General features: G+C 42.9%; 3 protein-coding genes across 4 annotated transcripts in view; 2 read left to right on the top strand and 1 right to left on the bottom strand.

The window, feature by feature from the left end:
- The window catches only part of LOC124004896 (IQCJ-SCHIP1 readthrough transcript protein-like), a 396,927-nt gene extending 375,434 nt beyond the window's left edge, over positions 1–21,493 (top strand). The window contains exons 10-15 of the mRNA XM_046313718.1: positions 8,227–8,351; positions 10,920–11,037; positions 11,289–11,486; positions 19,150–19,273; positions 20,270–20,363; positions 20,665–21,493. Coding sequence (XP_046169674.1) covers positions 8,227–8,351; positions 10,920–11,037; positions 11,289–11,486; positions 19,150–19,273; positions 20,270–20,363; positions 20,665–20,716 — 711 coding nt within the window. The 3' untranslated portion in view covers positions 20,717–21,493. The remainder of the gene's footprint in view (positions 1–8,226; positions 8,352–10,919; positions 11,038–11,288; positions 11,487–19,149; positions 19,274–20,269; positions 20,364–20,664) is intronic.
- A 1,614-nt stretch (positions 21,494–23,107) lies between these two features.
- LOC124004815 lies at positions 23,108–25,245 on the top strand. Its single transcript, XM_046313624.1, has 6 exons — positions 23,108–23,235; positions 23,466–23,620; positions 23,784–23,879; positions 24,044–24,085; positions 24,288–24,437; positions 24,684–25,245. The coding sequence occupies exons 1-6, from the start codon at positions 23,214–23,216 to the stop codon at positions 24,822–24,824; spliced, it is 606 nt and encodes a 201-aa protein (XP_046169580.1). The 5' UTR covers positions 23,108–23,213; the 3' UTR covers positions 24,825–25,245.
- A 2,627-nt stretch (positions 25,246–27,872) lies between these two features.
- Positions 27,873–41,265, bottom strand: LOC124006114. 2 transcript variants are annotated; one of them, XM_046315901.1, is made up of 17 exons: positions 40,820–41,265; positions 37,276–37,307; positions 35,843–35,875; positions 35,506–35,571; positions 35,387–35,404; positions 35,210–35,245; positions 35,005–35,052; positions 34,734–34,777; positions 34,551–34,603; positions 33,964–34,441; positions 33,040–33,165; positions 31,394–31,529; positions 31,267–31,314; positions 31,035–31,106; positions 30,760–30,925; positions 30,444–30,565; positions 27,873–30,142 (listed from the first exon to the last, which is right to left on the bottom strand). In XM_046315901.1, exons 1-17 carry the CDS (start codon positions 40,867–40,869, stop codon positions 30,114–30,116), a joined length of 1,557 nt encoding a protein of 518 aa, XP_046171857.1. In that variant the 5' UTR covers positions 40,870–41,265; the 3' UTR covers positions 27,873–30,113. The 2 variants fall into 2 exon arrangements, with proteins under 2 accessions (XP_046171857.1, XP_046171856.1); XM_046315900.1 differs by having other exon boundaries at positions 35,210–35,248.
- Positions 41,266–60,948: the final 19,683 nt, after the last annotated feature.

The raw sequence follows: 60,948 nt of genomic DNA on the forward strand, positions 1-60,948 counted from the left end.
CTTAAATGACTGACAGGAAAGGAGAGAGGTTCAAGTGAGAGAGATGGGTCCATTTGCTACCCCCACGGTCACAGACGTACTCGCCACCTGTTTGAGGGGTTTATGATGCTGAACATGATGATAACTGAACCCATTCTCTCTCACGCCTCCGTCCAGCAGCGATGACATAGTTAGCTAGTAAGTTATGGGGCTTAACGTGAAGGAAGGTAGTCCTGTTGGAAGGTGTGACGTGTAGAGGGGTTCTACTATGATAGATGTGTTAGAAGGGAGAGGATCGTGCTTGTGTTGTTCTGCCAAAAGGGGTCTGCTTGCCTCCCATCTGAAACAGTTCAGAACAGTTTGTGAATATATTATGACAACATTTTGTAACGTTTTTTGTAACGTTTTGGTCTTCGGCAAGGTTTTTTGGGGGGGCTGTTTGTGCACACAACATTTTACCCTGAGGCAATCTGAAGTTCGGTAACCGAAGTCTACGCCCCTTCGCCGGTGATTGGTCAACAGTAGGGATTCTGCAATTAAGTGTTTGTCGTCATTCAAAGATAGACGACTCATTTTCATGTTGTGTAAAAAATAAAAATAAATATGATTGTAGGAATGTAGGCTATCCCTATGCCAACACAACACATACAGTACAAACACACACACTCACACCAAACCCCCACATTACAACCTGACATTCCAATACAAATACCACCTGCCACCTATCATAAGTATCCCCATCACCCATGAGGCTAACACTACAATGGCTACTGTCACTAACACCTCTCTGTTGTAACACAAGAGCCCTTGTCTGTTATAATGGCAATCACAGCAACTCAGGAGCGCCTCCACTCAGCACTGACACCTGCTGGTCAGACATGGAACAGCAGCCACTCAGTGTTACAACACCACGACACTGTCCTGTACAGGGAGTTAGAAGGGATTGGTGTGCATGTGTGTTTATTTGCTGTCAAACAGAATGTGATTGTTAGTATCTGAGGAGTGGTAAAGTGATGCTGTTAAGTGTCCTCATCTTGCCTCCCCCAGTACCCCTCGTCACACTCAGTCACACACACACACATACAAGCACACAAATGCCATGCTGTGCCAAGCCCCCTCTTGTGGGTGCCAACAGAAGCTGTCTTTCCTGGGCTGTCTGATGTGGAGAAGGATTATGGTCATGTTGCCGAGGGAGGGAGGGAGGGAGGGAGGGAGGGAGGGAGGGAGGGGGAGGGAGGGAGGGAGGGAGGGAGGGAGGGAGGGAGGGAGGGAGGGAGGGAGGGAGGGAGGGAGGGAGGGAGGGAGGGAGGGAGGGTTGGGGAAGGCCTGTGAGATCAAGAAAGAGAAAGGGTGAGAAATGGAAGAGAGATGGAGAAAGAGAACCCATATTTATGCTTATTTATTTTCCCTTTTGTACTTGATATTTGTAATCTTTTGGAAGTTCTGTGAGTGTAATGTTTACTGTTAATTTTTATTGTTTATTTCACTTTTGTATATTATCTACTTCACTTGCTTTGGCAATGTTAACACATGTTTCCCATGTCAATAAAGCCCCTTGAATGGAATTGAATTGAAATGGAGAGAGGTTGAGGACAGAGTTAAAGAGAGGGATAACACTCAAGGCTTCTGCCATCTTCTCCTTTTCTCTCATTCCCCTCACCTCCTTCCCACTCACCTCCTTCCCCCTCACCTCCTTCCCCCTCTCCTCCAAAGCCTTCTCTAAAAGCTCTCCTCTCCACCTTTCTCTGAACCTCTCCCCTCTCTCCTGTTGTCTGAAAGGCCTGCTCTTTGTGTGTGTGTGTGTGTGTGTGTGTGTGTGTGTGTGTGTGTGTGTGTGTGTGTGTGTGTGTGTGTGTGTGTGTGTGTGTGTGTGTGTGTGTGTGTGTGTGTGTGTGTGTGTGTGTGTGTGTGTGTGTGTGTGTGTGTGTGTGTGTGTGTGTTTCTTCCTCCCTCAGGGCCTTTAGAGAGGGTCAATATTTCCCCCCCAGACACTCCTCATCCTTGAGGAGTCCCAGCCCCGGCACCAACACATAAACACTGCACTCTGTATCTGACTCTGGTACCCATTTGACTTCCCATCACCACCTGTAACAACAACAGTCCTGTAGTGGCCTTGAACAGTCTAAACTCTCCCACTGTGCTGTCTGTCTGCTGATAGGCCAGGCTACTGTGGCTGAAAGCCCAGCCCAAGGAGTGTGAGAGAAGGCCTGTCTCTACACAATTCTCTACACACTTTTTCTCAGGTGTGTGCTCAGCGGGGTGCAGGGTGCCATTCACAGGTGACTGGTGGCACCTTAATTGGGGAGGAGCGGTCATAGTAATGGCTTGAATGGAATATATCAGAGGGTAGTGCGAACGGCCCAGTACATCACTGGGGCCAAGCTTCCTGCCATCCAGGACCTCTATACCAGGCGGTATCAGAGGAAGGCCCTGAAAATTGTCAAAGACTCCAGCCACCCTAGTCATAGATTGTTTTCACTGCTACCACACGGCAAGCTGTACCGGAGCACCAAGTCTAGGTCCAAGAGGCTTCTAAACAGTTTCTACCCCCAAGCCATAAGACTCCTGAACTTCTAGTCAAATGGCTACCCAGACTATTCACATTGTGCCGACTGAAGAAATGGCATCAGTTTTACGGGCTCCTAACTAATTGTGCTATTATGTGGGGGGGTTTTCCGCATCATTTGTAACTTATTTTGTACATAATATTTCTGCCACCGTATCTTGCGGCAAAAAAGAGCTTCTGGATGTCAGGACAGCGATCACTCACCTCGGATTAGACAAAGAGCTTCTGGATATCAGGACAGCGATCACTCACCTCGGATTAGACAAAGAGCTTCTGGATATCAGGACAGCGATCACTCACCTCGAATTAAACAAAGAGCTTCTGGATATCAGGACAGCGATCACTCACCTCGGATTAAACAAAGAGCTTCTGGATATCAGGACAGCGATCACTCACCTCAGATTAGACAAAGAGCTTCTGGATATCAGGACAGCGATCACTCACCTCGGATTAGACAAAGAGCTTCTGGATATCAGGACAGCGATCACTCACCTCGGATTAGACAAAGAGCTTCTGGATATCAGGACAGCGATCACTCACCTCAGATTAGACAAAGAGCTTCTGGATATCAGGACAGCGATCACTCACCTCGGATTAGACAAAGAGCTTCTGGATATCAGGACAGCGATCACTCACCTCGGATTAGACAAAGAGCTTCTGGATATCAGGACAGAGATCACTCACCTCGGATTAGACAAAGATTTTTTCTTCAACAAGCAGGAAGCACAGGATGTATCAGACACACAAGGCCAACATCCCCGTCATTGGCAAGAGGAAAGAGCTTCTGGATAGAGGGCACAGCGATCACTCACCTCGGATTAGACAAAGAGCTTCTGGATAAATTAGGACAGCGATCACTCACCTCGGACATAAAAACTGTAACATCTATGATATCAGGAGAATCGATCACTCACCTCGGATTAGACAAATTCAGCTTCTGGATATCAGGACAGCAAGATAGAACAGCACCTCGGATTAGACAAAGAGCTTCTGGATATTTGTAAACAACAGCTGGTCACTCACCTAAGGATTAGACAAAGTAGAGTATCTTATGATAAACTGCAGACCACAATATTTGCCAAGAGAGTCACTCACTTTTCTCTGTTTATTTACAAACAGACTTCTGGCATCAGACAGCGACACAGTCACTGTATAAGGATTAAGCACAAAACCGAGAGGTGTTGCTCCTACTGACCGGGATATCAGGAAACTTAAATCAGTTCTGCACTTCACCATTGATTAGACAAAGAGTCACTGGCTATCAGGACAGGATCACTCCCCACGTGACTTAGACAAAACCAGAAGCCTTGGATATCAGGCAGCATTCACACCTCGAGCTGAAGGGTAGCTGCTGGATATCAGGATGAGATCACTCACCTCGAATTAGACAAAGAGCTTCTGGATATCAAACAGGACAGCGTAAATCACTCACCTCGGATTAGACAAAGAGCTTCTGGATATCAGGACTTGCAAACTCACCTACAGACGATTAGACAAAGAGCTTCCCAGTGGATATCAGGACAGCGATCACTCACCTCGAGACAAAGAGCATCTGGATATCAGCTGTTCAACATCAGCTGTTCCGGATGACGATCACTCACGCTCTCCGTAGACAAAGAGCTAAGATATAAACAGGTCCACTTCACAAGGCTCGGATTAGACAAAGATGTGTGCTCCGGGCATGTGCTGAGGACAGGTGTCTCACTGACATTTTCAACATGTCTCTGATTAGACAATACCAACATGTTTCAAGGATATCAGTGACAAGAACACTCACCTACCTAAATTACTCAAAGAGCTACTCTCTGTTTATATCAGGACTTTAACCATACCTACATGTACATACTACCTCAATCAGCCAGACAAAGAGCCTGTCTGTATATCAGGACTGCGATCACTCACCTCGGTTATACAAAGAGCTTCTGGATATCAGGACAGCGATCACTCACCTCGGATTAGACAAAGAGCTTCTGGATATCAGCCTCGATACTGTATCACTGTATATAGCCTCTCTACTGATTAGACAAAGAGCTTCTGGATATCAGGACAGCTATCACTCACCTCTGATTAGACAAAGAGCTTCTGGATATCAGGACAGCGATCACTCACCTCGGATTAGACAAAGAGCTTCTGCAGGACAGCGATACTCACCTCGGATTAGACAAAGAGCTTCTGGATATCAGGACAGCGATCACTCACCTACGGTATTAGACAAATAGAGCTCTCTGGATATCAGGACTCTAGTGATCACTCACCTCGGATTAGACAAATATTTTTATTCAACTACAGGAAGCACAGGATGTACTTCAGACACCCTACTAAGGCCAACATCCCCTGTCATTGGCAAGAGGAAGAGACTCAGTATATACAGATAAGAAAGCTGCCTTTACTGTCAATATTACCTGACTACGTGCAATCATTGGACAATAAATTAGCCTCTACTGAGGTACAATCACTGAATGTCCTACTGCAATAGGACATCAAAAACTGTAACATCCTATGTTTCACAGAATCTCTGGCTGATAGCCTCGACTGGATATTCAGCTAGCTAATACACTCTGCACCAGCAAGATAGAACAGCACTCTCCGGTAAGACCAGGAGGGACTCTACATATTTGTAAACAACAGCTGGTCACTGAAATCTAAGGAAGTCTCTAGATGTTGCTTGCCTGAAGTAGAGTATCTTACTGATAAACTGCAGACCACAATATTTGCCAAGAGAGTTTTCTGCTATACTTTTCTACTGTTTATTTACCAACACAGACAGATTCTGGCACTAAGACCGCACTCAGTCAGCTGTATAAGGAAATAAGCAAACAGGAAACCGTTCACCCTGTCTATGTTGCTCCTAGTGGCACCTAAGACTTTAATTACAAGAAACTTAAATCAGTTCTGTTAATTCTTAAGATGACATTTAACTGTACACTACATCAGTCACTGTTTATCAATGCAAATAACCTTTGATTTGATTTGTTGTCCCCACAGTGTCTGTAATTAACTCTACCTACATGTACATAAGCCTCAATTAAGGCCCCCAACATTCACACTGAGCTGAATATTGTAGTTTTACTGCTGCTCTTTAATTACTTGACTTTTATCTCTTATTCTTATAAGAAATCCAGCTATACCCTCTGTTCGAACCATCAAACAGGCAAAGCGTAAATACAGGTCTGTGAGGATCGAATCATACTACTGTATATAGCCTCCTCTACTGCTTCGGCTCCGATTTGACGAATGTGGCAGGACTTGCAAACTGTTACAGACGACAAAGGGAAGCACAGCCCATTAGCTGCCCAGTGATGCAAGCCTGCCAGACTGTCTGATAAATCACTTCTATGGAAAACGCTTCAGGAGCAACACTGAGGCATGCATGAGAGGGATCTCTGTTCCGGATGACTGTGTGATCACGCTCTCCGTGTGTAGATGGAGAGCATGAGTAAGACTCTTTAAACAGGTCCACATTCACAAGGCTGTCGGGGTCAGACAAATTACAGGATGTGTGCTCCGGGCATGTTACTGAAACTGGCAGGTGTCTTCACTGACATTTTCAACATGTCTCTGATTGAGTCTGTAATACCAACATGTTTCAAGCAGACCACCATAGTCCCTGTGCCCAAGAACACTAAGGCAACCTACCTAAATTACTCCAGAAACAGCTACTCTCTGTTTATCATATATAAGCTGTACGCAATCCCACAACGTCACTTTAACCATACCTACATGTACATACTACCTCAATCAGCCAGACTAACCGGTGCCTGTCTTAGCCTCGCTACTGCTATCGCCTCGCTACTGCTATCGCCTCGCTACTGCTATCGCCTCGCTACTGTTATAGCTTCGCTACTGTATATAGCTTCGCTACTGTATATAGCCTCTCTCTTTATCGCCTCCCTACTGTATATAGCCTCGCTTTGTATATCATGCTGTCACTGTTATCGCCCTTTCGAACACTGTATATAGCCTCTCTACTGTATATAGCCTCATCTACTGCTATCGCCTCGCTTTCCTGTATATAGCCTCTCACACTGTATATAACCTCTCTACTGACTATTCGCCTCTGCCTACTGTATATAGCCTCCTCTACTGCTTGATCGCCTCTCTACTGTATATAGCCTCGCTACTGTATCTTTATAGCCTGCTGTTCTTCCATAGCCTCATTGCAACTCCTCCATCTCCTCACTACTGTATATAGCCCTCTACTGTCATATAGCCTCTCTACTGCCCCTATATAGCCTCTCTACTGCTAATAGCCTCTCTACTGCTAATAGCCTCTCTACTGCTATCGCCTCTCTACTGTATATCGCCTCTCTACTGTATATAGCCTCTCTACTGTATATAGCCTCTCTACTGTATATCGCCTCTCTACTGTATATCGCCTCTCTACTGTATATAGCCTCTCTACTGCTAATAGCCTCTCTACTGGATATCACCTCTCTACTGTATATAGCCTCTACTGTATATTTTCCTCTCTACTGCTAATAGCCTCTCTACTGCTAATAGCCTCTGCTGTATATAGCCTCTCTACTGCTAATAGCCTCTCTACTGCTAATAGCCTCTGCAGATGACTGCTAATAGCCTCTCTACTGCTAATAGCCTCTGCTCACTGCTATACCCTCTCTGACTGCTAATAGCCTCTCTACTGCTAATAGCCTCTCTACTGCTAATAGCCTCTCTACTGCTATCGCCTCTCTATTGCTAATAGCCTCTCTACTGTATATCGCCTCACTACTGTTAATTTTCACTGTCTATTTACTGTTGTTTTTATTTCATTACTTATCTATTATTCACCTAATACCTTTTTTTTACTTAGAAATTGTACTGTTGGTTAGAGCCTGTAAGTAAGCATTTAACTGTAAGTGAAATTGGAGGAATCACCTGTTGTATTCGGAGCACGTGACAAATAACCTTTGATTTGATTTGTTGTCACTTTAATTAACTCTACCTACATGTACATAATACCTCAACTAACCAGGGCCCCCACACATTGACTCTGTACCGGCTCCCCCCTGTATATATTGTTATGTTTTACTGCTGCTCTTTAATTACTTGTTCTTTTATCTCTTATTCTTATCTGTATTTTTTGAAACTGCACTCTTGGTTCGGGGCTCGTAAGTCAGCATTTCACTGTAAGGCACATGTGACTAATACAATTTCATTTGATTTGAACACATGGTTTCCATGGTTTCCATGTGTTTGACACAAAACTATTCACTTCATTCCAGCCATATGAGCCGTCCTCCCCTCACGAGCCTCCTGTGGTCCCATTAGCACATATGAGTGTTCCTCCGGGTGTGAGTGTGTTAAGTGCTGCCAAGGCTGTCTGGGTCAAAGGTGGGAATTCCTACTGGAAAACAGGCCCAGGAGGCAGACATGCTTATAGTGCTATTAGACAGGGATGCTCTGTGGTTTCGGGAGGTGTGTGTTTGACTGCATGAGAGTCTGCGTGTGTAAGATGGAGAGCGAGAGAGTGACCGGTGAAATTGTGTTGGACTCTCTTTCTCGCATACATCTGCACCACCTAGTGGTGAATATTATAACAATATTGGTGTCTGGAGCTGAACATGTTTTACAGCCTGTCAGTTTCCCTCCTCACAACCTGGTTACTGCTAAACTCATGGGGAAGTCTTCCATCCCCAGTAAACTTATTAGCCTCCTTAACCCTCTGCCTCTCCCACCTCCAGGCCCAAAAGAATGAGGATAGGATAAAGTCCATCCGGCTCAAGCTGGCCCTGGGTAGTTTTTTTGACGATGGGCCGGGTATCTATACCAGCTGCAGCAAGAGTGGCAAGCCCAGTCTGTCCTCACGGTAAGAGACATCATGTGACCTCTATAATAAGCTGTACGTCAATCCCACAATGTCAACAATACACACAGACACAAGCATGTACATAAACACAGAAGCACACACACACACACACACACACACACACACACACACACACACACAACTACCCTATGTACATAGACATGGAATCACTGGTCACTTTAATAATGGAACACTAGTCACTTTAATAATGTTTACACAGTTTTACTCTTTTCATATGTACAGTACATACTGTATTTTAGTCAATGTCACCCTGACATTGCTCGTCCTAATAGTTATATTTTTCTTAATTCCATTGTTTTACAATTAGATGTGTGTGTATTGTTGTGAATTGTTAGATGCTACAGCACTATTGGAGGTAGGAACACAAACATTTCGCTACATTCTCAATTACATCTGCTAAACATATGCATGTGACCAATAAAATGTGATTTGATGTGACGCACAATTACCATATAACCGTGTAACCGACAGTTAATGATGAAGGCTGTCATGAAATGACATAACCATTATAACCATTTAAAAACAACCAGCTGCCTGAAGACGGGACGGCCGGGCATTCGTGCGGTTTGCGCCGTAACATGGACTCTTAACAGCGTTCGGTTTCTTGCTGAAACAAGTCAATTCCTCTTCCGTAGACTAGGCAATGCCCCCCCCCCCCCACAATGCACCAACAGCACACGTAGAAATAGAATGAATAGAACGGGCTTGGGACCTCTCACCTTGACTGGTACACTCAGGGGTTCACTCGCAATGGCTGCCTGTTATTGTGATGCAATACTTTCCATAGTAATGTAGAATGTTCATTCAAATGATGCTAACTTATGTGGCTCATACAATTCAATGTTTCTTTTGTAATGTCAGTTGAGTTGAATCAACAAATCACAGCACATATTTTAGAACATATTTGATTTATTTCCTGTTTTGCTCCTATGGTTACACTCACAATTGCCGCCAGTTCGGCCATTATGCCATCATTGACTACATCATTGAATATTCATTATATTTCTATGGCAACACACAGAGCAGAGTAGAGGAGAAAATGTGCGGACCCATTTTCTGGGGCCATTTGAACGGTTTTAACGATGACCGCGGTCATTTGGCTGGCCAATTACGTCATCCAAAATTCCATGACAGTCACAGCCATGACAGTCACAGCCCTACCCACATGCACACATACAGACACAGATCAGTTTCACCCTCAGTCCCAGTCCCTGTTCTTGAGAAGCAATGGCATCACTCTCTTTATGTGGGTGGGCACTGTCAATAGAGTGAAATCGCAGGTTACTGGACATTACTCTGACAGTCAGATTTGACCTTTTCTTAATGCCTGTAACTATGTCTGTCTCCTGGAACTCTGTGGGGCCATCTCCCCAACACAGACAGACTCCTGCTCTCTCCCTCTGAAACCACTGTTCACTGTTGAGAGTAAGGGACATTTCCTCTCTCTTTCTCTGCATCCCGGCACTGTGGATTTCACTTCCCAAAATGCACTCCTACACACACCATCAACCTTACTGTTTGCAGCCTTCCATGATACACACACATGCAGTCATACACACAGAGACACTCGCACAGTTCATTCATCTGAAACTATGATGTAAGCATATCAGAATTCTCACTAAAGCAACTCTTATGGGGTGCACTCACGGATGGATAAGTTAGGTACGTCCATGAACTGCTTAACTAATTCCAAGGATCATTTTGATGCTCCTTCCTCTGAAACTACCAATCGATTACTCTGGTCTGGTTCAATCTGGACTGATTGGATCCAGGCTGTTTAATCGATCAGGTTTTCTCTACATGTGTTTGTAATTACTGCTTGAAAGAAGCCGATTATTGATCCAGAGTGGTTTGATCCAGATCTTACAGGACTCAGGTCTTCTGAGGTCTAGAGAGCCGTCAGAGTCTAGCTGATTGGATCGAACCCAAGTTAGAGCAAGAGAGGGAGGAATGGAGTAGACACAGACATACTTATTAATGCTATGCAAGGCCAGCCACTATTACAGTTCTATCACAGACACACTGAGACATCAGTGAAGAGTTAGAGGAGGGTTTGGCCTGAGTGGAAAACTAGATGGGACTGTTATTGAGTTTCTTTCTCACCCGCGGTGCCTAGATGCATGTTATCTGGGTCAATAAAACCCTACAAGCAATTATTGCTGAGCGAACTTTCCTTAACCCATAGAACTTTCCCCCCCTCCGTTAGCCCATAGTAATGACACATCCTCTCCCTCCTCTTCCTCCCCCTCTCCCTCTCCCTCTCTCTCCCTCCTCTTCCTCTCCCTCTCTCTCCCTCCTCTTTCCTCCCCCTCTTCCTCTACCTCTCTCTCCCTCCTCTTTCCTCCTCTCTCTCCCTCCTCTTCCTCCCCCTCTCTCTCCCTCCTCTTTCTCCCCCTCTCTCTTCCTCTCTCTCCCACTCACTTCCTCCTCTTCCTCTCCCTCTCTCTCCCTCCTCTTTCTCCCCCTCTCTCTTCCTCCCCCTCTTCCTCTCCCTCCTCTTTCCTCCTCTCTCTCCCTCCTCTTTCCTCCTCTTCCTCCTCTCTCCAGGCTGCAGAGTGGGATGAACCTGCAGATCTGTTTTGTCAACGACAGCGGCAGCGACAAGGACAGCGATGCAGACGACAGCAAGACAGAGACCAGTCTGGACACACCGCTGTCCCCCATGGTACAGACCGACCACACACACACACACACACACACACACACACAAACACACATACATTAAGAAGAAATATTCATTCTTAGAAAGAAATCCCAGTATTTATAACCATCTGTTATAGCTCTGAGCTGTTTCCCTGTCTGACCTCTGTGTTCAATTAATGACCTATCAATGACTATACTAGAAGAACAAGAGCCAATGGGAATAAACCACTAACTTTTCCTTATTTCCACTCTCCCCACGTCTCTGTCCCCCAGTCGAAGCAGAGTTCGTCCTACTCTGACCGGGACACTACGGAGGAAGACAGTGAGTCTCTGGAGGACATGGACTTTCTGAGCAGACAGAAGAAGTTGCAGGCCGAGGCTAAGCTAGCCCTGGCGATGGCCAAACCCATGGCCAAGATGCAGGTGGAGGTGGAAAAGCAGAACCGCAAGAAGTCCCCTGTGGCAGACCTGGTCAGTACCGTCGCTATAGGCAACGGGCCTGTAACCTCAGCCTCTAGTCAGCGTTTCTAACCCCAGGTCTTTTCAGAGCAAACCAACCACACTGGTCTTCTTTAACATTGTGATGATGTCACAGAGTAGACACCCCCCCCCCCCTTGGCAGCAGCCATAGTCATGATTATTTTAACATTCTCATCTGCATCAGTGCCCCCCAAGCACACACACACACAGACACACACACACACACACACACACACACACACACACACACACACAGACACACACACACACACACACACACACACACACACACACACACACACACACACACACACACACACACACACACACACACACACACACACACACACACACACACACAGACACAGTGGCTTGTGAAAGTATTCACTCCCCTTGGCATTTCTCCTATTCTGTTGCCTTTTACAACCTGGAATTCAAATTGAATTTTGGTGGGTTTGTATCACTTGATTTACACAACATGCCGACCACTTTGAAGATGGAAAATATTTTTATTGTGAAACAAACAAGAAATAAGACAAAAAAATGAAAACTTGAGTGTGCACAACTATTCACCCCCCCAAAGTCAATACTTTGTAGAGACACCTTTTGCAGCAAGTACAGCTGCAAGTCTCTTGGGGTGTGTCTCTATAAGCTTGGCACATCTAGCCACTGGGATTGTTGTCCATTCTTCAAGGCAATTTTAGTCTCATCTGACCAGACTATCCTCCATATGTTTAGGGAGTCTCCCACATGCCTTTTGGCAAACACCAAACGTGTTTGCTTATTTTTTTATATAAGCAATGGCTTTTTTCTGGCCCCTCTTCCGTAAAGCCCAGCTCTGTGGAGTGTACGGCTTAAAGTGGTCCTATGGAGAGATACTCCAATCTCCACTGTGGAGCTTTGCAGCTCCTTCAGGATTATCTTTGGTCTCTTTGTTGCCTCTCTGATTAATGCCCTCCTTGCCTGGTCTGTGAGTTTTGGTGGGTGGCCCTCTCTTGGCAGGTTTGTTGTGGTGCCATATTCTTTCCATTTTTTAATAATGGATTTAATGGTGCTCCGTAGGATGTTCAAAGTTTCTGATATTTTTTTATAACCCAACCCTGATCTGTACTTCTCTACAACTTTGTCCCTGACCTGTTTGGAGAGCTCCTTGGTCTTCGTGGTATCACTTGCTTGGTGGTGCACCTTGTTTAGTGGTATTGCAGACTCTGGGGCCTTTCAGAATAAATGTATATATACTGAGATCAAGTGACAGATCTTGTGACACTTAGATTGCACACAAGTGGACTTTATTTAACTAATTATGTGACTTCTGAAGGTAACTGGTTGCACCAGATCTTATTTAGGGGCTTCATAGCAAAGGGGGGTGAATACATATGCATGCACCACTTTGCAATTTTTTCTTTTTTTGAAACAAGTTATTTTTTTCATTTCACCAATTTTGTCTATTTTGTGTATGTCCATTACATGAAATCCAAATAAAAATATATTTAAATTACAGGTTTTAATGCAACAAAATAGGAAAAACACCAAGGGGGATGAATAATTTTGCAAGGCACCCGTCACACACACACACACACACACAATATCTCCGCCTGGGCAGAAGATGTTACTTATTCAGTAAAGAGGGGGTGGTTGGGTTCGAGCAATCTATTATTCATATCCCAGAATGCACTGGGTGACGTGTTTGGGGATGCAGTCGTGCCCAGCAGTCAGAAGAGATGAGTTTCACATCTGAGGCCCTGTCGCTAAACTAACAGACTGCTGTACTGAACACAGGGGCAGATCTGAGGCCCTGTCGCTAAACTAACACACTGTTGTACTGAACACAGGGGCAGATCTAAGGCCCTGTCGCTAAACTAACACACTGCTGTACTGAACACAGGGGCAGATCTGAGGCCCTGTCGCTAAACTAACACACTGTTGTACTGAACACAGGGGCAGATCTGAGGCCCTGTCGCTAAACTAACACACTGCTGTACTGAACATAGGGGCAGATCTGAGGCCCTGTCGCTAAACTAACACACTGCTGTACTGAACACAGGGGCAGATCTGAGGCCCTGTCGCTAAACTAACACACTGTTGTACTGAACATAGGGGCAGATCTGAGGCCCTGTCGCTAAACTAACACACTGCTGTACTGAACACAGGGGCAGATCTGAGGCCCTGTCGCTAAACTAACACACTGTTGTACTGAACACAGGGGCAGATCTGAGGCCCTGTCGCTAAACTAACACACTGTTGTACTGAACATAGGGGCAGATCTGAGGCCCTGTCGCTAAACTAACACACTGCTGTACTGAACACAGGGGCAGATCTGAGGCCCTGTCGCTAAACTAACACACTGTTGTACTGAACATAAGGGCAGATCTGAGGCCCTGTCGCTAAACTAACACACTACTGTACTGAACACAGGGGCAGATCTGAGGCCCTGTCGCTAAACTAACACACTGTTGTACTGAACACAGGGGCAGATCTGAGGCCCTGTCGCTAAACTAACACACTGTTGTACTGAACATAGGGGCAGATCTGAGGCCCTGTCGCTAAACTAACAGACTGCTGTACTGAACACAGGGGCAGATCTGAGGCCCTGTCGCTAAACTAACACACTGCTGTACTGAACACAGGGGCAGCACCATGCTCAGATAGCATTAGCTTCAGAGCTACTTACGGTACACTATACCTCTTTAGCATAAAGTGGGCAGACTCACACCTGCTCATTATTATAGGGATGTGCATTTCCTGGGTACAAGTTCTCAATACATTATTTATAGAAATATACAAGAATGTGAACCTTTTCCAGTTGATTTTCCAGGGGCTCTTGCGTAAGCCACTAATGACAGGAGAAATGAGGGGAATGTGTGTGAGGGAATGTGGTTTTATACCATTTACCACACTTTAATCCACTAAAGCCATGTGGCCTTACAAAGAATTTACACAACAATTCACACAACACTCCCACCAAGAATTTTTCCCCATTCATATCATGCCTAGTCTAAGAGAATACTGATATGATGAAATACTTTGGTATTGTTGTTGGCGGTATCCTTATTCATATTGCCACTAACCTCAGTAGCCAAGACTCATTGAGAAACCAATCCAGTAATATAACTGAGGGAGGAAACTCCACCTCGGACAAACACAATGAGGCCAAGCCCATATCATGACCAAAACACTACCACTCACGGTGGCCGGCTCTCCGCACATCTCCGCATCTCTCACTCTCTATCTCTCTCGCTCTCTTTTCTCACACCCCTGTCTCTCTCTCTGTGTGTCACTGACTTACATGCTCCCTCTCCGCACTGAAACGGTGGCCTATGACAGAGGGGAAACATGACCACTAGTGCAGTTGCATGGGTTCCAATGTGAAAGTGAAAGAGGAGAGAGAAACTGTGACAGGAAGAACCAGCTGAGCGATCACGCACACTCACAAGTCATACAGAGAAAGTGTAATGAAAGGAGCACATATTTATAATGAGTATGAATTTGGAGGGAAGACATGATTAAATATTAAAGCATTAGACCTCTCACTAAAAGCTTCAGTCACACAAAAGTTATACTTAGTTCCGAGCTGGTTCTCTATCAGATTAGTAAGGATGTCTCATCCCATGTTGAAGAATGTCAGTTTTCCCTTTATTCAGATTACAAACTCTCAGTCATTTGAAAATGAAATAATATCACAATTTATATAATATCACTACAAAATATCACCATTTTTAAACAAGCCATAGAAAGTTGGTTGCAATTTCAGTTTAATCCACCAGAAAGACAGAACAAATATTATGGTTAAACTGAAATATACGAATTGATTTTAAAAAAACATTATTTTATGATAAAAAATGTTTTAAGTATAATCTTTGTAAATGATATCATAAATAGGACTGGTGGAGTTGTGTCACACAAGCAGCTAACAGACATATGGAAATGTCTGCTCTGCTCAAAATTACAACCAACTAATTGCAGCATTACCACAAAAATGGAAGAGGCAAGTGGAAGTTGGAAAAAGGAAAAATTCTGATAAAAAAGTATACCAATTCAATTTCAAGACCAAATAATTGACAACTGTGCCATATAAATTGCAAAATAGGTGGGAAGAGATTTTCGATATACCGATTCCCTGGCACATGGTTTATGAACTGAACTAAATTATGTCGGATTCAAAACTTATAATTGTTTTATTTAAATTATTATACAAACTTATTGCAACCAATAGAATGTTATATATATGGAATGTTATTTATATGTATATATATATACAGTGGAAGTCGGAAGTTTACATACACTTAGGTTTGAGTCATTAAAACCACTCCACAAATGTCTTGTTAACAAACTATAGTTTGTTAGGACATCTACTTTGTGCATGACACAACACATTTTTCCAACAATTGTTTACAGACAGATTTCACTTATAATTCACTGTATCACAATTCCAGTGGGTCAGAAGTTTACATACACTAAGTCGACTGTGCCTTTAAACAGCTTGGAACATTTCAGAAAATATTGTCATGGCTTTAGAAGCTTCTGATAGGCTAATTGACATCATTTGAGCCAATTGAAGGTGTACCTGTGGATGTATTTCAAGGCCAACCTTCAAACTCAGTGCCTCTTTGCTTGACATTATGGGAAAATCAAATTAAATCAGTCAAGACCTCAGAAAAAAAATTGTAGACCTCCACAAGTCTGGTTCCTCCTTGGGAGCAATTTCCAAGTGCCTGAAAGTACCATGTTCATCTGTACAAACAATAGTACACAAGTATAAACACCTTGGGACCACGCAGCCATGATAGCACTCAGGAAGGAGATGCGTTCTGTCTCCTAGAGATGAACGTACTTTGGTGCGAAAAGTGCAAATCAATCCCAGAAGGACAATTATGTGGATATATTGAAGCAACATCTCACGACATCAGTCAGGAAGTTAAAGCTTGGTCGCAAATGGTTCTTCCAAATGGACAATGACCCCAAGCATACTTCCAAAGTTGTGGCAAAATGGCTTAAGGACAATAAAGTCAAGGTATTGGAGTGGCCATCACAAAGCCCTGACCTCAATCCTATAGAACATTTGTGGGGAGAACTGAAAAAGTGTGTGCGAGCAAGGAGGCCTACAAACCTGACTCAGTTACACCAGCTCTGTCAGGGGGAATGGGCCAAAATTCACCCAACTTATTGTGGGAAGCTTGTGGAAGGCTTCCTGAAATGTTTGACACAAGTAAAAAAATGTAAAGGCAATGCTACCAAATACTAATTGAGCGTATGTAAACTTCTGACCCACTGGGAATGTGATGAAAGAAATAAAAGCTGAAATAAATCATTCTCTCTACTATTATTCTGACATTTCACATTCTTAAAATAAAGTGGTGATCCTAACTGACCTAAGACAGGGAATTTTTACTAAGATTAAATGTCAGGAATTGTGAAAAACTTGAGTTTAAATGTATTTGAATAAGGTGTATTTAAACTTCCGACTTCAACTATATATATATATATATATATATATATATATATATATATATATATATATATATATATATATATATATATATATATATATATATATATATATATCAGAACATGGTATATATATATATATACATATATATATTTATCCCAGCTCTGCATATTTTGCTGTGAAGAGACAGAATCATTAGATCACTTGTTTTGGTACTGTCCATATATAGCTTGTTTCTGGTCACAGGTTCAGGAATGGCTTAAGAATTGCAACATTTACCTGGAGCTAACACTGCAAATAGCACTGCTGGGTGATTTGAAAAGTCATAGTCAATCAATCAATAATATAATAATACTTTTAGTAAAAACATTTATCTTTACTTTACAATCTGTAGAAACTATGAGAATAGAAAGGTTCATAACTTTTGTGAAACATCACAGCAGAGTTGAAAAATATATAGCAAATAGAAATCAAAACTGGATGGTGTTAAAAGATACAGAGTTGAAAATTTTGCATTTTCCTACTTACAAAGCAAATAGATGCAGATTAAATTGAAATGGCAAAATCTGGATGGTGTTAAAACACTGTATGTCTTAGGGTTCTGTAGTGGGAGAACATATTTGTGTACTTGTAGGTTTCTGTAAATGTGTGTGTGTGTGTGTGTGTGTGTGTGTGTGTGTGTGTGTGTGTGTGTGTGTGTGTGTGTGTGTGTGTGTGTGTGTGTGTGTGTGTGTGTGTGTGTGTGTGTGTGTGTGTGTGGGGGGGGGAATAGAAAGGTTCAGAACTTTTGGTGAAACATCACAGCAGAGTTGAAAAATATATAGCAAATAGAAATCAAAACTGGATGGTGTTAAAAGATACAGTGGGGAGAACAAGTATTTGATACACTGCCGATTTTGCAGGTTTTCCTACTTACAAAGCATGTAGAGGTCTGTAATTTTTTATCATAGGTACACTTCAACTGTGAGAGACGGAATCTAAAACAAAAATCCAGAAAATCACATTGTATGATTTTTAAGTAATTAATTTGCATTTTATTGCATTACATAAGTATTGGTGATGTTTGTGTGATTTCTGTCGCTGGGCAATACGGACTTTCAGCTCCCTCCAAAGATGTTCTATTGGGTTCAGGTCTGCCCCATGCTTCTTACGGAGCCATTCCTTAGTTGCCCTGGCTGTGTGTTTCAGGTAAGGGGAGGGGTGGTAGGGTTCAGGGAAAATAATAAAGATAAATATATTTAAAATATGAGGGATTGGAAATGTCAACAATTACATTGAGTGTCTGATGAATATAGGAGCCTGAGACACTTCCATGAAGTGAAGAATGTCAGACCGAGAGAGAGAGGATGTATTTGAAGGAGATGCACACAGATAGAAATAACTTGAACAAGGGGTCGAGGGACAGGGAAGAGGTGGATGAGAGGAAGCAGAGCTGAAAATCTTGAAGGAAACACAAATGACATCACCACAGTAAAAGGCTGTGTGTTGATTTGACAAGAACAAATAGACAAATAATTCAGGAAGACAAAGAGGTTAGAGTGTGTTGACTTACTGCAGGAGCATCCCTGCAGACTGACTGGGGAGATGGCAGAGAACCAATACAGGACAAGTAAAGGCTCAGTGCACTACTTTTTCACAACAACAACAAAAAATATTCTGATTATTCAGTGGGTAATGCAGCACCCTCAGCACCCCTACTTCCCGTGGCTATGGCCAGGAGGAAGGAGACAGAGTTGTTTCCTGTAGCTATCTATGACCAGGGTCAGGTTAGGGACCACTGCTGGAGAGATTGGGCTTTGCATCATATTACAATCTTGGCAGCTCTGTAGCATTGGGCTGCTTTCAGTGGCTGGATTTATTTATAAGATGCAGATTAAATTGAAATGGCGCCTTTCCTCAAGAATCTGCACCATCTTGCACACGCAAACACACATAGGCCTACACACACTCACGCCAACACACTGTAGTGTCTTAGGGTTCTCTAGTGCCCAGGAATCCATATGTGAGTGTATATATTTGTGTACTTGTAGGTTTCTGTAAATGTGTGTGTGTGTGTGTGTGTGTGTGTGTGTGTGTGTGTGTGTGTGTGTGTGTGTGTGTGTGTGTGTGTGTGTGTGTGTGTGTGTGTGTGTGTGTGTGTGTGTGTGTGTGTGTGTGTGTGTGTGTGTGTGTGTATTTCTAATTGGTGATGTGTGTGTTTCTCTCTAGCTGCCCCACATGCCCCACATCAATGAGTGTCTGATGAAGAGGAGCCTGAAGACTACAGACCTGAGGGACATGACCCTGGGACAACTACAGGTTATAGTCAACGACCTGCACTCCCAGATAGAGAGTGAGAACCACACACACATACACTTTTTTTATCCCCGTGGGGACCTAAAATTGATTTCCATTCAAAATGGAACCTAACCTTAACCCCTAAACCTAACCCTAACTTTAACCCTGATCTTAACCCCTAAACCTAACCCTAACTTTAACCCTGATCTTAACCCCTAAACCTAACCCTAACTTTAACCCCTAAACCTAACCCTAACTTTAACCCTAACCTTAACCACTAAACCTAACCCTAACTTTAACCCTGATCTTAACCCCTAAACCTAACCCAAACTTTAACCCTGATCTTAACCCCTAAACCTAACCTTAACCACAAAAACTGAACTTTAACCCTAACCTTAACCCCTAAACCTAACCCTAACCATTAACCGCTAAGCTTAAAATATCCTTTGTCCTCGTGGGGACGTGGGAAATGTCCCCAAGAGGGAGAATTTTCCTTGTTTTACTATCCTTGTGGGGACTTTTGGAGATTTCAGGTCCCCACGAGGATACACACACATGCGCACACGCACACAGTGTTAATTAGGGTATCTTTCATATTGAAAGTCATTTCAGGCCATGTAAGTTGGATGCATGTGTGACGATACTAGTGAAAGATGAACAATACCTCACCTTACACAGAAGGCAAAAAAAATCCCCCACAAAAATGTTGTTATAGAATCTTGTCTTTTACTGGCATGGTTTAAAAATATGCTCCATTTGAAATCTGCATCTCATATGACTTGGAGCTGGATTCAACCCGTATCGCAGAAGTATCGCCGGAAGATCCGTGTTATAGCTTGTTTGAAATGATATATAAAGGCAATGTTCCCACGTTTGTGGAAACTGCATTCACGGTAACCACTGTATATATCGGCTCAATCATAAATTACCTTTACATTTTAATGCAGATCTTCCGCGATACTTCGGCAATATGAATTGAATCCAGCACCCGTATGTTAGTGTTCTAATGGTGTTGGTTTTCTACCGTTGTTCTGATGTTTGTCTTCTCCAGGTCTGAATGAGGAGCTGGTGCAGCTGCTGCTGATCAGGGATGAACTGCATATGGAGCAGGATGCCATGCTGGTGGACATAGAGGACCTGACCAGGTGGGGATGCTATCTAACACACACACACACACACACACACACACACACACACACACACACACACACACACACACACACACACACACACACACACACACACACACACACACACACACACACACACACACACACACACACACACACACACAGCCTCCTGGGCTATGACCGCAAACAGGCCAGGAATGATTGGGGGAACTCTGTCTTTGGGACAGACGTTTAGCAGTGTGATATTTGCATGATTTTCATACAACAGCAGGTGATAAAGAACAGTTTGTCTAATCATCATTTTGTTTTTACTCAGGCATGCTGAGAGCCAGCAGAAACACATGGCTGAGAAGACACCATCCAAATGAGACACCCCACCCAACCTCACCCCCTTCCCATCCCTTTACTCCACCCCTGCCCCTCTTTGGTCCCCGTGCCCTGCCCCATGTCTCTCGCTGCACCCCCTCTGCCTGCCCCTCTCACCCACTCCCATGGTGGCAGCAGCCAGAGGAAGGCCACCCTTTCATTTGCTTCTGTGGTTGTCCCAGCGCTAAAGACAGAGCATTTCCTGCTTCCTGGGAGAAGAGGAAACTGATTGTGTGTTGTCATGGATACTGTCCCCGGCTTCCTGTGCAGTGATTGGCCTTGCTTCGCTATTGTTTATTTTTAACTTTTTACATTCGCCACTAAATTATAACTGTCAATACAAAATGGTGGAGAAAAAAATATAATAATAGTGAGAAATTAGTAGAAAGTCAGTAAAAAAAATGTAAGAAAAAAACATTGTATAAAACTATGAAGACTAATTTCAAACCATTTTAAGTTGGAAAGTAATTTTTAAGTATTTCAAAGTTGACCTCTTTTTATTCTGCACAAATGGTAGTTTTCAACTGAGAAATGTTTATTTGAAGGTGCTAAAAGAGTGTAAAGGAAACATGCCTGCCTTGTAGTGGAGTTATAGCTTTTGGTAATACGCTCACTCTGATCGGTCTTCAACATTTTGTGAATGTTGATTTTCTGACACTTTAAATGAAATGAATAAATGTGTTAATATCATTTTCATCCTATTGTATTCAGAATTTTTATTTGAGGGAAGAAATGTTTATGTACAGATATGTAAAATAAAAAATCAACTTTGTTTCATATGTTGTGGTTTGGTGTGCAGTCTGTTAAGAAAAGTGGACAGAGATGGACATCTTGTTGTAAATATTATAAGTGGGGAACTACTGTATGTCCATATGGCAAAACACAGTACATTAACAGTACATTTATAACTATTTTATAATTATGTAATACTTGTACTGACAAGCGCATTGCAGGATTTTGGAAATAATTGATACATTAATAACCATACGAACATCGCTGCCACCTGGGAAGAGAAAAGCTAATTACTCCACTGAATCGTTTATTCAGAGGCAACAACAGTATGGAGTATGAAGGATGCATACGTTTTTATATTGTCATATTTTTCCATAAACAGTCACCTTATTTGAAAGAGTATAATGTTAAACCTTAGGCCTAAGCTTGCTCTGCACGTTATTGTGATTGTGGTTTTGAAAGGTCTGATGTATCAATGGTCACAACCACAAGTATCATCCACTTCTGTGAAACTCTCCCCTGCAGATTGTCACACCATGGCCACTCTCTTTCTACAGGCCCAGTGAGAGTCAGTCTTTACAAGAAGAGAAGTATTTCTTAACTAAACAGGCCAATGGTAGACATTCAAAATGCCAGGGTTCAAATTGTGTGGGTGTGCAGGGGTGATGGGCAATCACATTACAATTGAGTCATTTAGCAGACTATCCAGAGTGACTTAACAGTACTGAGTGCATACATTTACGTACTTGTCTGCCCCAATGCCACTGTCACAGGGGGATTTATGCCTGATTTCAGATGAAATCCTCAACCCTTTTATGGTCAACCATCACTGTGGCACCTTTTATATCTCTTGAGATGGAAAACATGTTTTTTATGAAATTGAACAAGTGCTCTTTTTGACATAATATACAAATGAGCAGAAATCTTACGTTTTCTTTTAAAAGTACAAGTTACTTCTCAAAAGGCACTGAATTGGTGGAAGGTCCACTTTATTCTGACCCCCGTGGGTCAATTTTTTCATTCTTATGAAATGTATGTTCATGATGCACAATTAAAAGCATGTAAAGCTTTGCAGAAACAACAACTGTGAATGTAGTTTAAGACAACCAGCCTTCTAAAGAAGAGGCTAAAGCCAACACAGGCTAGAGGCTACTTACTACCCACCCACAACATCTCTTGGCCTATAGCAAACACATTTAGAAAAAGCTTTCTAACATTATTCTTTGTGTCATCTGTCTATTTTGGACAATTACAAAGGCTAGAGAAAATAAGCAGCAAAAGTGAAATATTGACATCGGAATGCAGACATGTCTCACGTAGTTTTCTGGCAATCGGTGCTGCAGGTGTCTGGATAGAATTGGGCTACGCAGTGAGATGCTACCCACAACCAGTGGGAGAATGTGACTGTCAGTTATATGGTTTATTGCATTACTTTAACTATAATGTAAAAAAAGTAAAAAGAGATATGTATTGTATCATTTTTTCATTTCTAGACATTGATTTCCTAGTGAGCCAACTCATGCAAATCGAAGCGAGGGCATGACTCATTGGCCTGAGTTGTAAAAACAACTCAGGAAATTACACACGACTGACGCGCCACTTTCATTTCGGTGGCGCTCGATCTAGTGCTTGTATGTATCTTCGTGTTTCAACATGGCCAGGGAATTCCCTCTAGGAGCGCTGCATGGCTATATAATGACCAGATGAGGCAACGATGACAACACACCTATCAGTTTACGCCACACCTGAGTCAAAGATCTCGGAATCATGATGCCAAACTTTTATTTATGTGAGTATTAATTTTATTTGTAGCTAATTTTATTGTGGGTTTTTGATCAACTAACCCTGTGAAATGATATGCCTCAAACTTTACATAGTCTTCCGTTTTAATTTATTGATTTGAAATTGGAGTTAAATAATTACTATTTCAGGGGTGTTTTTATCATTGGTTTGTTTAGAGGATTATTGGGGTGATACATTGGTTGGTGCTGACTGACATTGTGTCCTCCCTCCACACAGACCTTGCCAGCTGTGTGCTGCTGCTCGCCTTGTCCTGCCAAGTCTCAATGGGAACCCCAATGCGCATGCCGCGGAGTTTAGACTCTGGGAAATGCTCGCAGTGCGCTGATCTCTCCAGAGAGCTCATCAAGAATGTTAAAAAGCTCCTGGACAACGTAAGTCACAGTTATAACGAATTCATTTGAACGTTTAATTCAAATCTAATGTATCCCTCATTCAGTAAGTCAGTCTGTCTGTATCTTTGATAGGCTTACAGTTTGTTCACACCGTTTGTGATTCATGTATCCACTTACTAATTGAATAATTTTCCCTTCATAGGAAAACCTGTTTGGGGGTTTAAACTGCTCGGAGCAGCGCGTGGAGGTGAACAGTAAGACCCAGACAGTCCTAGCCTGCGAACCCAACACGGACATGGTAAGTCACACAACAGTCATTTTCTACATTCATATTACCACTATTAATTTAAAATATATATAATTTCTCTGCATTTTATGTAGTAATTTAAATGAATACCTCGGATTTACAGAATAGTGATATAAATCAGTCTATTGATGCATACTTTTGTTGTATTTCCTCAGAACACAAGATGCTCTGGTCAACGGAACACCACATTCAGTGAGGTAACTATTGTGTTCTTACAATATTGCATAATTGTTTAGGGAATGCTATTTAAATCCACAGATATAAAAATACATAGATCTTTAGACAGTCTATGGATTTAATAGTGACTGCATTTCACATAATTCACCCATTCTTACCTCAACTGCTTCCTATATGTCTGATTGGCTGATCTCTGTCCATTTTTATGGTTTCTTCTGACAGAGTGAGTGTCTGAGGAACATCCGAATAGACCTAGAACATTATGCTGCCTCACTACAGGCTTACAAACAGGCCGACCTCAGCTCCACTGCCCAGGACACCCAGAACCTACTCAATATTTGTCCATCCACACAATGGGTGTCTTCCTCACAGGTAATTCGATTTTTCTATTTTATCTTTTGTACAGAAAACATTCCTTCCTTCCCTGCATGTTTATTTTTCTTTTGATACAGTTTTCTAATGACAACAACCTCGTGTAGACAATTGCAAAACTGTACACAAAAATGTGTTCCTCTGTGTTTGAGACAGTACAAATGTCACTGCTAATAGACATTCACAACTATGGACTTAAAGTTTGCATTTTTATAAAGTTAAGTTTTGTTTCCTTTTGCTCTGCAGGTTGCAGACCCTAAGCTGACTAGTGGTGACCCTGTGGACCAGAGGGTCCATCTGTGTAAGGTACTGAAGGGCTTCCACCTCCGGGTCATCACCATCAGCAGAGCCATGGGATACATCTCTGCTGGGGACCACAGGAAGTAAACCCTCATCTTCAACACCATCCGATTCCTCATCATCATCAACTATAACACGTATTGACAATCATCTTCATTGTCATCACCTACAACTGTAACAAGTTCATCATCAGAAACACGGATTGTTATCTTCATCATCATCATCATCAACTACTTTGTCATCATAACTGCATCATCAACTATAACAAATATTGACAATCATCATCATCATCACCTACAACTGTACCAAGTTCATTATTAGCAACACTGATTGTTATCTTCATCATCATCATCATCATCATCAACTACTTTGTCATCATAACTGTTGAATACTGCACCGCACTGTGTATGAAAAGATGAGTAAGACATTAGCTAGCTAAACTCTTTTTGGCTTAGTTAGTGCTGAATGACAGTAGGTTTAGTTCAAAGCTAATCAATGAACATCATATGGTCAAATTATTTATTTATTTATTCCTTTATTTAGGGACTGGGGTTTATTTATTTGATGAATGCAACATTATTTATTTGATGTATGAAATATATGTATTTATTTAACAATATGTTATCGATGTTATTTATTTGATTATTTATAATAAAGTATTTTTTACAAGCTTACCAAGACTGATTGTGTTAACGTTAGCTATGTTGTATGTGTTGCTCTGTAGGTTTAAACATTCTACCCATGAATAGGATAAATACGTTTTTGTTTGTGGTAATATATATATATATATATATATATATATATATATATCTTTATGGAACATGTTGAAATATAATATAATTCAGACGGGAGGGAGAGCAGTGTGATTAATAGTCGCATAAGACTTGAAAAATACATTTTCTGCGTCTTCAAGCAGGTCTCCACATGGAACCCCATGTCCAATTTGGCATGTGGGCACAATGGCGGCCATTACGCATAATGAAACCATGCCGCCCAGGGCGAACATCCTTGCCTGGTAGACCACCTTCTGTAGCCCCCCGGGCAGCCTTCTCATCACCCAGCTTTGGGTCGGAGTGGTTGAAACCTCCACTTTCTCCTCACTTATCTCTTCATCAACAGAGTTCGTGTTACATTGAGCAAGTTCCTCAGCGAAGGAATGGGCCATTTTCCCGCGCGCAATGGAACTGTTATCTGTCATCTCATGTTCTTTACCAGCGTTCCTGGCTTCTGCGATTTGCTCCTCCAAATCCTGCACCCTTTCCTGAAACTCCAGGACGCGGGATGTGCTTTCGGCCAAGGAGCTTTGCATCTCCTCGATAAGGGAAGTTTTCATCTGGATCAACTCCTCCCTGTGAAGAAAAGTGATTCGGCCCTCATCGACCTGGAACTGCATCAGGCCGATGCAGCGGTTCAGATCCCGCAACTTTACCCTATCCTCTGCTCTCTCGTGCATAAGGGTGGACAGGTCACCATTCAGACTTTCAATCGTATCCCTGAAGGCGTCATTCTGCTGTTGGAGCTGCAGACGTCGAGTCTCCAGCCGTGCAGTGGTGCTGTTGCTCTCCTCCAGTGATTTGCGCATCTCCAGGACCATGTCCTCCAGGGTATCCATGTCTTCCACGGAGCTCGTCAGGTTTCTCATCCGGTTCTTCAGGCCAACGTTTTCTTTACGCAGAGCTTCGTTCCTCTCCTCGGCTATCTCTTGGGCCAGCTCCGCGGCCGCGGCTTCCGTAGCGTACAGGTTCTTGGTGTATGTGAATTTGGCTGTCAGGACGCTCTTGTCGTCCACATCCGGCTCATGTGATGTGAACATTTCTGCCCCATCTACAGTGTCTCCCTGAGGGTGGCAAGAGTCCTTGTTATCATCGTGCCCATTAGTCAACTGCGACACCGTGTGAATGGAGTCATTCGGGGAGCAATCATCCCAGCCGGGCTTTGATTTCAGCCATCTGCCCGGAGGTCGTGAGCTACCGACAGGTGTAATAATGAGCTGCCCACCCTCACCCTCCCACACGTCTCCGGTAGTCTCGCGGGTCCAGTCTGCCGGGACCTGGGAAAGTCTTGACGGGTCCAGGGAGGGTTCACCCACCTTTGGCCGCAGCTCATGACCCGAGGTCCTGCGATTGTCATTTTTGCGCTGCATCCTGGTCAGTATTTACCTTACTTTTCAGTATTCCGTGCAGTATCAGGATCTGTGTGATATCTGTAGTTGCGGATATTTCGGTAATACTGGTCAAGGTGCTTTTATAACCCTAGGTTCAGATGACAACTTGATTGTAAACCACATCACTTCGCATCATTTCAATGAGCATTCTACATTACCATGGCAACCCAGCAGCAGTTGATAGAACATTCCAAATTGCCATGGACATTTTGCATCACAATACCAGCCATATGTACCCATGAGTTTACCAGTCTAAATAAGCCCTTTCTCGGGATTCTATTTCTATGGTTATTACCGTAGTATTAAAACGATTCTTCGTTATATTTATATGGTTAAATAACTAACGGAATGCAGAAAGAGGCAAGGTCCAGTGGTGGGAAAAGTACTCAATTGTCAAACATGAATTAAAGTAAAGATACCTTAACAGAAAATGACTCAAGTAAAAGTGAGTCACTCAGTAAAATACTATTTGAGTAAAAGTATCTGGTTTGAAATGTACAGTGGTGTATAGTGGTGGAAAAATGACTCAATTGTCATACTTGAGTAAAAGGTTTTTTTTTAAAGTACAAGAAAATGCTATACAAATCCCTTATATTATGCAAACTAGATGGCACAATTCTTTTTTTTTCTGGATTGCCAGGTGCACACTCACCTCACTCAGACAACATTTCCAAACACCATATTTGTGTTTAGTGAGTCCGCAAGATCAGAGGCAGTAGGGATTACAACGCATTATATTGATAGGTGCATGAAATGGATTATATTGCTATCCTGCCTGAGCGTTTGAAATGTAAGGACTACTTTTGGGTGTCAGTGAAAATACATGGGAGTAAAAAAAAAAGTACATTATTTTCTTTAGGAATGTAGTGAAGTAAAAGTTCTCAAAAATAAGTAGTAAAGTACAGATACCCAAGAAAACTACTTAAGTAGTTCTTCGGGGTATTTTTACTTCACACCACTGGCAAATTAAATCATAATCAAATCACATTTTATTTGTCACATGCTTATGGGCCCTTTCTAACAATGCAGAGAAACATTTTTGAAAAATGAATAGAAAAATAACACAAGAAACAAGTACATAGTCAATGTGAAGGGGTACAAGGTAATTGAGGTAGATATGTACATATAGGTAGGGATAAAGTGACTAGGCAACAGGATAGATAAAACAGCAACAGCAGTGTATGTCATGAGTCAAAATAGTTAGTGCAGAAAGGGGAAATGCAGATATTCCTGGCTATTGGTTAACTATTTAACTAACTATTTAGCAGTCTTATAGCTTGGGGGTGGAAGCTGTTCAGGGTCCTGTTGGTTCCCAACATGGCATGGTCATTATTAGTCAAGCAACTCTGTAAAGGCCACTGAACCTGTAGGCTATGACTTAATGATACATGTGTTTACTAACAGTCATGAAGACCTCATCAAGTTGTAGGTCTACCTCTACTAGCTGAAAACTATTTGCAATGAAATAAATGAAATTCATCTTTCCCAAAAAATATTTTATTCAGTCAAAGATTTGTAATCTTAGGCACCATACCCAGAGCCCTACGAAGGCCCATACCTGAAGTGTAACATTACAGAAGTGCACATGTAAGAATTGGAATATTAAATGATGGATTTTGAGAGATCATTCTGAGTGTAAACATATGTACACATTTGCAAATGGCATCCAATACCCAATTTACCACTAAACTTGTGGTTTTCACATTCATCATTTCAACAGTTAATCGTTGTTACTCTCCCTAAGGTATTTGGATCCCAGTATCTGCAACAGTGACATCCCTATTGAAAGGTGTTTTAAATGAGTTAGTACCCCTTTTTATTAACTAAAAATACTCTCCTAAATTAGTGGTTTCTGGAATTCATTCAATCCCACCATGTTCAAATGCACTGAGTGTGATTTCCAGGCTACAGGATGGACACGATTCAGACTAAACAAAAGTAAACATTACCAATCTTTTCTCTGAGATGAAGCTTAGCTATCACCACTAAGTTTGACAGGCTCAATTTGGTCATAACACACATAAAAACTAACAAACACAAACTGTACAAAAATAAAAACAATCGCAGCATAGTTTAAATACAGAGAAAATATGTACACAGTATAAAAAGTACAGCTACACTCCTTGAGAAGTTGGTCCAATTCCATGATTAAGTGGTAATGCCTTGAATGACAAATATCAAAATACATAATATACAACTCCACATAAGTTTGTCAGCAGTTTCGATACTGCAGCACCATGTCTGTTACTGGCTACACTTTAGCTACCTATTTCCCAGAGCTCATCTATGACATAACAAGTCTTCTCTGCACCGCGGGTCGTAGCATTAGCTCCTGGCTGTTTGGGGTACCTCTACAGCTTCAGGTACATCTGCATCATTCCAGGTTGTGAACATCTAAGAGAATGACCCTTCAAGATGAAAGGCTTTAGTGAAATTGTCTTTGGGAGGGGTGAAAAACCAGGGTTTCCCACTACTAAATATCACTACTAGGTGGGGCACAAAGTTCTCTATATCCAGAATCCAGGTCTGCAGGAATCAAACATTTCAATTGAAGGCAATTGTCTTGGGCTGAGAGGGGGTGACAGTGCTAGGCTGGGGTGCCAGGACACATAATGCTTCTGATCTAGGATCAATGTACCCTCCTCAAATCCTCAATTTATGAAGGAGGTATGCAAAGCTGACCTTAGATCAGTCTCTAGAGCAAGGACGGGCAACTCCAGTCCTCAGGGGCTGGATTGGTGTCACACTTTTGCCCCAGCTAACACACCAGACTCCAATAATCAACTAATTATGATCTTCCATTTAGAATGCAATTAGTTTAATCAGCTGTGTTTGCTAGGGATGGGGGGGAAGTGTGACACCAACCAGGCCCGAGGACTGGAGTTGCCCATATCTGGTCGAGAGAAAACATTCATCCTACTCCATACAGCCCTCAAACTCAACTCTGAACCTTGAAGCCAGTTCCACTGAATGTTGTCATCAGGGACTGATTTAAACATGAGTCACCAGGTTTGTGCAATTAATGATCATGTAGAACAGAAAACCAGAAGGCTCCGGACCTCGTAGGGTAAGAGTTGAGTACCCCAGCCATACAGCATAAAGTAGAGATTTCTGTCTTCAAGTCAAGAGTTCAAACGTCTCTCACCCATCGTCTCTCTGTCTTACTGACGACAGGGCTGCGGAAAGGCAGGGACCTAGGGAGGCTAAAGATGTCATTTGGCAGCTTTATTGTCCATCATATCTGAAGAGAACACAGACAGACAGACAGAAAGAGAGACAAAAATTGGTGTAGGTTAGGAGACAAGAATGAGTACAAATGTGTGTGTCAGTGAGGGTGAGTGGCTCTAGTCTAATGTGTCTCATAGGAGGATGGTGGCACCTTAATTGGGGAGGATGGGCTCATGGTTGTGGCTGGAGGGGAATAGGTGGAATGGTATCAAATAACATGGTTTCCATGTGTTTGATGCCATTCCATTTGCTCTATTCCAGCCAATATTATCAGCTGTTCTCCCTGCAGCAGCCTCCACTGGTGTGTCTCTAACCTTGCAGTGTCTGGTGGACCTCATTGGGCAGGTCATCCAACTCCTGTAGGCTCCTCAAGAGGTGAGCGACAGTGGCTTGACCCTTCGGCCTGCTAGTCTTCCAGCGCTCCAATGCCTTAAACCTGAAACACAAGACAAATGGAGGTCACATTATCTAAAAAAAGAAATCTTCACCAAAAATATGAATCAAAGAAAGTAGGTTATTGTATGATTGGTTATGCCAGGAATGCTTCAATTAGAAACCCCCAAAATAATGGCTGGCAAGTAATATAAAGTTGAGTTTTAAGGGTGCAGATACTATATCTATCTACTGTACCTCTGCATGATGACATCCTCCTCACTGGCCTGTATATCGTCCAGCTCTTTGGAGGACAGGTCCAGGCAACCGATAGCCACCTGCTTCCACTCCTTCCCCAGCCGCTTAGCCACCTGCATCAGCTGCTTGGGCGACACGTCTGGGACCTGCACTGTCCGCACTCCGTCTGGGGACAACAGAGGAACATCAGACTTTTAATTCTGAACAGCAACTCAACATGAATAAGACCACAGTAATAACAGAAAATTACACATTGGATGTGTTCAAACCATCACCTGACTCATCTGCGCATCGAGGTCTCTTATTGGTCATCTCTTCCTCTGATGTGCTGGTGCTTCTCTTCCTGCCTACAGAAGAGGAGAAAATCACTGTCAATCAAAAGCTACTTTTAAATGATGGATGAAAATTGCTTGTGTACAGACAAGTAGATATCTAGAACACACACTGGAATAAAGTGAACTATTGATGCCAATATTGAGAGGGGGCAAGCAAAAATGACAAACTTACTATCTGTCCGTTTCCTTAGTTTTTCAACTGCATTGTCCACACAGTCACCTGAGAGGAAGACAAATGAATGTCCTGCACCTTCACTCACAACACATTACAGACAGACGCACAGCAGGTGTGTACGTACCTTCTCTGATGGTGGCTGACCACACAGTCTGGTCGGACTCTGTCTCTATGAGGGAGAGCTTGAAGGGAGGGGGCTGCTCAAAGAACGCCTCAAAATATCCCTTCAATTTAGTCACAGCCAGGGTGAACTGCAAGTCCTGCAGGACACCGCACACACACACACACACACACACACACACACACACACAGATATATGAATACACACACGTAGTACATCCATACACTAAGTATACAAAACATTAAGAACACCTGTTCTTTCCATGACAGACTGACAAGGTGAATCCTATTATCCCTTATTGATGTCATCTGTTAAATTAATGTTTTAAGTATCCCTATATTGCTGTTATTACGGTGCGATCACTCTGTTATTAGTACGCCTGCGCAGTAGTCTCACTGGAGATGGACCTGGCCTGAGTGTGACGGCAACTAGTACTGTGGAAATACAGTGAAATAAAAGTTGTTCAACTGGAACCTTGTTGTTGTGTCATTTTGAATTAGAAAAATCTACTAAAATCAGTGAAGATGAAGGGGAGGAGACAGGTTGAAGAAGGATTTTTAAGCCTTGAGACAATAGACATGGATTGCGTATGTTTGCCATTCAGAGGGTGAATGGGCAAGACAAAAGAATGAAGTGCCTTTGAACAGGGTATGGTAGTAGGTGCCAGGCACACCAGTTTGTGTCAAGAACTGCAACGCTACTGGGTTTTTCACGCTCAACAGTTTCCCGTGTGTATCAAGAATGGTCCACTACCCAAAGGACATCCAGCCAAATTGACACAACTCTGGGACGCATTGAAGTCAACATGGGCCAACATCCCTGTGGAACACTATCAACACCTTGTAGAATCCATACCCGGATAAATTGAGGCTGTTCTGAAGACAAAAGGTCATCTACAAGACCCTGCTAGGTAAAGTCTCCCCTTATCTCACCTCGCTGGTCACCATAACAGCACCCACCTGTAGCACGCGCCCCAGCAGGTATATCTCTCTGGTCACCCCCCCAAAAAAATCTTACTTTGGCCGCCTTGCCTTCCAGTTCTCTGTTGCCAATGACTGGAACGAACTGCAAAAATCTCTGAAACTGGACACACTTATCCCCCTCACTAACTTTACGCACCAGCTGTCAGAGCAGCTCACAGATTACTGCACCTGTACATAGCCCATCTATAATTTAGCCCAAACAACTACCTAACCCCCTACGGTATTTATTTATTTAGCTCCTTTGCACCCCCATTATTTATCTCTACTTTGCACATTCTTCCACTGCAAATCTACCATTCCAGTGTTTATTTTACTTGCTATTATTGTATTTACTTTGCCACCATGGCCTTTACCTCCCTTATCTCACCTCATTTGCTCACATTGTATATAGACCCATTTTTCTATTGTATTATTGACTGTATGTTTGTTTTACTCCATGTGTAACTCTGTGTTGTTGTATGTGTCGAACTGCTTTGCTTTATCTTGGCCAGGTCGCAATTGTAAATGAGAACTTGTTCTCAACTTGCCTACCTGGTTAAATAAAGGTGACAAAAAAGGAGGTGCAACTCAATATTAGGAAGGTGTTCTTAATGTTTTGTACACTCAGTGTACAGTACATAGGTCAGTGCTTACTGGTTATGCAGTAATGGGTGAATGAACCCTCACCGCAGGGCTGATGTCTCCCTCTGGTTCACTCATGAGGCGGTACCTCCTCTCATCCAGCTTACAGGTGGGTGGCTTCTCTACCTTCAGGTAACGCCTCTTGGAGCAACGCACCTCCTTCCCTATGTCCTAGAGTGAGGGGTGGTAGAGGAGGAGAAAGAGGCAGAGAGAGTCAAATAGGGGAATGGATAGAAGAGAACCAGTGATTTACCACACTGTAGGTAAGTGATGGATTCCAATAATGGGGGGGGGGTCTATTCATAAACCTGGTAGCTGGTTGAGGGAGAATATGCTTTCCATAGTCAATTTGGTCATTGTTGACTAACGGTCAACAACTCCTTTCCCTGGCAACTAAGGTAGGGTTAAATGGGCTGTTCCGAAGCTGAGTGCTCTGATGTGGGTCTCTGTTGAGCTCAGTCATTTCCCTCACCACTGATACTACAACACACTACCAGGGCTCATACCACATTTCAGAAACTGGGTGACATGACCAAAACATTCACTGTGGTCTGTATTTGATATAACATGGTGTTACTATCCAAATCTAACCCTACCAGTTGGCAAAACATTGTCATTTGAACCAGTGTTGCCCATTGGGCTAGCTTCAGATCTAATGTATTAGGATTTCCATCGGAGTTGTTCCTAGATAAAGATACACAAATCAATACACAATCACTTGTGTTCATTAATATGCACCAATGCCTTCTGATACCGTGCCAAATGAACTCATCTTGATCACCACACACACACGCACACAGACCGAGACTTCCAGTGACTTCCCTCAGTAGAGACCATAGTGAGAGAGGCACAGAGTGGCAGGAAGTCAGGCCAGTGGGCATTACAATCTGTCTGATCATGTTCACCTCTTTGTTCTGACTCAGTAACATGCTACAGTAATGATCCGCACCCACACTGTGTCCATCTCACCTTAATGTCAGAGGAGTTGTTGGTGGCCAGGTAGATGCGAAAGGAGTAGGAGTTGTTCAGAGCCAGTTCCTTATACACCAGGACCACCCCGTGGTGCTCTACAGGCTTGCTGCTCTGGACAATGGGCCCCACCGGGGACAGGGACGACACACGCCACTTTACATGGCTGCCAGAGTGGTCAACCGAGGGCTCGATCACCGGACAGCTGTCCTTCATATGCAGGACACTGAAGGTCATTTCACTGTCAGGGTCAGCAAGGCAGAGGGAGTGAGGGAACTGGATGGAGGTGAGGACGGACGAGGGGCTGTTGACACAGTCCACGTTGAAGATGGGCCCAGCAAACCTCCAGGTGTCCCCGAGGAACATGCCAAACTTGGACCAGGACAGGACCGAGTAGCGGATCAGGACTCTCTCCGACACCTCAAACACCAGGCCGGTGACGGAACACTCATATGCCCCCTCTCCCTCCAGCTGCACCCTGACACACAGAACCAGAAAGATTTAGAGATGGAGGAAAAAAGAGCGAGAGAAGGAGAGGCTGAGTGAGAAAGAGAAGGAACGAGGCTACAGGTAGAAGAGCTACTCACTGTAGGCGACCTTTAGAGATCTTCCTGGGAGTAACCAGATCATTGCCTTGACTCTGATAGGGAAACAGACATGGTCCTAAGATTAGCCCCTGTTCCTCTAGTGAGTCTACAGTCAAACTGTACGTCTCTGAAGCTTTATTACACAATTACCACTCAATTCCACAATACAACAAATGTGCTCACCTGCTGGACAGCCTTGCATTTTTCACATGTCTTGGGGGGCATATCTGACAAAGCAGAGGTCAATAGTCAAACTAGACACTCCCTCTGGGGGAATACTCTACCTCTCAGACTTTGATTTGCAGACACATTTTCATAAACCTATGTAATGAACCCAAATATCCTCTCTCTAGAATTTCAGCCATTACAATCTCCTTTGTCTAGGATAGTTAGGCCTTAAGTGGAAGAAGCTAAACATTTGATAGTAGAATGACTTTTGTCAAACTGAGGATACCTTTAGCAAGGGAAACCTCTGCATCAGGTTGAGGAGCCGACTCCGATTCTGCGGGGAGAGAAGTTACTCCCCATGAAGGAAGTTAAGGGAGAGGAGCAGGCATTCTACTCAGGTCATTCTGAGGTGAAAGAGCCTATTCATCTGTATTTCAGAGGCACCATGAGGCAGATGTACTCTAAGGCATTGTGCTATAGTTCCCACTCACCAACACAGGAATCCTCAACGGCAGGCTCCTCTGATTCTGCTGGGACAAGCCAAAAAAAGAATACTATTATTTATTTATCTTAAATATCCAAACAAGCCAGGTGCTGGTGTGACCATGTATCGTCACCGTTTGGAAATTATTTTTTGATGAAACAGAATGAGGCTGTGTTTTTCTCACCTTTCTCAGCAGAGGCGTCTGGCGAAATACAGAAAGAGAGAAGGTTATATTAGAGGATGGGATAAAGCCTGATGATTCATACTTTGATGAAGAGATTTTGTGCTCTAGCAGCCGCTCACCAGAATCCTCCTCCTCATCCTCATCCTCATCTTCAGAACTCTCCTCTGTAGATGTCCCTGCGTTGTCTGTTAGGGAAAAAAATCCATAAGACATGGAGGGATGAACTTTGAAAACTTTCTCATTCTAAACGTACTTTCGAACAGAGAGGGGTGAGGGAAATTGATTGGTAGTTCAAAAGAAACTTGGGGGGGTGGGGGTTCTATAGGCCCAAAGCAGCTCAGAGACCATTAGAGTTCTGTTTGAGTAATGTTCACAGAGAGGACGATGTGTGTGTGGGGATTTCTATAAGGATTTCTATACACGGAACATAGAAATATACTGCAAATGTGTGCCTACCTGAGCCACTGTTATCACTTTCAGTCAGATTACCTGGAACAACAGAACACTCATTAGAGGTACCTTGGGTAATTAATATGGGATTAGGAACTCTCCTCCCTCCATCTTTCCACCCCACTTTACCCATAATGCAGAGGTTTACAGTAACCCCAGGGGACTGGCCCTCTGTAGGACCAGCCCCAAACGACACCAGCCCAACCCCTGAGAGCTTTCTGACAAGACCTAGTAGGGGGATCTGAGAGTCTCTACTCATGTCTACCCTAACATAGGCATATTACTGAGAAGATTGTCATACATTATCGTTTTGGAGCCTCTTATTTACTGTCTGACTTATCAAAACGTTACACTTCTGCTGTCTGCTGTCAAACTGTGAATAACTGATGAGCTCAGTGTAAACCCTCTTCATTCAAGTCACACCACATTGCTCATCTGAAACTTCCACTCTTGATTACTCACTAATTTATTTGAATGCACTGTACACAGTATGTACATGAGCGTATTGTAATTCAGTGATGTCTGTGGTTTTCCTATGTATAGTGCTGAGGGCCCCTGTGTCAGTGCTGTAACTGTTTGCACTTTCATTTTAGTCATTTACAGAAACAGATCCTCTCATTCAGAAATTCAGAATGACTTCCAAACTGGTATGCATACTGTAAGTGCATCTAAAGTAGCGCTGTGATGATTATGGGTAACGATTAATTGACATGCAAATGTTCATAATTGTGATTTTTGTTGGATTTGCTTTGATTTTGTGATGCATCTTTGAAAATAAGCTACGAGATACCTAATGAATACAACACAGCTTTGGTGAAACCATTTGTTTTTGAGAAATGGTTTTGACTCCAGGGGCAGGGGGAGCTGTTTGCTATCTGTACCCAGCAGGAGTGAGTGTGGGATAGGCCTTCTGGCTGAAAGCCTGGCATTGACAGGGAGGAAGCCCCGCTGTGCCACTCAGGAGACCAAAGTGAGAGGAGAGAGAGACCTGGCTGGTTCTCAGTCGGAGGTGAGGCTCCCTGCCCCAGAAAGGACAGGCTGTATCACAACCGGCTGTTATTGGGAGTCCCATAGGGCGGTACACAGTTGCCCCAGTGTCGTCCGGGTTAAAGTTTGGCCGGGGTAGGCCATCATGGTAAATAAGGATTTGTTCTAACTGACTTCCCTAGTTAAATAAAGGTTAAATAAATACATCCATCGCTCTCTCTCCCTCCCTCTGTGTCCTCATATGCTTCATATCTGCCTCATCTAACATCCACTCTGTCTACTCTCTGACAGCCTGCTTTAAAATCAGCCCAATATACACAAAGACAGACATACAGATCATTTTATTGGTGTTGACTGCCATCTGCTGGACTCATTTCAGATTTCATTCATTCAAGACTTTTTGCCACGAGACAAAACAAAACATGCACAAACCAAAATTGAACGGTGCTTACCCTTCTGGCCAGGGACAGGGACGTCTCCATCTCTGTAGGTTAAAAGAGAAAGGAAATGATAAGGACATCCCAAGACGTTATCAAAATCCTGGAGTTAAGAGAATACAGCTTCAGTTTATGGACCAGTGGGGGAGGGGATTAGGGGTGTGGAGGAGAGGGGGTGGAGCTCAACTGTCCAGCTGCAGACCCATCTGTGTCTGCACTTCCTCTCTCTGATATACACTCACACGCTCATTCAACTGAGGCACAAAAACAGAAAGGGCTGCCAAAAACTCAAAATTCATGACACCAGCCCATCCTCCAGTGTGGTGTGTAACACCCACCCCCTACATCCTGACCCAGTTTTACACACTAATGTTGCACGGCTGGTACTTGCCAATAATAGTGCCTGTGATTCTAAACTGTAAATTCTTAAAGAGACAGTACCAGAGAACACCAAAAGTTGATCAAACGGAAGGGTTTTGTAGTCAGCAGTGTTACAGGTTTATATAACCCATATGTGTATCATCCAGAAGTTGTCTCTCAGACTCAGACAAAGCGTGCCACTTGTTGATTCAGTCCGTGACTTGTGTGAACACGTCTATGGGCGCCTTCCGCCCAGGGGCTCGGTGTAAAGCTAGTGACAATAGAACGTTCAGCATGCGCAGGGAACAAGGTCAACAGTATTTTTTCTTATTTTTCTCAATCGTAAAAATACTGCACTTTAGGTAATCAAAAGTCAGAGTTGACTCAAGTGTAGTCTTTAGTGCTTTACCACAGAAGAGATGAGGAATACAGGAGAAACACTTTACTAAGTTGAAACTTTTTCATAACCTCTTTGATAATAAGAATGTAATGAATCATGATAACTGTGCATGGTAACTGCAGATAAGGTCCTAAAACAACGATTGAATTGTGACCAAAATTCATAGGCTATTTCTAGTACTGTGTATCGAAGATTTAATGAAACCTGATAAGCCAATGGTCCTCATGCTCACTGTACTCAAGACAGATGTACAGGAAAAACTTTACTTTTCAAGGTCAATGTTCACTCAGCCAAAAGGTTTCTGTATCACAACACAATTGTTATACATTTCCATGGCAGTCATATTCACAAATGTACTCTGCCTTCTCGCTGTCTATTATTTTTCTACCCTCTCTTTTTCTTTATTTATCTCTGCCCGCTATTCATCCCTGGCCTCTCACCATCTCTTACTACAGCCTTACATGAACACACTGAAAGCCTATGAACATGAGATAGGCAATAGTCAGTTGGTGCTAGTGTTATAGTTTATGTAACAGCTCCAATGTAGCCTTGCATACTACCTCAGTAGGTTAACATATCATACACCATTAATGCAACAGCATAAATGATACACGAAACGGTCAATAAATCTCGGGGAAAAACGCTATGCTTTTATGAGGGGTCATATATTCTGCAGGTATTGTGCATTTTATTTTTAAGTATATTGAACAAAAATATATGCAACATGCAATAATTTCAACGATTTACTGAGTTACAGTTCATATAAGGAAATCAGTTAACTGAAATAAATTAATTAGGTGTCACACCCTGACCATAGTTTGCTTTGTATGTTTCTATGTTTTGTTTGGTCAGGGTGTGATCTGAGTGGGCATTCTGTTACATGTCTAGTTTGTCTATTTCTATGTTTGGCCTGATATGGTTCTCAATCAGATGCAGGTGTTAGTCATTGTCTCTGATTGGAAACCATATTTAGGTAGCCAGTTTGGTGTTGGGTTTTGTGGGTGTTTGTTTGCACCAGATAGGCTGTTTAGGTTTTTTTTCCCCACGTTTATTGTTTTTGTGTACTGTTCGTGGTTTCAGCTTTATTAAAGATGTATACAAGTAACCACGCTGCATTTTGGTCCGCCTCTCCTTCAACTCAAGAAAACCGTTACGTTAGGCCTTAATCTACAGATTTTACATGACTGGGAAGGGGTGCAGTCATAGGTGGGCCTGGGGTGGCATAGGCCTATCCACTTTGGAGCCAGCCCAGCCAATCAGAATTAGTTTTTTCACACAAAAGGGCTTTACTACAAACAGAAATACTCCTCAGTTTCATCAGCTGTCCGGGTGGTTGGTCTCAGATGATCCCACAGGTGAAGAAGCCGGGTGTGGAGATCCTGGTCTGGTGTGGTTACACATGGTGTGTGTTTGTGAGGCCGGTTGAACGTACTACCAAATTCTCTAAAACTATGTTTGAGGCAGCTTATGGTAGAGGAATTAACATTCAATTCTCTGACAACAGCTCTGGTGGACATTCCTGGCAGTGGCATGCCAATTGCAAACTCACTCAAAACTTGAGAAACTGTGTTGTGTGACAAAACTGCACATTTTAGAATGGCCACTAAATTTTCCCCAGCACAAGGTGAACCTGTGTAATGATCATGCTTTTTAATCAGCTTTTTGATATGCCACACCTGTCAGGTGGATTGATTGTCTTGGTAATGGAGAAATGCACACTAACTGGGATGTAAACAAAATTAGCTTTTTGTGCGCACGGACATTTCTGGGATCTTTTATTTCAGCTCATGAAACATAGGACCAACACTTTACATGTTGCGTTTACATTTTTGTTCGGTATAATTGAATATCTATATAAATCAGCACTTCGGTGACACAAACCTTTTTAGTGATCTGAGCGTTGAATTGTCTAACCTGAATTCAGATTATTTCAGTCAGTGGCGAAAGGGTGTCGCAAGGTGCCCAACGTCTCTTGTTTATCCGGCAGCCTCTGGCGTGATAGAAACCAGACAACCACACGAACGATAGGCCTAGCGTTACCCTTGGATACAAGTCACCAGGTTCATATCTCTCACCTTTCACTTCCCTCCGGTTCATGGTTACTCATCACAAACACTATTCATTATTTACGACACGAAGGAGACAATGTAGAACGATTTCTACAACTACATTTTACTGTACGAAACATTACCATGATTGGAGTAACACGTGTGGTTACAAAAGTGATGTTTTTTTTAAATCCTTGATTAATACATTTCACTGGAAAAAGTCCCAATAGCCTATGTAATTCAAGATGATTCTATAGCTACCTTTTGTTACATATATACTACTATACATATAACATATAACCATGCAAGTGGTTTTGCTTTCAAATTCAAATAAGCTTTAATTGAGAACCCCAACATTATTGTTGCATTGGGTAGGCCTACAGAATAACATTCTTTAGATGTAAATCGCGGTATAGCCATATTGCTTGGCGATGGGCATGTTTGTGTTATGATCAGTCAACAGAGCATCATGTTCGCTACAAAGCGATAATGGCGTCCCCTCCTTTAATTTGTGGGATCTGTGTATTCAATGACATAAAATTACATGGTTGCAACTATTTGTGGTTTTAAATGTTTCTTTGTAAATCGGGAACTAAATCCAGCGACGGGGAGCAAGCAACAACAAAGCAACTATTTCGGGATTAGAGAAAACATTGCAGCGCGTATCCTTTGTCAGTGTGAATGCAACCTCATGCAATCATAGGCTGCTCTAAACCTCGGCGTTATTTGGCTATATATTTACGATGCTTACCCTTCATTCAGGTGACAAGTGGCTCCGCAGCTCGCCATCCTCGCCACCATTATGTGCCCTTAGAGGAACTTTCGCTGTAGGTTTTGGTCGTTTTGCTTCACCTTCGTGAGGTTTCGTTATAGCACCTGCCTGTATCTCTGTCAGCGATCATCTCCTTTTAAAACCATACCTTAAAGACGACGTAAGACTCAGCCCTCGTGGTTCACTTTGTTATGATTTACACATGTTTTTGTAGGCATAATCAAAACTGTTTCTATTCAATAGGTCAAATATAATTTTACGTACAAAGTAATTTCGCCAAAAACAGAGCTCTCAAAACAAATACACTCTCCCGTAGTAGGCCTAGGCTTAGTATTTGTAACATCGGCTAGTTTATCTAACGATAATCTAAATTTGAGTTTAGGCAAAAATATGCTGATCTTACTACCATGTTTTTCAATGGATGTCTCATTGTCAACAATTACAAATGATTTGCAAATCGCTGCAATAGCGCAGCCCTGGAGCAATTACAACGCTCACGAATTGCTCAGTGGGAGGAGTATATTATCCCGCCTTTAGTTTTTGGGTCCGCTTTTTCATCTAAACAAGACGCATGGCTGCATGGCTCTTCTAGGTTTCTTTCCCGTCAAGGCTGATCCATGACAACTGTCTGATTACTATGGGGGGAGATAAAATATAAGGAAGATTATCTGGCCGGCCAATATTATTTAAATGATCAAAGATGACTAATGTTTACAGCTTTCATGCTCAAATACGGCTACTGATAGGGAAATAAAGTCATCCTGCTGCCTGCATTGTATTAAATGGTCAGAACCTTTGATATCCAGGCGTTACATTGTAGATATTTCTCACAATTTGTTTGTAACGTATCTTTCCAAAGTAGGTCACGTCAAAAGGTAACTTTTTTTGCGGGAAAATATAAACACGTATGGCTGCAGTTCACGAAACCAACCACTAGATACCGCAATCTACAATAAAAAAAATACACAAAATTGCACTATCATGTTCAGTTGCCAATGAAGGTTTCAGTCAGCTATTTCTTAATCACATGCAGGGGCGTTGCCCAAAAAAACTACCGGGCCCCTAACATAGAAATCTGAATGTTTCAGATTAAAATAACGTACTGAACAATATGTGTTATTAAATGTACTAACTATAAGCTTCTGCTGCTCTATACTATAATTGTGCAGATTCAAGTTTCCACCTTCATCCTTTGCCTATATTAACAGTAATGCAAACATTTTTGATTCCTAATGTTAACAAAAAACAGTCTGTGTCATGAGGTTATTATTATGCTTTATTATAAATAACTACACAATTGGTGACTTGTTTTTTTTTTACATGGTATTGTAGTCAGTTTTAATGAAGAAATGACCATTGGTCCATGTTTCCGATTAAATAATTGATTTCCAGTTCTTCTTCCCTATGCATAATTCCTACATATATGGCTAAATAACATACCAAAAATAAATCCTATACTATGGTGGACTGCAGGCATAAATATGGTACCTACTAGAAAACAAGCATCTGTGAAATTGCAACTGTAGTATCAAGACATTATGTGGGCATTCCTGAGTAAATTCAACAGGAGACAAACCATTGCAGAAAATACTCTGAAATAGTATTTTGCCCATCCCCGGGCAGGCTTTGGGTAGAACAGGTTAAGGCATTTGTCCTTGTGTTTGTTCCCTGTAAACAAAACTCAGGTTACACTGCACCAAGAGCCCAGTGTCAAGCCTTCTTGTGAGCAAACTAATTTATGTCTTTAAAGTAACATTTTCTAGCTAACTGGTTTTCATTTGAAAGGATGGCAAGGTGGTTCAACCGGTCTTGGCATATTGTAGATCTTAGATAGTTCTTTATAAGTTTCAGCTTACTGAAGGCACATTCACCTCCAGCAACTGTTACAGGCATTGTAAAGAATATTCGCAGTGCAATGCACACCTCTCCAAAAATGCTCTGTAGTTGCATCTTGTGGATGGCATTTAGGAGCTCTACAGGAGAAAAACCACCTGAAAAAGTGGCACCTTATATCTTCTTTATATGTCGCACTTCATTTTCAAATCCATCAGTGAGATCTTTGGAGTACTTGTTTCTCAATTTGTGGCAAGATACATTTAGGAAAATAACAAAACCAAATTTGTGTAAGTATTTGTGAAAACTCCTTGCATATTGCTGCAACCGTGTAGAACCGCATGTCCAAATGACTGATTATACTATCCAGAGCCACATAAAACACTGTGTTGTGAAATCCAGTGTCTGACTTCTGTTCATTTGCTATGTCATCTTCAGTCTCAAGGAAACGGTTTCTTTTTTCTTGCTGCTCCTCTGTTCACTGTGAAAATGAGCAGTTACACTCATTACACTTTTCTTAACTCCTGTTCTGAGCATCTGAGATTTACTATGCAATCTGATACACGTCAAATCAGTTTTCTTGACCTTCTGATCTTGTGTGAAGATAATGTTCTATACACTGATCTTTACAGGAAGCCTACTGATCGTAACAGTTTGTTGAGGGCTGATAGTTGTCATCCACTTCCCTTGCAAAATAGTTTGCCCTACAGCCAATTCTGTCGAATCAAAAGAATTTGCAAAGAACAATCCGATTTCGACAGAAATATGGCTGAGACGCAAAGAAGGTTCAAGGAGAGGGGCTACAAGAATGATCAGATTAATATTGCCATTGTGAAAATTCAAAACAAAACGAGACATGACCTTTTTCAAGGTCAGTCTCGCAAAAAGACGCATTCTTGCGTTCTAACTACCCGCTATTCAAAGTGCTCGGAACAAATTAAGGGAATTGTTCAAACATTGGCACATCCTAAAATCCGATGATAGTCTCGGTAATGTGTTTTCGGACCTTCCCCTGGTCGTATTCTCACGGGGCAGAAATCTCAGAGACCAATTGGTAAACTGATTTACCACCCCAAGATATTCCTGAACGTCTATTTGCGGCCCTACTGGATGGAAATTACAAATGTAATGGCTGTGCTCAATGCAATGGCACTTATAAATGTAGATCCTTCAAACACCCACAAACAGGGAAATCGATCCCAATAAAAGGTGTTATTACGTGCTCCACTAAGGCAGTTATTTATCTTATAACTTGTCCTTGTGGTAAAAATTATGTAGGTAAAACAAAGCGCGAATTAAAAGTACGTATCTCAGAGCATCGTAGCACCATTAGGTGTAAAAACTTTACTTATCCAGTTGCGGCCCACTTCTTGGAGGCAGGCCACTCGATTTCGTCTCTGCGTTATATTGGCACCGAACATGTCACCCTCCCTAGGAGAGGGGGTGACCTTGATCATTTATTGTTAAAACAAGAGGCTGCCTGGATCTTTAATTTAAAGACCCTTGCACCCTTCGGTCTCAACGTAGACACTGATCTTAAGCCATTCTTGTGATTATTGTGACTTTGCCATTGTAATTGTTTGTAAACTTGTGTAGTCAAATTAATCTATGATCGTATGTTATCCATTTGTTGTTTGTATGCTGTTCTTTGTATGACATTTTAATATTAGATTATTAACCAATGATATTAGGCCCCTCTTGGCCATGATTACAGACACCGGTGTCTTTTGACACTATATTAACAAGTCATCCCGCAGTGTTTGTGATTATACCCTGATGAAGACAGCTTGGCTGTCGAAACGTTGGTATTACATTTTTGCATCTGAGCTCCTAGAGTGTGCGGCTCTCTTTTATTTTCAAAACACTCATTTCACATGCCACATTGGAGGCTTCTGCCAGAAGAGCGTCCCATTGATTACGCAGAGCCTGTACTTTCTTCCTGTAGTGCCTCAATGTCAGCTGCTTCAGTGTCCAGAGAAATATTTCCTGACTGAATAATTAGGCTTCTATTCTCAATACACTGCAAAACTTTAACCCAGAAAGTGAGCAGGAAGATTGCCTTGAAAGACATGAAGTAGCTTTAGATTTGGCTTCGTTTGTCAGGCTACAGGAGGCAAGAAGCATGTCTAGGGCATTGATGATAGACGGTAAACAAGTTGCCACTGGTCGGACCGCAGCAATACGCACACTCCTTCACGTGTCTGAAAGACAGTTAAGACAGCAGCTAGTCTTTTCCTTGAGAATGGCCCATCGCTCTGAGCTGGCACTGAACTGATTGTAAAGACGATACACAGCCAAAAAAGGTTGATACTTCTGGGCACGACTGAGCTGCATGTATACACACAAGATTAAGAGTATGGGAGGCACACAGTGTGTATGTGGCCAGTGGAATCTTTTCCAGTATGTGTGCTTGAACTACCTTCACTTTCCCTGACATATTTGCACCATTATCATAGCAGATTGCTGTGACCGAGTATGAAAGAGAAGATGTAATCTATTAAAGTATTGTTTTCCAAACCCTTTGACCACATATTCCTATGAACTCGTTTTGGCTCTCAGGGCTGAGGTAATGAGTCAGTCGTGCTCCATTCTTTTTGTCCCCAACTTTCTGTAAGTGCTCACATAATAGTGGGTCATAATTTGACAACAGTTCCAGTAAGTCTAGGTAATGTCCATTATGCACATCATCAAGATTGAGGGATTTCCCCCAGAATGGCAGATTCCTAGATGCTAAGTACAGTATCACATCCAAAATCCTTTATAGAAGTGCTCTGTGTTTATACATTTCTGACTGGATTTGTTACTACAGCTGACTGTCTATACCTGTAGCTGTTGTTACAGTATGCTGCAGATTTTTCAATTTCAAGTAACAGTTCTTGTGAGACACCATCCTCATGCTCTGGTAGTTTGTCATACATTCTCCACCATTTCACTGATGATATCTTAAAGACATCCTTACTATTCAGAGAACTGGGTGATGGTTTACTTTGCTCATGAGAAAAAAAGAACACATGGAATACAACATAATGCCTTTACACTCTTACTATAAAAAAGTCAGTCCCTCTGCACCTTTTCTCTTCTGTTTGCTGACTTACTGTAAATAGTTGGGGAATGGCTTGCCTTCTGAGTCTGGGGGCATGATTTTATACAGTTCTGTCTCCTCACTACACCTGTTGGCTAGTCTGCAAAAAATAGCTTATCTTTCATGGTCTTGTACATTCTCTGGCCACAGTGTTGGATCATCTAAAACCTCATCTTCTTCACTTCGAATCTGTCCATACTCTTCTTTTGCCTTATTACTTGATTGTTTAGTCTCTTCTGTCAGTCCTTCACTGGCATTGCCTCTATTCTTTAACTCCTCTTCCTCTATCAATCTGTCTGACAGCTTTCTGCTGAGATTCTGCCTACCTGGGGCTCTCTAGGCACTAGGACGTTAGTAAACAAAGGGACTTTTAGGTATAATGTTTGCTCTTACAAAAGGTTACCATACTAAAAATATACTACTGAAATATATATTTATTTTTTAATAGTATACATATCAAATATACTACGAATGAGTGTGTCTAAGTTACCATGTGCCCAACATTACAATTTAAATTGTCTAGTTATGCTGCTTCTGCTACAAAACATCTGCCTAACCTCCAAGGTCTGCTGTTTCAACTTCATGTAGTAAGTTAGACAACATGTTGGGATCTTTGTCTAAGCTACATGTTAGGTTTTCATTCGAGTCTAGCTAGCTAACAAATATAACGCACATATTGGGGAATACAGTTATAATATCTAATTAGCTAGCCATAGCTGGTAGCTGTCATGATCATGTTCATAATTACTGCTCTGACCGAGCCGAGTGAGTCCACCGTAGGCAGCTAGCTACGTGTAGCTATCAAGCTAGCTATATTGGCTAGCTAGGCTATTCAGTTCGACCGGCCGTCTGCACTGACTTACCACTCAAATCCTTCTCCTCATTTTTTTCTGGAGAAAAAACGCAGTGAGTAATTTTTTTCTCTCCAGAATTTTGCTGTCTCTGTTTCCTTTCGTTCCTTTTCTGAAAACCCTTCGTTTTTGAGGGGGGCATATATCTCTCGTCAATGCTTAGCCTACATCCCGGAGCAACTGTCAGATCAGCTGTATTTTTTTCTCGTCCTGGAGAATGGACCCAACCGTGTGCATTATGGGGGGGGGGGGGGTGTTAAAAACGGGTGGTTGAGTAGAGATGCCTGATCCGATTATGGTGATATGTTTTTAATTTTCATCACAGATTCTTTGTCTAACATTTTTCAAATGATAAACAAATAATTATCTAAACATTTAGGGGCCTCTACCAGGCTAGGGCACATTACTTCTATAGAAAAGGCTGTGTCTGATGTAAGTCAAGAGCTCTTAATGGCCATGATCAAAAAAAAATATATATCTAATCATTAGGCCCAGTCTATTCTACAGAGTGAGAGTGTGCTGTGTGTGGGTGCCCCCCCTCCCCAGCTCTTTCCCCTGTTTCTCTGTGTGATGTCCAGGGACAGAGGAATGAGTGCAGGATCAAGGGCTTTCTTATTGATCTGGTGCTCATTTAGAGCAGATGAGTGGATCTCCTCTTCCATCTCTCCCTCTGTGGGACTACAGTTATTATTTGTATTTGTATTTTACTTAACCGTTATTTAACTAGGCAAGTCAGTTAAGAACAAATTCTTATTTGCTATGACGGCCTATCCCGGTCAAACCCTAACGACGCTGGGCCAATTGTGCGCCCCACTATGGGACTCCCAATCACGGCCAGTTGTGATACAGCCTGGAATCTAACCAGGGTCTGAGATGCAGTGCCTTAGACCACTGTGCCATTCCGGAGCCCCAATCCTTACAGATACTGTGCATGGTGTGTTTGTGTGTTTGTGTGTCTGTGTGTGTGTGCATGCGTGCATGTGTGTGTGTATGTATATATACAGTGGGGCAAAAAAGTATTTAGTCAGCCACCAACTGTGCAAGTTCTCCCACTTAAAAAGATGAGAGGCCTGTAATTTTCATCATAAGTACACTTCAACTATGACAGACAAAATGAGGGAAAAAAATCCAGAAAATCACATTGTAGGATTTTTTAATGAATTTATTTGTAAATTGTGGTGGAAAATAAGTATTTGGTCACCTACAAACAAGCAAGATTTCTGGCTCTCACAGACCTGTAAATTCTTCTTTAAGAGGGTCCTCTTTCCTCCACTCGTTACCTGTATTAATGGCACCTGTTTGAACTTGTTATCAGTATAAAAGACACCTGTCCACAACCTCAAACAGGCACCCTCCAAACTCCACTATGGCCAAGACCAAAGAGCTGTCAAAGGACACCAGAAACAAAATTGTAGACCTGCACCAGGCTGGGAAGACTGAATCTGCAATAGGTAAGCAGCTTGGTTTGAAGAAATCAACTGTGGGAGCAATTATTAGGAAATGGAAGACATACAAGACCACTGATAATTTCCCTCGATCTGGGGCTCCACGCAAGATCTCACCCCATGGGGTCAAAATGATCACAAGAACGGTGAGCAAAAATCCCAGAACCACACGGGGACCCAGTGAATGACCTGCAGAGAGCTGGGACCAAAGTAACAAAGCCTACCATCAGTAACACACTACGCCGCCAGGGACTCAAATCCTGCAGTGCCAGACGTGTCCCCCTGCTTAACCCAGTACATGTCCAGGCCCGTCTGAAGTTTGCTAGAGAGCATTTGGATGATCCAGAAGAAGATTGGGAGAATGTCATATGGTCAGATGAAATCAAAATATAACTTTTTGGTAAAAACTCAACTCGTCGTGTTTGGAGAACAAAGAATGGGGCGGCAGGGTAGCCTAGTGGTTAGAGCGTTGGACTAGTAACCGGAAGGTTGCGAGTTCATACCCCCGAGCTGACAAGGTACAAATCTGTCGTTCTGCCCCTGAACACAGTTAACCCACTGTTCCCAGGCCGTCATTGAAAATAAGAATTTGTTCTTAACTGACTTGCCTGGATAAATAAAGGTAAAATAAATAAATAAATAAAAAACGCTGAGTTGCATCCAAAGAACACCCTACCTACTGTGAAGCATGGGGGTGGAAACAACATGCTTTGGGGCTGTTTTTCTGCAAAGGGACCAGGACGACTGATCCGTGTAAAGGAAAGAATGAATGGGGCCATGTATCGTGAGATTTTGAGTGAAAATCTCCTTTCATCTGCAAGGGCATTGGAGATGAAACATGGCTGGGTCTTTCAGCATGACAATGATCCCAAACACACCGCCCGGGCAACAAAGGAGTGACTTCGTAAGAAGCATTTCTAGGTCCGGAGTGGCCTAGCCAGTCTCCAGATCTCAACACCATAGAAAATCTTTGGAGGGAGTTGAAAGTCCGTATTGCCCAGCAACAGCCCCAAAACATCACTGCTCTAGAGGAGATCTGCATGGAGGAATGGGCCAAAATACCAGCAACAGTGTGTGAAAACCTTGTGAAGACTTATAGAAAACGTTTGACCTCTGTCATTGCCAACAAATGGTATATAACAAAGTATTGAGATAAACTTTTGTTATTGACCAAATACTTATTTTCCACCGTCATTGGCAAATAAATTCATTTAAAATCCTACAATGTGATTTTCTGGATTTTTTTTACAGGGCCTCTCTCATCTTTTTAAGTGGGAGAACTTGCACAATTGGTGGCTGACTAAATACTTTTTTGCCCCACTGTGTGTGTGTGTGTGTGTGTGTGTGTGTGTGTGTGTGTGTGTGTGTGTGTGTGTGTGTGTGTGTGTGTGTGTGTGTGTGTGTGTGTGTGTGTGTGTGTGTGTGTGTGTGTGTGTGTGTGTGAGAGTGCAACGACAGCAGTGACAGAGAGTTGGAACGAACCAGGTGACCACAGATAAATTATACAGGTCAACAACCCTACATACAGGGAGAACTCAGCTCTTCAATGCAGGGACAAGACACACATGGAGCTGAGGCTGGATCAATACCCTGCCTGCCTGAGCTGCTGTGCTGGGGGAATCCAGAGAGGAGAGGAGACCTGAGTGGAGACCGGGGGGAGAGGGAGAGGCCTCTGGCTGCTCTGAGTGCTCTGTAATCTGTGTTAATGTACAGGGGCAAGGGAGAGGGCTCTCAATCCAGTGAAGTTGCAATCTCGTCCATTCATACTTCTCATCTGGTATAGAGGAACAGGGGAGAGGATTATACACAAAGCCTGGGTCTTAATCCAGTGAAGTTGTTCTCATCCACTCCCTCACCTGATGCTCACTCAGGGAAATCCACCTGTCAAACACACAGTCACAGTTGTCTGAGGGGACGTCCCTAGTATCTGCTGGTCTGGTGAAACACTACAGTAAGATTGCAATTGTTTGAGTAAATCCATGTAAAAATACCAACAGACTGGATGTGGATTGGAAACATTCTGTATCGATTCCAACAACTAAGTATGTGAGTAGATAAGTATAATACATTGAGACAGGGCCCCTGGAACAAGGAATAAGCCTTTGTTTGAATGCTAAAGCAGCGGTGGGTAAGACAGGGCTTTTTTTAGGGATGGACAGACCTGTTTGGAAAGGATGATGTCACCTACTCTAGGGGGTTAATTTGACCCTTGCCGCTATCCCATTATCTCACACACACACAGGCATACAGACACACACAGGGGGTCACATGCACAGACACACACATTATACATAACGAGGTATCCTCTTACTGTGGAGATGAGGGGTGTTGTTTCCTCTTCCATTATATATCCCAGGGTTAATGATCACATAACGATGAATAAAAGACCCAAGCCTGCTGCACCCCTAAACACAGCTAGCTATAGACCATCTGACAAACACCTTCACATAGACAGAGTATCGCAGAGGGTCTGGACAGGATCCAGTCTTTTCAGTATAGAGATGAGCATGAGTCATGTCTCACAGTGCTGAAGCTTACCGGTTGAGATATCCTCATAACAAAAGAGAGAGAGGGAGAGAGATACAGTACATCTCTTAAGTGTGCAGGCCCATGCATGGGCTCTTTAAGTGAGACGCCAGAGTCGGTCCCCAGATTATCTTTAAGTTATGTTTCATATGTCAACTTTATGTTTATGGAGCTGACTTGTGGCATTCATGCAGTTATATGTGTGTCCCGGGGGCTGTGTGTGTGTGGATATGACACCTACACACTTGGACTTTGGCAACACTCTCTCTCCCACCACAGAGGACTGGCTTTAATTGTTGTGAATATTAACAGATTTCCTGTCTCTTGGCGTCTGTAAAAAAAGGGATGGAAGGATGGAGACCGTAATTTAGGAAGGAAGAAAAAAGAGAGAAATGCAAGTCAGCATGGTCCCAAGGGAACTTTGATGTGAGTAACTCAACCCTCTCTCACCCTCCCTCACAAACACACAACTTACACCCCCCCCCCCTTTCCCACTGCATCTCTCTCTCTTTGTCTCTCTCTGACTTCCTCTTTCCTACTCTATCATCTCTCTCTCTCTCTCTCTCTCTCTCTCTCTCTCTCTCTCTCTCTCTCTCTCTCTCTCTCTCTCTCTCTCTCTCTCTCTCTCTCTCTCTCTCTCTTTTGTCTCTCTCTGACTTCCTCTTTCCTTCTCTATCATCTCTCTCTCTCTCTCTCTCTCTCTCTCTCTCTCTCTCTCTCTCTCTCTCTCTCTCTCTCTCTCTCTCTCTCTCTCTCTGTTGTTGTTTCTATGTTTCTGAGCCCTCAGGGAAGTTGGTGCGTTCGTTCACAGAGGCGAACGTGGGATGAGTCCCAGTATGGGACGTGGGCGTTGGGTGGACAAGACACGGATGAGGGATGCAGTCTGGCCCCTTTGGACCCCTCCATGTGTGAGTTAACTCAGCGTAAGCAGGGGGTCAAAAGTCCCTGAATCCTGAATCCTAACACATGGGGAAGAATATCCTAAATTTAACCACCAGTGAGAGTATATACACTGCTCAAAAAAATAAAGGGAACACTAAAATAACATCCTAGATCTGAATTAATAAATATTCTTATTAAATACTTTTTTCTTTACATCGTTCAATGTGCTGACAACAAAATCACACAAAAATTATCAATGGAAATCAAATTTATCAACCCATGGAGGTCTGGATTTGGAATCACACTCAAAATTAAAGTGGAAAACCACACTACAGGCTGATCCAACTTTGATGTAATGTCCTTAAAACAAGTCAAAATGAGGCTCAGTAGTGTGTGTGGCCTCCATGTGCCTGTATGACTTCCCTACAACGCCTGGGCATGCTCCTGATGAGGTGGCGGATGGTCTCCTGAGGGATCTCCTCCCAGACCTGGACTAAAGCAACCGCCAACTCCTGGACAGTCTGTTGGTGGATGGAGCGAGACATGATGTCCCAGATGTGCTCAATTGGATTCAGGTCTGGGGAACGGGGGGCCAGTCCATAGCATCAATGCCTTCTTCTTGCACGAACTGCTGACACACTCCAGCCACATGAGGTCTAGCATTGTCTTGCATTAGGAGGAACCTAGGGCCAACCGCACCAGCATATGGTCTCACAAGGGGTCTGAGGATCTCATCTCGGTACCTAATGGCAGTCAGGTTACCTCTGGCGAGCACATGGAGGGCTGTGCGGCCCTCCAAAGAAATGCCACCCCACACCATGACTGACCCACCGCAAAACCGGTCATGCTGGAGGATGTTGCAGGCAGCAGAATGTTCTCCACGGTGTCTCCAGACTCTGTCACGTCTGTCACATGTGCTCAGTGTGAACCTGCTTTCATCTGTGAAGAGCACAGGGCGCCAGTGGCGAATTTGCCAATCTTGGTGTTCTCTGGCAAATGCCAAACGTCCTGCACGGTGTTAGGCTGTAAGCACAACCCCCACCTGTTGACGCGGGCCCTCATACCACCCTCATGGAGTCTGTTTCTGACCGTTTGAGCAGACACATGCACATTTGTGGCCTGCTGGAGGTCATTTTGCAGGGCTCTGGCAGTGCTCCTCCTGCTCCTCCTTGCACAAAGGTGGAGGTAGCGGTCCTGCTGCTGGGTTGTTGCCCTCCTATGGCCTCCTCCACGTCTCCTGATGTACTGGCCTGTCTCCTGGTAGCGCCTCCATGCTCTGGACACTACACTGACAGACACAGCAAACCTTCTTGCCACAGCTCGCATTGATGTGCCATCCTGGATGAGCTGCACTATCTGAGCCACTTGTGTGGGTTGTAGACTCCGTCTCATGCTGCCACTAGAGTGAAAGCACCGCCAGCATTCAAAAGTGACCAAAACATCAGCCAGGAAGCATAGGAACTGAGAAGTGGTCTGTGGTCACCACCTGCAGAACCACTCCTTTATTGGGGGTGTTTTGCTAATTGCCTATAATTTCCACCTGTTGTTGATTCCATTTGCACAACAGCATGTGAAATGTATTGTAAATCAGTGTTGCTTCCTAAGTGTACAGTTTGATTTCACAGAAGTGTGATTGACTTGGAGTTACATTGTGTGTAAGTGTTCCCTTTATTTTTTGAGCAGTGTATATGCATGGGCTTACGTGTGTAGCCTAGGCTCTGAGTCATCTGCAGCTGGATGTGTAGGTAGACTGCCAGAGTACCTGATAGGGGGTGAGGGTGTTCCTGTACTCGGGTGGTTTTAGGGGCTTTCTACGCCCCGGGAAGGCTGTGTCTACTTCTGCCCACTCAACTCCCTCTGACAGGATTTTCCCCCACTAAATCTATCCCGTTCCGGTGAGTTCGTGTGAGTTAGTGAATTGTTTCTCCAGGCCATGGAATCCCCCTCCGGTGGGTCTTATCTCACTGTGTGGGTGAAAGAGAGCTTCAGCAATTAAGAAGACCTGATGAGCATGTCTCTCTCCGTGTGTTCCCCCTCCCTATCATTAGGTAGTGACTCTCCACTCAGTGAGGGTGGCTGACATGTATGAAATGACATCATCTTATCCTATTCAATGTGCACGAACAATGACCACAGATGATCTTTAGCAACAGGTCAGACAGGATCACCTCTTTTACCATCATGGACTGTCTTTGAGCTTCATTTTACTGTGCATATGTTCTGCCTCTTTAAAAGTGAGAAAATATCTCAAAGTACAGTAAACTCTTGAACAAACAACATTAACAAACTTATTCAATGTTTAATATGGGTAAATCTGAACAGCTTTCCCTGACAGAAAAATTGCCATTTGAGAGACAAAGAGCTTGTACTCTGTGGTTTCTGGGGGAAATCTTCAAAGAGTCTTCCCCCAACTGGGCTGTGATTCCTGGCAGACACTGGCTGCCTGGCTCTGGCAACCCAAACAGACCAGGGAGACAAGGGAGAGAGGAGAGGATGGGAGAGAGAGAGGGGTGAGAAACGGGAGGACAGCACAGACAGGTGTGGCAGGTGTGTGTGTGTCACAGTGTGTCACAGTGTGTCACAGTGTGTGTGTGTGTCACAGTGTGTGTGTCACAGTGTGTGTGTGTGTGTGTGTGTGTGTCACAGTCTGTGAGTGTGTCACAGTGTGTATGTGTGTCCCCATGCAAAAACAGAATTTAGCCCAGCAAGGCCAGATGTGGCAGGAAGGAGAAACAGATGATGTGTGTGTGAGCCAGAGAGAATTGACACACTAAAAGAAAGAGAGAAACCGATAGACAGCGATAGAGAGTTTGTGCGTGTGTATGCATGCTTGTGTGTGAGAGAGAGATACTGTAATGGTTCTTTATTGAAAGAGAAATGTGTTTTACATGCTCTGTCAGGAGGAGAGCAGAGATCAAGAGAAAGGAAAACACAGACAGATAGAGGCAGAGAGACTTTTATTGAATGTCAAGCTATCACTTCTGCTCACAACAACAAAGTCGTCAATATTCCTGTATATACAGTGCATACGGAAAATATTCAGACCCCTTTACTTTTCCCACATTTTGTTACGTTACAGCCGTATTCTAAAATGGATTAAATCATTTTTTCCCTCATCAATCTACACACAATACCTCTAATGAAAAAGAAAAAACAGGTTTTGTGAAACATTTGCTTATTAATGTGTTTTTTTAAAGGGAAATATCACATTAACATAAGTATTCAGACCCTTGACTCAGTACTTTGTTGAAGCACCTTTGGCAGCGATTACAGCCTCAAGTCTTCTTGGGTATGACGCTACTAACTTAGAACACCTGTATTTGGGGAGTTTCTCCCATTCTTCTCTGCAGATCTTCTCAAGCACTGTCCGGTTGGATGGGGAGTGTCGCTGCACAGGAATTTTCAGGTCTTTCCAGACATGTTAGATCGGGTTCAAGTCTGTGCTCTGGCTGGGTCACTCAAGGACATTCATACTCTTGTCCCGTAGCCACTCCTGCTTTGTCTTGGCTGTGTGCTTCAAATCAAATGTTATTAGTCACATGCACCGAATAAAACAGGTGTAGACCTTACAGTGAAATACTTACTTACAAGCCCCTAACTGACAGTGCAGTTAAAATCACACAGTCTTCCGGTACTGCTGGTGCTCTCATGCATGTTTCAGTGTTATTTGCCTCAAAGCGAGCATAGAAGTAGTTTAGCTCGTCCGGTAGACTCGTGTCACTGGGCAGCTCTCGGCTGTGCTTCCCTTTGTAGCCTGCAAACTACCATTAGGGTTGGTGTAGTACTACTCGTTCTTGGTCCAGTATTGACGCTTTCCCTGTTTGATGGTTCGTCGGCGGGCATAGCGGGATTTCTTATAAGCTTCCGGGTTAGAGTCCCGCTCCTTGAAAGCGGCAGCTCTAGCCTTTAGCTCAGTGTGGATGCTGCCTTTAATCCATGGTTTCTGGTTGTGGTATGTACTGTACGTACGGTCACTGTGGGAACAACATCATCGATGCACTTATTGATGAAGCCAATGACAGATGTGGTGTACTCCTCAATGCCATTGGAGGAATCGCGGAAAATGTTCCAGTCTGTGCTAGCAAAACAGTCCTGTAGCTTAGCATCTGCTTCATCTGACCACTTTTTTATTGATCTAGTCACTGGTGCTTCCTGCTTTAATTTTTGCTTGTAAGCAGGAATCAGGAGGATAGAGTTATGGTCAGATTTGCCAAATGGAGGCAAGTTAGAGCTTTGTATGCATTTCTGTGTGTGGAGTATAGGTGGTCCAGAGTTATTTTCCCTCTGGTTGCACATTTAACATGTTGATAGAAATGAGGTAAAACTGATTTAAGTTTCCCTGCATTAAAGTCCCCGGCTACTAGGAGCGCCGCCTCTGGGTGAGTGTGCTCTTGTTTGCTTATGGCGGAATACAGCTCATTCAATGCTATCTTGGTGCCAGCCTCTGATGGTGGTGGTTTGTAAACATCTACAAGGAATTTAGATGAAAACTCTCTTGGTAGGTAATGTGGTCTGCAGCTTATCATGATAAACTCTACCTCAGGCGATCAATGGCTTGAGACTTCCTTAGATATCGTGCACCAGCTGTTGCTTACAAAAATACATAGACCGCCACCCCTTGTCTTACCAGACGCCACTGTTCTATCCTGCAGGTACAGCTGTATGTTGATATTGTCGTCGTTCAGCCACGACTTTGTGAAGCATAAGATGTTACAGTTTTTAATGTCCCATTGGTAGTTTAATCTTCCCAATAACTTGTCCATTTTATTGTCCAACGATTGCATGTTTGCGAGCAGAATTGAGGGAAGTGGGGGTTTATTCGATCGCCTCCTACACCCCAGAAGGCAGCCAGCCCTCCGGCCTCTCTTTCTCCGCCTCCTCTTCACGCAGATCACTGGGGTCAGGGCCTGTTCCCGAGGGAGCCGTATATCCTCCACCTCGGGTCGTTAAAGAAAAAAAAGGATTCAGCTGGTCTGTGGTGAGTAATCGCAGTCCTGATGTCTAGAAGTTATTTTCGTCATAAGAGATAGTTGCAGCAACATTATGTACATAAATAGTTTACAAAATAAGTTACAAACAACGCAGATAAATGAACAAAAAAACGCTATTGGTTGGGGGCATTTAGGGTCATTGTCCTGTTGGAAGGTGAACATGCGCCCCCAGTCTGAGGTCCTGACTGCATTGGAGCAGGTTTTCATCAAGGATCTCTCTGTACTTTGCTCCGTTCATCTTTCCCTCAATCCTGACTAGTCTCCAAGTCCCTGGTGCTGATAAACATCCCCACAGCATGATGCTGCCAGCACCATGCTTCATCGTAAGGATGGTGCCAGGTTTCCTCCAGACGTGATGCTTGGCATTCATGCCAAAGAGTTCAATCTTTGTTTCATCAAACCAGAGAATCTTGTTTCTCATGGTTCGAGAGTCCTTTAGGTGCCTTTTGGCAAACTACAAGCAGGCTGTCATGTGTCTTTTACTGAGGAGTGGCTTCCGTCTGGCCACTCTACCATAAACGCTTGACTGGTGGAGTGCTGCAGAGATGGTTGTCCTTCTGTGATTTTCTCCCATCTCCACAGAGGAACTCTGGAGCTCTGTCAGAGTGACCATTGGGTTCTTGGGCACCTCCCTTTCCAAGGACCTTCGCCCCCGATTGCTCAGTTTGGCATGGTGGCCAGCTCTAGGAAGAGTATGGTGGTTCCAAACGTTTTCCATTTAAGAATGATGGAGGCCACTGTGTTCTTGGGGACATTCAATGCTGCAGAATTGTTTTTGTACCCAGACTTGTGCCTCGACACAATCCTGTCTCTGAGCTCTACGGACAATTCTTTCAAACTCATGGTTTGGTTTTTGCTCTGACATGCACTGTCAACTGCGGGACCTTATATAGACAGGTGTGTGCCTTTCCAAATCATGTCCAATTAATTGAATTTACCACAGGTGGACTTGTAAAACCATCTTAAGGATGATCAACGAAGACAAGACGTACCTGAGCTCAATTTCAAGTCTCATAGCAAAGGGTCTGAATACTTATGTAAATCAGCCATTTCTGTTTTTGATTTATAATATGTTAGCAAAAATAGATTGATGAGGATTTTAAAAAAAATGTAATCCATTTTAGAATGGAAAGGGGTCTGAATACTTTCCGAATGCACTGTATACAGTGGCGATTTTAGCATGTAATAAAAAATATATATACAAATAGTGGGATGCATGCCAGCAAAGCCACAACACTAAACAATATATTCATTGCACTATAACGGGGACAAACGGTGCCAATAAACTGTCAGGGCCTACATAAAGCTGTCCCAACATCAGTCCCAACATCTTACCACTGCTACACCTGGCTATCAGCGGAGCCTTGTCTGGCAGTGAAACAGTTCATTCAGCCTCATTTACTGCCTTTTAAAATCACATAGCATATATGCCTGACTTACTTAAACAAATGTGGTTTCTAATGACAATTGATATGTACAAACTATGGCATAAGGGGACAACAAGCGGATAAGAGGCAATCCGTGATTTTGATTAAGACATTAATGAGCAATCTAGGGCAGACGTAGTCAATATACATTTTTGTTTAGCACTTTTGAAATGCAGCTGCTCAGAATTCAGAACATGGGCCATTCTTACAGTGTTCTCCCTGTACACCAAGTCAGAACCGTAGGATACATAAAGGGGGCATATAAGCAGAGAATGAAAGCTCTTACAAAATTTGATGATTACATTTCTCTAAAACAGGCTATAGGCTACATGTGCACCACCAAGTCAGAACATTAGGCAAAATGAAGAGGGGTAAATAGACCAAATTATTAGGGTGAGGCACATGGGCTACTAACAGCTTGCTACACAATATACACTCAGTATTACATTCTTAGCGGCAGTATCTCCCTGGCATATTACATAATTTATGCAGCAGCATACAATACATTTTTGTACTCACCATGTTATGCTGTGATCACTTGAACAGGAAGGTGGCACGGCAGTCCTTCGTTGTCAAATTATTTCATCAAAGTCTGGCATTCTCTGGATTTATGGTGCTTTCAAGACAACTGGGAACTCTGAAAAAAACAAGTTCAACTCATGATGACGTCATTGATCTTCAGGTCATAGCTCTAGAAAGAGACCAAAGCTCCCGATTTACAGTTCCGAGTTGGATGACCGCTCAAAACGTATTTCCCAGCTGTTGGAATTCCCAGTTCTCTTGAACTCACTGATGTCATGTTTTTGCAGTTCCGAAGCACAAATCATGCTTCATTGAAAGTACGGACAATGTTGAATTTTTATCATTTTATACTTGGAAAAGAGACACTTAATCCCAGATTTGGGAATACACAGCCACTCTACTGAATAGCAGGTTTGTGATTGCTGTGCAATGCTTGCAGTTAGCCAGTCATGGATTCCTTCCAAACCACTCATTGTTGAATTTGAGATTTCCAACTTGTTGTGTAATGTTTATGTCCAATTGCCAATGAGTACCGATACGTTTTATCTACAATTTCTCTTCATTATTTCTCTTCATATGACAAGGATTAAAAAGGATTTGCCAGTAGATTGTCAAATTGATTCATGATGATGACTGCTAGCTAAGATTTTGAAAGTATGATGTTGACATGATCAGTCCAATGCAAGCTACTGTAGATATAACGAGATTTGACATCATTTTATCTGTGACCAATGACCTTTAGCCTTCTTGGAGGGCACTTCTAATGTAACTCTATGGCAGCACCCAAGGGGCTAGAATTTCCGAGGTCTACCCTTAGACTTGGAGGTGACGTACTGTCCCCACGAGTGACAGAACACTGAGCTAATCATGGTGCAACTAGAGAACATTACCAACACCTACACTCCATATTTTCTGGTGGCTGGCCTACTACCACAGAAAGCACAGAATTAGGCTGAAACACCTGCATTTTGGAGCTGCCTTACTCAGGAAAACAAAAAAGAGACCATGTTTGTATGCGGCTTTAGTAACTAATTATTTTTTATTTTTTTGTGATGTTTGCAAACTGATATGTGACACATATTAATGCCAAAATAACATGCAAAACAGGTAAGCCCCCCATTTTTCTAAAAATGTGGGGCTCAATATAGGGCAAAATAAGGATTTTAGTCTCCTGACCTCTAAAACAAGATTTTAGTTTCCTCTTTTCTGAAAAGAGAGTTTAGCTTCTCTTTCAAAGGAAGGCCAGGCTTTGATTAATCTCCGAGCCAAGAAACACAACTGTGAGTAGAAGAGCCACACACACACACACACACACACACACACACACACACACACACACACACACACACACACACACACACACACACACACACACACACACACACACACACACACACACACACACACACACACACACACACACACTTACACACATGTAGCCACATACACACACACACACATGTAGCCACACACACACACACACAAAAATGCACGCACGCACACACACACATGCATGCACATACACAATCACGCTGACACACACATGCACAGACACACACACACAGCCCGAAACTCTGAGCCGGCAGGGCGATAAGGGTAGGGGAAGTATGTGGGTGTGAAATAGCTGTGGTGTGGGATTTTCTGGATTCACACAATTTACTCAGTTTTTTCTAAATGCAGGTCCTGCTTTTTATTACAGTCTAAACTGATGGGAATCTGTGGATGCTGTATTCACCCACGCAGCATCCTGCCATTCTTTACTTAATGCAGCACAGATATCATCCCACACACACACATTGAACAAGCAAAACAAACCCACATGAAACACAGAAACAGATATGTTCAGTATACACCCACATTCACATTAAACACAATAATGCATGTTGAAGGATCTTAAACAAACACAGATTCTCTACACATATGCTCAACACATGTTTACACACACACACACACACACACACACACACACACACACACACACACACACACACACACACACACACACACACACACACACACACACACACACACACACACACACACACACACACACACACACACACACACACACACACACACACACACACACACACACACACACACACACACACACCATGCCTGACAGAGATCTCTGGGTGATGTTGAACACAGAAGCATTAGCATAGTAACGTACAGTACTGCATTCACCCAGAGTAGTGATGTATTCTGGGGTCCTTCAGTGGATCAGAGGGAGTAGGATGATGTTGTCCTGAGACACTGATCTGAAGTCATGTTTCCATTTCCCCCCTTGATTTAATGTCAGGATATTGGGAGCCATCTATTAGTAAGGATGATGGCCTGACAAGGCTGCCTTTGTCCATAATTAATGCAGACGTGATAAGCGTGCCATGGAACATGGAGCGGACTATACATCAATAATGGGGGTAATGGACCCTGTAAGGCAGAATTATTAAGCACAGCACAAGAGGCCCTTGTGTCAAATTAATAGCACTTATGTTTAGAGGAGTGATTTGTTTGCTCTTCACACATTAGACAGTATAGTCCAGTGG

Source organism: Oncorhynchus gorbuscha, linkage group LG19 (genome assembly GCF_021184085.1).
Source record: "Oncorhynchus gorbuscha isolate QuinsamMale2020 ecotype Even-year linkage group LG19, OgorEven_v1.0, whole genome shotgun sequence".
Lineage (NCBI taxonomy): Eukaryota > Metazoa > Chordata > Actinopteri > Salmoniformes > Salmonidae > Oncorhynchus > Oncorhynchus gorbuscha.

Excerpts from the sequence above, each read along its gene's own strand:
- LOC124004815 (XM_046313624.1), top strand. The coding sequence starts at position 23,214 with ATGATGCCAAACTTTTATTTAT. Across the intron at positions 24,086-24,287 it reads GGAACACCACATTCAGTGAG|AGTGAGTGTCTGAGGAACAT; the intron begins GTAACTATTGTG and ends TTCTTCTGACAG. Across the intron at positions 24,438-24,683 it reads AATGGGTGTCTTCCTCACAG|GTTGCAGACCCTAAGCTGAC; the intron begins GTAATTCGATTT and ends TTTGCTCTGCAG.
- LOC124006114 (XM_046315900.1), bottom strand. The coding sequence starts at position 40,869 with ATGGTGGCGAGGATGGCGAGCTGCGGAGCCACTTGTCACCTGAATGAA. Across the intron at positions 35,053-35,209 it reads CGTTGAGGATTCCTGTGTTG|AATCGGAGTCGGCTCCTCAA; the intron begins GTGAGTGGGAAC and ends CTCTCCCCGCAG. Across the intron at positions 34,604-34,733 it reads AATGCAAGGCTGTCCAGCAG|AGTCAAGGCAATGATCTGGT; the intron begins GTGAGCACATTT and ends TTTCCCTATCAG.